General features: G+C 37.3%; 4 protein-coding genes across 6 annotated transcripts; 2 read left to right on the forward strand and 2 right to left on the reverse strand.

Annotated features, from left to right (window-relative positions):
- Positions 1-15632: 15632 nt before the first annotated feature.
- LOC142173551 (secreted RxLR effector protein 161-like) lies at positions 15633-16271 on the reverse strand. Its single transcript, XM_075239165.1, has one exon. The coding sequence runs from the start codon at positions 16269-16271 to the stop codon at positions 15633-15635; it is 639 nt and encodes a 212-aa protein (XP_075095266.1).
- A 6708-nt stretch (positions 16272-22979) lies between these two features.
- Positions 22980-27825, forward strand: LOC107832410 (B3 domain-containing protein Os01g0234100). Of its 2 annotated transcripts, none has more exons than XM_016660250.2 (8): positions 22980-23209; positions 23331-23405; positions 24974-25005; positions 25115-25289; positions 25427-25633; positions 26884-26974; positions 27082-27270; positions 27344-27825. In XM_016660250.2, exons 1-8 carry the CDS (start codon positions 23069-23071, stop codon positions 27439-27441), a joined length of 1008 nt encoding a protein of 335 aa, XP_016515736.1. In that variant the 5' UTR covers positions 22980-23068; the 3' UTR covers positions 27442-27825. The 2 variants fall into 2 exon arrangements, with proteins under 2 accessions (XP_016515736.1, XP_016515737.1); XM_016660251.2 differs by having other exon boundaries at positions 25118-25289.
- A 1924-nt stretch (positions 27826-29749) lies between these two features.
- LOC107832408 (B3 domain-containing protein At3g19184-like) lies at positions 29750-33580 on the forward strand. Its single transcript, XM_075238025.1, has 7 exons — positions 29750-30026; positions 30168-30266; positions 31084-31115; positions 31213-31372; positions 31492-31698; positions 31848-31940; positions 33414-33580. The coding sequence occupies exons 1-6, from the start codon at positions 29883-29885 to the stop codon at positions 31881-31883; spliced, it is 678 nt and encodes a 225-aa protein (XP_075094126.1). The 5' UTR covers positions 29750-29882; the 3' UTR covers positions 31884-31940; positions 33414-33580.
- Positions 33581-33864: 284 nt separating this feature from the next.
- LOC107832409 (uncharacterized) lies at positions 33865-50599 on the reverse strand. Of its 2 annotated transcripts, XM_075238023.1 has the most exons (18): positions 50323-50599; positions 49294-49467; positions 47070-47251; positions 41537-41642; positions 41331-41407; positions 40787-40874; positions 40144-40333; positions 39453-39579; positions 38993-39073; positions 38095-38196; positions 37902-37997; positions 37645-37719; positions 36868-36987; positions 35928-36056; positions 35669-35746; positions 34509-34595; positions 34253-34339; positions 33865-34144 (listed from the first exon to the last, which is right to left on the reverse strand). In XM_075238023.1, the coding sequence occupies exons 1-18, from the start codon at positions 50375-50377 to the stop codon at positions 34094-34096; spliced, it is 1905 nt and encodes a 634-aa protein (XP_075094124.1). In that variant the 5' UTR covers positions 50378-50599; the 3' UTR covers positions 33865-34093. The 2 variants fall into 2 exon arrangements, with proteins under 2 accessions (XP_075094124.1, XP_075094125.1); XM_075238024.1 differs by lacking the exon at positions 35928-36056 and having other exon boundaries at positions 50323-50597.
- Positions 50600-72089: the final 21490 nt, after the last annotated feature.

Consider the following 72089-nt stretch of genomic DNA (forward strand, 5'->3'; position numbering starts at 1 on the left):
CAGTAAATCAACAAGTTTTACTGAGGCAAAAGTAGCTACAGTAATCAGAAATTTGCCGATAGAAAAGTAGCCACAGTAAAGCAGAAGTTTACTAATGCAAAAGTTTATGCCATAGTAAATCAAGCTTACTAAGAGATAGCACATGCTATGATAAACTTGAAGTTTTCATTTGCCATTTTTAAATGAGCTATTTGAGGATTCAGATAAGCATATACTGAAGAACTAGAAGATTCTTCAAGAATTCTCTTGTGTTGCTTATTCTCAAAATAAATTGATTATACCTGCTAAAATTAGGACTAAGACCCTGAATTCTGGAATATATAAAATGTGAATATGGGCCCATTCACCTATCATGTGAACTACTTATAGATGCATATATGAGATGGTGTAACGACCCGACCAATCATTTTGAAAATTTAAGTCTCGTTCGGTGGCATAAGTCCCTGAGCAACTTCGTATTATGTGTATTGACTCGTGTGCGTGGTTGAATTCGGTTACCGGATGTTTCGGAGTGATTAGGGACACTTAGTCCCTAAAACAGAAGCTTAAGTCTTAGGATTTTGACCGTAGTTGGAACTATGTAAAGACGACTCCGGAATGGAGTTCTGTCGGTTCCGTTAGCTCCGTTGGGTGATTTTGGACTTAGGAGTGTGTCCGGACTGTGAATCTGATGTCTGTAGCTGATTTAGGCTTGAAATGGCAAAAGTCAAATTTTTAGAGATTTGGACCAGAAGTGGATTTTTGATATCAGGGTCGGAATGCGATTCCGAGAGTTGGAACAGCTCTGTTATGTTATTTGGGACTTGCCTGCAAAATTTGACGTCATTCCGGGTTGATTTGATAGGTTTCGGTACGGGTTTTAGAAGTTGGAAGATTTGAAAGTTATAAAGTCGATTCATGGTGTGATTCATAGTTTCGACGTTGTTTGATATGACTTGAGACCTCGAGCGAGTTCGTGTTAGGTTATGGAACTTGTTTGTGTGTTTAGACGAGGTTCCGGGGGCCTCAGGTGTGTTTCGGATGGGCCATGGTTTATTTCCTCATTTTTCGTTTGCGTAGTGTTCTGCTGGCCCGCCAAATATTTCTTCTTCACGTTCGCGTTCGCATTCGCGTTCAATCTCTCGCGTTTGTGAAGGTCTGCCTTTTTCCTTCTTCGCATTCGCATCCTTCCTTCCGCGTTCGCGTAGTAGGAACCAGGTCCCGAGCGCTGGTGATCATTTACTCTGCGCATTCGGGTGTCCTCTTCGCGTTCTCATAGGTTCCTATCCTTTGTGCTTCGCGTTCGCATCCCTTTTCTCACGTTCGCGAAGGGTCTTCTGCCAGCCTTCATTTCTCTTCTTCGCGAATGCGAGACTTTCTCTGCGTTCGCGATGCTTAAAGACGTTTCCAAAAACGGGGGTGTTGCCATTTTATCAAAAACTTGAGTTGGGAGCTCGGATTTGGACGAGATTTTGAGAAATTTCAGAGATATCGATTGGGTAATGATTCTACACTCCATTTTGGTTATATTCCACTAATCTATCATTAATTTCCTCTTTAATTTCGGATTTTTGGGGTTGAAATTGGGAAAAATTGGAAGAACTTCTTCAATAAAGATTTCGAGTTTTGAAAGGGGATTTGTGGTCGGATTTGAGTAATTCTTATATGGTTGGACCCGTGAGTGAATGGGTATTCGTATTTTGTAATTTTTACCCAATTCCGAGACGTGGGCCCGGGTCGACTTTTTAGGGCGAATTTTGGAATTTTTGTTAAAATATTGATTTCATTAATTAGATGAGTCTATTATGGTTGTATTCATGATATGCAATTGTGTTTGGCTAGATTTGGACCATTCGGAGTCGGATAATTGAGAAAAGGGCATTCTTACGGACTGAATGAGCTTGGTTCGAGGTAAGTACCTTGCCTAACTTCGTGTGGGAGAACTACCCCTTAGGATTTGAGTCTTCTATGTTGATTGTAGTCCATGTACGCGAGGTGACGAGTGCGTACTCGGACTTATTTGTGGAAAGTTGGCCTTTTATGGTGCCTAGGTCCTTATATTCACTGAGTATGAAGTTGTTCTTGATATAATTAAGTTCCTATTTACTAGTTTCACCTCTACATGCTTTAAGTTGAATTAATTGCTTCAGGATTCACTCTTATTTGACTTAACTGAAGATTTTACCTTTTCTATTGCCATACTATCTTTTCATATCTGCTTATCTTTATTTGGAATCATTATTATCTCATCCTATAATTGTTCAGTCTTAATTGAGGTTATGATTATCTTTACGCTACTTGTCCTTAATTGAATTGTTGAATATCCTTCGTAATTTTTCAACCTTAAATGAAGTTTAGATATCCTATATTTTAGTCGACTTATTTTATTTGGAATTATTTGACTCATGTTAGCTTCCATGTTGTTGAAATGTATATTGTGGGATTGTTGCTACACATTAGTTTTCCCTTGTTGAGATGTTCTCTTTACGCCAAGCATTCTTTACTGTGGTTATTCCTTGTGAATTGGTTCTACCATTTCTTGTGATTTAAAAGTTCTTGAGTTGATTTACTTGTCGTACTTTGTATTATTACCATTGTTGTTATTGTACTTGTTGTGGTGAAGCACGAGGTTTCTACCGTGCGATTGTTATTATTGTGATGCACGAGGTTTCTGTCGTGCGGTTGTTGTTATGGGATTGCACGAGATTTCTGTCATGCTATTGTTATTATTGATATTTGCACATGCGGTGTGATAAGGCGGGGTATATATATATGTAGGGGGTTGCGCATGTGGCGAGACAAGGTGGAAACATTGTTATGCACGTGTGGCGAGACAAGGCAGGCACTTACTTTATTACTGCACATGTGGCGAGACAAGGTGGGCTGTGTCAGGGATTGATTTGTGATGATTTATGATGGCTTGGGGGCATTCTTGTTGTTGATATTTCTGTAGTGGTACACTTACCTTGTGAGCTTTATCTTGTGAAAACTGTGAGAAAATATTCTACGGGTTGTCCGTTCTTTTTCCTTATGCTTATTTGCTGGTATGGACTATGTTAGGACACTTGCACAAACATACACGTAGTTAAGCACTCTTATCGGATAAGAGGTGTTCTTGATATTGTTGAGCATAGATGCTCACCCTTATTTACTTGCCTTCTATGTGAGAATGGCTCCATTGGCACGTGAGTCGTTAGTGCGGTTATGAAGTGTAATGAGGGCACATGATGCCAAGTGTTAGGGTTCAGGTATTGAGACCCGTGAGTTGTGATTTGTCCGAGGTTCGGTACCTCGTGGATCTTGATGACTAAGACCTAATGTAAAAGAGGTTGTAGTTGCTGAGTTATTACTTGTCCTTGTTGTATTTGTGATTCCGGATTTAGGTTGTGTTCCATTCACTTTCCTGTGTCATTTTTATGGTATTCCGCTGATACATGTTGTTTCCTTTCTTATTGCCATTACTGTATTGTGAGCCATATTGTATAGTCTTTATGTAGATATCATATTTCGGCTGTTCATATACTTATACTTGTTCAGTTTATTAGACCATTGGGTGTCTTGACTGTTCCTCGTCACTACTCCACCGAGGTTCGCCTTGATACTTACTGGGCACCATTGTGGTGTGCTCATTCTACACTTCTGCACATTTCTTTTTTGTGCAGATCTAGGTATTTGTTCGTTAGTAGCTGTGCGGGTCGTTGCTGTGGAGACTCAAGGTAAATCTGTTGCTGCGTTCGCAGGCTTCGGAGTCACCTTTAAGTTTTCATTTTGCACTGTTTATTCTTATTTCTGGACAGTTGTATTCAGAAGTTTTCTAGCAAACACTCTGTAGAGCTTATGACTTGTACTACCGGTTTTGAGAATTGTAAGAGATTCTATTTAAATAATGTTGTTGTTTCAATTATTGTTAGGCTTATCTAGTCTCTAAGACTAGGTGCTATCACAATACCCAAACGGAGGGGAAATTGGGTCATGGCAGATGGTTACATGTGTGTTTATTGTCAACCTGCAGTTTGACATTTGAAATTGATTTTCTCAATTAAGAGCATAATTTTCAGATTTTGAAATCAAGATAGTTCATCTTGATGATGATGGTTTATATCCAAGCTAGTTTAGCATTGAATACCTCCTGTTAATGGCTAAACTATTGCGTATGAGAACAAAGCCTCATGTGTTGGTCTAAGATTTTCTAAATTGCATACAGCAGCACTTGTATGCATCAGACCAACAATATATGATAAGTCCTCCCCTCACAATTGGTTTAGGATCAGAAATCAAATATTTTTACTATCTAATAACTTTTGATGTGTGGTATATGATTAATTTTTCTACCACAATGCACAAAGATAGGTTTCTCAAAGAAGATTGGGGATATGTGTTAGTTTTTCTAACATTTGGGGGATGGAATAAACAGCTGAAAAATATGCTATATGAATCAAATTATCATTAATAAGATCCTCACTTAGAACATAATTCAAGTCAAATGCCAGAAGCATTTGTTGATCCAAAATTAAATATCATATTTCAGCTGCAAATGCTCCTATTAAAATTAAAGTCCCTGAAGGATAAAGTTTACTGCACGCATGAAACGTAGTAAACCAATCGGTTCCAAAGGTAACAATCCTTGAAAAGGATAGGAGCAAATGATCAAAATGATCATAATGAGGAGGAAATGAGCTCTAGAAGAGCCCACGACATAACATTTCATGAAACTCCAGAAGAAGTTCAGGTATCTGAAAATAAAGAAAGTGATGAGATCTCAATAAGTTATGTCACTTGCGAACCGATACAAAATGATCGTCGATGATATATTTGATACAATATAAAAACAAATTGTGAGGATCAGACCTATAGTCCAGACACCTGAAGATGTCATGCTATTTAGATGCAAGTCATAACCTATATGACTCATTTGATCAAATTTATATAAATATCCCTGAAGGATTTAAAATGATTGAAGCATATAATTCAAAGTCTCGAGAAATGTACTCAATCAGATTACAAAAATCTTTGTATGATTTAAAACAACCAGGGCACATGTGATATAATCGCCTCACTGAATTAATGAATGAAGACTATATAAATGATGCCATTTGTCCGTGCATTTTTTCAAAGAAAACAACATCAGAGTTTGTTATACTTGCAGTTTATGTTAATGATATAAATCTCATCGGAACTCCAGAAGAGCTCCAAAAGGGAAAAACTTTGTCTTAGTCTGCAAATTAAATATTTAGCAAATGGGATCTTTACCCATCAATCTGTCTATACAGAAAAGGTCTTAAAACGCTTTTACATGGACAAAGCATACCCATTAAGTACACCAAATGGGTGTTCGATCACTTGAAGTGAATAAGGATCCGTTCTGACCTTCAGAAGAGGATGGGGAACTCCTTGGTCCCGAAATACCTTATCTTAGTGCGATTAGTGAACTTATGTATCTTGCTAATGCTACAAGACCTGACATAACAATTTCTGTTAATTTACTAGCAAGATATAACTCTTCTCCTACACAGAGACATTGGAACAAGATTAAGCATATATCACGATATTTAAAGGGAACACTTGATATGGGTTTATTTTATTCTAACAAAGGTAGTGCAGATCTTGTTGGTTATGCAGATGCAAGTTATTTATCTGATCCAAATAAAGCTCGATCTCAAACCGGGTACGTGTTTACATGTGGAGGTACTGTCATATCATGGCGCTCCACAAATCAATCTATTGTTGCTACTTTTCAAATCATGCCGAGATAATAGCTATTCATGAAGCAAGTAGGGAATGCGTATGGTTGAGATCAGTGATTCATTTTATTCAAGGAAAATGTGGTTTGGAATGTGATAAAAGATCCACAATTTTATACGAAGACAATGTTGCATGCATAGCCTAATTAAAAGGAGGATTTATAAAAGGAGATAGAACAAAGCACATTTCACCAAAATTATTATACACACATGATCTTCAGAAAAATGGTGACATTGATGTGCAACAAATCCGTTCAAGTGACAATCCGACAGATTTATTCACTAAATCTTTGCCAACTTCAACTTTTGAGAAGATGGTATACAAGATTGGAATGTGGAGACTCAAATATTTGAAACAAGGTTTTTATCAGGGGGAGTAAAATACGCGCTATACTCTTTTTCCCTTACTAAGGTTTTTCCCACAGGGTTTTCCTTATAAGGTTTTTAATGAAACAGCTAGTTATGCATATTACTAAATATGTGTGCTCTTTTTCCTTTATTAAGATTTTTTTCCCACAGAGTTTTTCTTAGTAAGATTTTAACGAGGCACATTTTCTTTTAATGAATATCCAAGGGGGAGTGTTATGAATATATTATATTATGGATGTTCATTTAATACTCTGTTATAAATAAGCTTCCTGAAGAAGCTTATCTATTATGAGACTCTGTCGTAAATATGTTTATCTATTTAGTACTCTATTGGAAATAAGTCTCCTGAAGAAACTTATCCTTTCGGTACCCCGTTATGGATAAAATTACACCCGGTAGAAGATTATCCATATCTGGTATAATGACCTTATCCTTTCAGTACCCCGTTATGGATAAACATCACCCCCGGTAGAAGATTATCTATATCTTGTACAATGAGCTTATCCTTTCAGTACCCCATTATGGATAAACATCACATCCGGTAGAAGATTATCTATATCTGGTACAATGATCTTATCCTTTCAGTACCCCGTTATGGATAACATCATACCCGGTAGAAGATTATCTATATCTGGTACGATGAGCTTATCCTTTCGGTATCCCATTATGGATAAACAGTACCCCAGTAGAAGATTATCTATATTTGGTACAATGAGCTTATCCTTTCGGTACTCCGTTATAGATAAACATTACCCCCGATAGAAAATTATCTATATCTGGTACAGTAGCAGCTTACTTTCTTCTATAAATAGAGGAGATTTGAGTTCATTATGTATACAAGTTTGAAGTTTGAATAATATATTAGTTTCTCTCTATACTTGTCTTTACTTTACAGTCTTTATTTTATAACAGGGCACTGTTTTTATAAAACTAATTATCACAGTTTCTCTGTTTGTCATGGTACGTAGCACCTTAAAGCTTGTTTGGATGGTTGTTACGTATTGTTTCATAATGTATCGTATTGTATTGTATTATACTGTACTGTATCGTTTGATAAATATAATGCTTGGATAGATTGTATTGTTTGCCGTTGTTTCATAATATTACGCACCAGCAATATGAAGAATAAACTTGCAATATTATAAAGAAAAATTATGATATGGGGTAAAATTATTATATAAAAAGGTAGGATAAATGATAAAATAAAATTATTTAATAATAATAAAGGGTGAGATGAGAGAAAAAGACAAGATAATGACGCGGCCACACCAAATCGATCGTTACATAAAGTGGCACATTTCGTCGTTACGTAACGACGGATTTAACGATACGATACAATAAAATTTAAGTAACAATCAAAATAAACACCGTATTTAAAGTAACAAATACAATAGTTAACAACAATCCAAACAAGCTGTTAGGGATCGTTTGGTAATTAGGATAAGGGATAATTAATCTTGGAATTAAATTTGAGATGAGTTTATGTCACGTTTGGTTGAGATAAAATCGTGGTATAACTAATCCCAGGATTAGTTATCCCGAGATTATAGTATTTCTTATTCGCATGAAAGGGTGGGATAACTAATCCCGAGATAATTAATCATGAGATAATTTATTTCCCAACCAAACGACCCCTTACTCTACAATAAGGCTACCACAAATTTCGAAAGTGTTATTACTGCATAGTGAATTCTCGTTACAATTAGAAAACTACCATACATCAACAAGTTACAATTAATATTTAAAAAAATTATTATTGTCACGACCCAAAATCCCTTCGTATAACGTCGTGACGGCACCTAGTCTCTACGACTAGGTAAGTCTAATAAATTTCGGAAAATAACAAAACAGAAGTAAAACTTGGCAACTAACAGCAGTGGATAACTAAATAACTAGTAACAATGCCGCTCGACATGTACAATAACCAATACTCTATAAATACACAGTCTTTCCAAAACCCAGAACATCATAAGTTATAAGCTACAGAAGGAAACTAGTATCTCTATACACCAGAGTCTAACAAGAGAAGTATGGAAGGTAAATGACATAAGAGAGAATAGAGGGGGACTCCGAGGTCTGCGGACGCGGCAGATATACCTTGAAGTCTCTGTACAACAACAAGCACTCACAGCTAGTAGCGGGGCTGATAAGAAGTACCTGGATTTGCACACAAAAACACATGTGCAGAAGAGTAGCATGAGTACACCACAACGGTACCCAGTAAGTGCCAAGCCTAACCTCGGTCGAGTAGTGACGAGGTCAGGTCAGGCCCACTGGTATATAATAAATAAAGCAGGAGATATGTAGTATAATAAGAGACTAAAATTTAACAAAAGGAAACACAGCAAGGCAACAGTGCAACACACATGGGTAAACAGTAGGGGATCTCCCGAGATACCGCCTCGTAGTCCCAAAATAAATATACAGGGAAAACTCCAGAGAAACCGCCTCGTAGTCTCAAAAGTAAATATGCAGAGAGAACTCCCGAGGAACCGCCTCGAAGTCTCAAAAGTAAATATACAGGGAGAACTCCCGAGGAACCGCCTCGTAGTTTCAAAAGTAAATATACAGGGAGAACTCCCGAGGAACCGCCTCATAGTCTCAAAAGTAAATATACAGGGAGAACTCCCGAGGAACCTCCTCGTAGTCTCAAAAATAAATGTGCAAGGATAACTCCCGAGGAATCGCATCGTAGTCTCAAAAGTAAATATACAGGGGAAACTCCCGAGGTACCGCCTCGTAGTCTCAAAAGTAAACACACAGCTCAAACCGAAAAATACAACAGTTAATAGCAAGATTTCTACAGTTATACTGATAAAGAATAAGGAAAAGCAGGAAATCAACTAGGCATGCTTCACAGAGTTCAAATATGCCATTAAAGCACGTAGACATGCGATATTAGACTAAACAGGATAATTACACATATTGGAATAACTCAATTAAGAATGAAAACAGACTAATACTCATTTAAACGGTATAACTCAAATTAAAGGAAAACAGGCTGCTACTCAGTAAAATAAATAAATCGAGTTTTTACAACAAATAGCCCGTGTACGTACTTGTCACCTCACGTACACGGCGCTCACATATCACAATAGTACCAAATCCTAAGGGGATTTCCCCCACACAAGGTTAGGCAAGCCACTTACCTCAAATAAGCTCAATCAATCGGTAACAATGCCTTTTCCACGAATATCCGACTCCGAATGGCCCAAATCTAGCCAAAATTAATTACATATCATAAATACAACTATAAAAAATTAATCTAATTAATGAAATCAAAGCTAAAGCAAGAAATTAAAAAATCTCTCCAAAAAGTCTCCCCGGGCCTACGTCTCGAAATCGAGTAAAAGTCACAAAATATGAACACCCATTCTCTCATGAGTTCACTCGTACCAAAATTATCCAAATCCTATGTCAAAATCTCAATCAAATCCCAAAATCTTAGTTGAAGAACTTCTTCCCATTATCCCCAAAATTTCAACCCAAATCCGAAATTAAATGATGAAATCAACCATAGATTAGTGGAATATAACCATAAATGAGTTAAGAATCGTTACCCAAAAGTTTTCTCTGAAAATCCCTCAAAAAGTCGCTCAATCCGAGCTCTCAAAGTCCCAAAATCGAAATGGGAAAACAACCATCGAAATCCTATTTTCTGCCCAGCAAACTCGCTTCTGCGAGCCTTCAACCGCACCTGCGGAAAACTCATCGCACGTGTGAAAATGGCTTAAATGGCTGGGACCGCATCTGCGAGCTTTGGGCCGCACCTGCAGGCCCGCTCCTGCGACTTGACTTTCGCACCTGTGCTCATAGACCTTCTTGACCAACATCGCATATGTGCCCTTCACTTCGCACGTGTGATCCCGCACCTTCGGTTTCTCCACCGCACGTGCGAAAATACCATAAACCAAAAGCTTCAGCCTTTTGCCTAAGTCCAAATTCTATCTGTTAAGCATCCGAAACACACATGAGGCCCCCGAGACCTCAACCAAATATACTAACAAGTACTAAAACACCATACGAACTTAGTTGAGCCCTCAAATCACATCAAACAATGCTAAAAACACAAATCACCCTCCACTTAAAATTTAATGAACTTGAAACTTTAAATTTCTACAACCGATGTCGAAACCTGCCAAACCACGTCCGATTGACCTCAAATTTTGCACACAAGTCATATTCAACATTACGGATCTACTCCAACTTTCGGAATCGGAATTTGACCCCAATATCAAAAAGTCCACTACCGGTCAAAATCTCCAAAATTCGACTTTTGCCAATTCAAGCCTAAATCAGCTACAGACCTCCAATTCACATTCCGGACATGCTCCTAAGTCCAAAATCACCCAACAGAGCTAACGAAACCGACGAAACTCCATTCCAGAGTCATCTTTACACAGTTCCGACTACGGTCAAAATCCTAAGGCTTAAGCTTCCGTTTTAGGGACCAAGTGTGCCAATTCACCCTGAACCACAACAACAACCTCCCGACAAGTCACATAAGCAGAAAAAGATACGGGGAAGCAGTTAATAGGGGATCAGGGCTAATACACTCAAAACGATCGGCCGGGTCGTTACATCCTCCCTCTCTTAAAATAATCGTTCGTCCTCGAACGAGCATAGATACATACCTGAAGTGGTGAAAAGATGAGGATAGCAGTTGCACATATCATGCTCGATCTCCCAAGTCGCCTTCTCGACCGGCTGACCTCTCCACTGTAGCTTCACAGAAGCAATGTTCTTTGACCTCAGCTTTCGAACCTGCCTGTCCAAACTAGCCACTGGCTCCTCAACATAAGATAGATCTTTGTCCAATTGGACTGAGGTGAAATCCAACACATAAGACGGATCACCGTGATACTTCCGGAGTATAAAAACATGGAATACTGGATGGACCCCTGCAAGACTGGGAGGCAAGGCAAGCTCATAAGCAACCTCTCCAACACGTCGCAACACCTCAAATGGGCCGATAAACCTTGGGCTCAACTTGCCCTTCTTTTCAAACCTCATAACGCCCTTCATAGGCGAAACCCGGAGCAAGACCCACTCTCCAACCATGAATGCAACATCGCGAACCTTCCGATCCGCATAACTCTTCTGTCTGGACTGGGCTGTGCAAAGTCGATCCTGAATCACCTTCACTTTATCCAGGGCATCCTGAACCAAGTTTGTACCCAATAATCTAGGCTCGCCCGGCTCGAACCAACCCACTGGAGACTGACATCGCCTACCATATAGAGCCTCATACGGTGCCATCTGAATGATCGATTGATAACTATTATTGTAGGCAAACTCCGCAAGTGGAAAGAACTGATCCCAAGCACCCCCAAAATCTATCACAAAAGCGCGGAGCATATCCTCCAGTATCTGAATAGTGTGCTCGGACTGTCCGTCCATCTGAGGGTAAAATGTTGTGCTCAACTCAACCCGAGTACCCAACTCCTGTTGTACAGCCCTCCAAACCCGTGATGTAAACTGCGTACCCCGGTCAGAGATGATAGATACCGGTACGCCATGAAGCCTGACAATCTCGCGGATATAAATTCGAGTCAGCTGTTCGGAAGAATAGGTAGTCATCACAGGAAGGAAATGAGTTGACTTGGTTAGCCTATCCACAATCACCCAAACTGCATCAAACCTCCACTGAGTCCGTGGGAGTCCAAAAATGAAATTCATAGTGATCTGCTCCCACTTCCACTCCAGAATCTCTAATTTCTGAAGTAACTCACATGGTCGTTGATGCTCATACTTCACTTGCTGGTAATTTAGACACCGAGCTACATGTTCCACTATGTCCTTCTTCATTCTTCTCCACCAGTAATGCCGCCTCGTAGTCTCAAAAGTAAACACACAGCTCAAACCGACAAAAACAATAGTTAATAGCAAGATTTCTACAGTTATACTGATAAAGAACAAGAAAAAGCAGAAAATCAATTAGGCATACTTCACAGAGTTCAAATAAGCAGTTAAACCACGTAGACATGCAATATTAGACTAAACAGGATAAATACACATATTGGAATAGCTCAATTAAGAATGAAAATAGACTAATACTCATTTAAACGGTATAACTCAAATTAAAGGAAAACAGGTTGCTACTCAGTAAAAAAATAAATCGGATATTTACAATAAATATCCCGTGTACGTACTCGTCACCTCACATACATGGCGCTCACATATCACAACAGTACCAAATCTTAAGGGAATTTCTCCCACACAAGATTAGACAAGCCACTTATCTCGAACCAAGCTCAATCAATCGGTAACAATGCCTTTTCCACGAATATCCGACTCTGAATGGTCCAAATCTAGCCAAAATCAATTACATACCATAAATACAAATATAAGAAATTAATCTAATTAATGAAATCAAAGCTAAAGCAAGAAATTAGAAAATCGCCCCAAAAGGTTTCCTCGGGCCCAGTCTCGGAATCGGGTAAAAGTCACAAAATATGAACACTCATTCCCTCATGAGTTCACTCGTACCAAAATTATCCAAATCCTATGTCAAAATCTCAATCAAAACCCAAAATCATAGTTGAAGAACTTCTTCCCATTTTCCCCAAAATTTTAGCCCAAATCCGAAATTAAATGATGAAATCAACCATCGATTAGTGGAATATAACCATAAATGAGTTAAGAATCGTTACCCAAAAGTTTTCTCTGAAAATCCCTCAAACAATCGCTCAATCCGAGCTCTCAAAGTCCCAAAATCAAAATGGGAAAACAACCCTCGAATTCTTATTTTCTGCCCAGCAAACTCGCTTCTGCGAGCCTTCAACCGCACCTGAAACTCATCGCAGGTGCGAAAATGGCTTAAATGGCTAGGACCGCATTTGCGAGCTTTGGGCCGCACCTGCGAGCTCGCGCATACGGCTTGACTTTCGCACCTGCGCTTACAGACCTTCTTGACCAACAACGCACATGCGCCCTTCACTCCGCACGTGCGATCCCGCACATGCGGTTTCTCCATCGCAGGTGCGAAAATACCAAAAAACAGAAGCTTCAGCCATTTGCCTAAGTCCAAATTCAATCTGTTAAGCATCCGAAACACACCCGAGTCCCCCGGGATCTCAACCAAATATACCAACAAGTCCTAAAACACCATACGAACTTAGTCGAGTCCTCAAATCACATCAAACAATGATTAAAACACGAATCACCCTCCACTTCAAACTTAATGAACTTGAAACTTTAAATTTCTACAACTGATGTCGAACCCTACCAAACCACATCCGATTGACCTCAAATTTTGCACACAAGTCATATTCAACATTACGGACCTACTCCAACTTCCGGAATCAAAATCCGACCCCGATATCAAAAGGTCCACTACCGGTCAAAATCTCCAAAATTCGACTTTGGCCAATTCAAACCTAAATCAGCTACAGACGTCCAATTCATATTCCGGACACGCTCCTAAGACCAAAATCACCCAACAGAGCTATCGGAACCGACAAAACTCCATTCCGGAGTCGTCTTCACACAGTTCCGACTACGGTCAAAATCCTAAGACTTAAGCTTCCGTGAGACTAAGTGTCCCAATTCACTCCGAAACCACAACAACAACCTCCCGGCAAGTCACATAAGCAGAAAAAGATACGGGAGAAGCAGTTAATAGGGGATAGGGGCTACTACACTCAAAACGACCAGCCGAGTCGTTACAATTATTTCCTTGTATTCATTATTTGATCTTTCAATTATGCTTTATTTTCTTGTATGGTGACATTAAAAATTCAATCTCCTTTCGAGGTTTTCAATTATTTCAATTTCCTTCCGTTTTAATATAACTTGCCTAATATTTTAAGACTTTGAATTTAAGACTCAACATTTATATTAGTAAATAAAGTTTTTACAACAAGATCAAATGCAATGTATTATAATTATATGGCTAATATCTTGTTAACTTGAAATATCTTTTATCATTATAAATAAATATTACTATCAGATGTTTCCTGTGAAGCTAGAGGTCTTATGTCATATGTCATATAAGAATGCTATAGCTATAAGAGATGTCGCTGCTTGGTTTCTGTTGTTGATATCACTCTCCTGGAATCCATACAAATAATGAAATTGTAACATAATCTTCTCATATGATATTTTCTCCTCGCGGGAAATGATTTCGTGATCTAGCTTTTCAAAGAAATCGTGCATTTGATCTACAGTGCTGCAGTTCTCCATCTGTTGAGCTAAGTAAAGATAAATCTGTTTTATACCTGTGTGCAACCGTAGTCAGTTTAACAAAGGGAGATCATGCATTTGATCCACTTAATTTTTCCTTTTTCTTGTCAAGATAGTTTTAATAAGTATTAAATTGGAGAAACTTGCAGAGAAATAATTTATGGATAATTTGATAACTATTAAATTTGAGAAATAGAGAACTAATTTCCAAACATAAATCAGAGGAATAAAGCAACAAGAACAAGAACAACATGTATGAAAAATGAGTAGATAATATTGACTAAGAACAAGAAGGAAAGAAGAACAACTTATCAAAAATATTGTGTCGTGGCAAGCCACTGCCTTGAAAGCGATTTCGGCCCGACTGGGTGCAAATCGTTAAGACCGGTCGCTCCCCAAGGTTCCACAATACCTCCAAACACGTGCGCTCGTGGCTGGAAGATTAGAATTTGCACAAAATAATATCTCGCGCACATGGGGGGGGGGGGGCAAATCAACTCGTTTTGCCTTCAGGACCAATTTCTCATGTGCGCGAGACCACTCCCTTTTACTAGCTCTTTACAAGCCCAACAAAGAGCAATTCAATATAAAGAGAAGAAAATGACTTTCCACAACCAATGAGGGACACTTTGTCTTTCACAAAAGACAAAGTAGTAAAGAAGAAAAAAGGGACCACGAAAAAATCTTTGACTTTGCATTATCAAGTTTAAATAATACCAACAATCTCCCACTAATGCAAAGACAAAAAATAGAATAAAAATAATTTTGGGCAAAAGAAGGAACATGTACTTAAGTATCAATATCTTTCGATTTGAATTGACACGTAGTGAAATGAGGCAACAACTAACATTCACAAAGTGAAGTACTCTTGAACTGAATGGACATTAGTTAAGACCCCACAACATATACTATATCCTTAATTTTATGCAAACTCCGCGATACTAACAAAGTGTTTTTATGGTTATGCACATACCTTGGGTCTCATGAGAGCTCTGGAAATACATCTGAAGTCCTTCATAAAAGGCGACCGCACTTTTACACTTACGTGGGTGATTCCATCAAGTCTTTCTACACATAGAAAACCTTAAGGTTATGGAATCATTATGAGAAAAATGAGATCAACCTTATAAAGCACTACCACATGCCTTAGGGATAGGAAATGTAGTGCATATTGAGGTCTTATATGGCTTCGTTTGACCACAAACGGGTATCCGCCATACTTCCTCAATTCATGGGCTTTAGCCCCATCCCCCTTGACGTTTCAAGGATGACTCTCCTTGCCAAACCCTTGGTTAAAGGATCCACCAAATTTATTTCGGATCTTACATTTTCCAAGAAAATAACACCATGTTTCAACAATTATTTTACCGCACCATGCCTAATGCGAATATATCTTCTTTTTCCATTGTATACACAATTTTTGGCAATTTTAATTGCCGCCTGTGAGTCACAATGTAAAAAAACTGGTGAAGCTTGTCTTCCCCACAAAGGCACGTCTGCCAATAAGTTTCTCAACCACTCGGCTTCTTGCCCTGCCAACTCAAGAGCAATGAATTCAGATTCCATAGTAGATCGTGCTATACAAGTCTGTTTTGAAGACTTCCATGAAATAGCACCTGCACCCAAAGTAAATACATAGCCACTAGTGGAGCTGACTTTATTATTGTCAGTAACCCAGTTTGCATCACAAAATCCTTCTAAAACAGCTGGAAATTTATTAAAATGCAAACATAAATCCATAGTACCTCTCAAATACCTTAGCAAACGATGAAGAGCATTCCAGTGTTCACTACTAGGGTTATGAGTATATCTACTCAATCTACTAACAGTATAAGCAATATCAGGTCGTGTAAAATTCATGAGAAATATTACATTACCAATTATCTTAGCATACTCAGTTTGAGAAATACTAGATTCCTTATTCTTTTTCAAGTGTATGTTAGGATCATAAGGAGTTCTCACAGGTGCTACGTCAAAACAATTAAACATTTTCAACATTTTCTCAATATAATGAGACTGATATAATGAAAAAACATTAGAAATTCTTTTGATTTCCAAGATCTTTCATTTCAAATTTAGAAGACAAAAAATTCTTATTCTCATTAACAACATTTACATTAGGGACAAAGATTAACATGTCATCCACATACAGACATATAATAACACAATTTAATCATATCATCTTGGAATAAACACAAGTATCAGATGCATTAACAACAAAACCATTACCCACTAATGTGTTATTAAACTTTTCATACCATTGCTTAGGTGCCTGCTTTAGACCATATAGAGACTTTCTCAATTTGCATACTTTATTCTCCTATCCTTGGATCACAAATCCCTCAGGTTGAGACATATAGATCTCTTCCTCTAAATCACCATTTAGGAAAGTTGTTTTAACATCCATTTGATGTATCACTAAATTATGAATAGCGGCTAAAGCAACAAGAGTTCTAATAGTCGCTATCTTAGTCACAAGAGAATAAGTGTCAAAGTAATCAATGTCTTTCTTTTGGTTAAAATCCCTAATAACAAGTCTAGCCTTATATTTCTCAATTGTACCATCAGGTCTCAATTTCTTCTTAAATATCCACTTGCTATTTATGGGTTTACAACCTTTAGGCAAATCAGACAAGTCCCAAGTGTGATTAGAAACTATAGAGTCTAATTCACTTTTAATAGTCTCTTTCCAAAAACTAGCATTTCTTGGCCCCATTGCTTCATTATAAGTCTTAGGGTCTTCTTCTATTAAATAGATAGACACTAATTCATCATTCAAAACATCAAGATTAATATTTTCAGTCAAGAAAGTAGTGATAAAGTCTGGACCAAAGCTAGCTTTAATTTTACGCCTCATATTCCTTCTAAGTTCATTTTCATGCTCATTAGCAGTAACACTAGAAGAAGGTACAATATAAAAATTAACAGGCATAGATGTAGAAGCATTATTAAGCACATCACTAGGCACATTATTTTTCAATGAAAAAACATGCTCAAAAAAAATTTGCATCTCTAGATTCACAAATAGAACTATCATTCAAAGACATAAATCTATATGCAACACTATTTTAAGCATAACCAATGTAAATAGAATCAAAAGTTTTGGGTCCAAGGGTTACTTGTTTAAAATCAGGTAGACCAACCTTAGCCAAATACCCCACACTTTTAGAATTTTCAAGTTAGGGGCAAACCCTTTCCATAACTCATACGGGGTTCTATAATTTCTTGTGAGGGACTTTATTAAGAACATTCATGCAGATAAAACAGTTTTCCCCCACATATTATCAGATAAACCCGAACTCAAAAGCATAGAATTCATCATTTCCTTAAGGGTTCTATTTTTCCATTCGAGCTACACCATTTTGTTGGGGAGTATAGGGAGCACTAACCTCATGTATAATACCATTTTTCTCACAAAATGATTCTAGAGTATTAGTACTATATTCACCACCCATGTTAGACCTAAGTCTCTTGATTTTTCTGTCTAATTGATTATCTACTTCTGCCTTGTATTTCAAAAACATGCTTTCAGCCTCATCTTTTGACTTAAGAAGATATACCTTAGTGTATCTAGAAAAGTCATCTACAAAGGTGATGTAGTATTTCTTTCCACCCTTATTAACAGTATTCTTAAAATCTACAGTCTGAATGCACTAGTTCAAGCAATTCTATCTTTATACTAGTTACATTCTTAAAAGGCTTTTTGGTATGTTTTGCTTCTACATAAACAGGGCACTTAAAAAAATTATCAACATTAACTGTAGGAATTAATTCTATTTTTAAGCCTTTTAATAGAAGCAATATTAACATGACCTAGTCTACTATGCTACAAATCAATAGACTCAGCAATATAAGCAGAATTGAAAGTACTAGCATTATTAGTAATCTCTTGAGCAATGTTCAGTACAAATAAACTCCCACTAAGGTAACCCTTCCCAACAAAGTCTCCTCTACGAGAAATAACAACTTTATCAAATTCAAAAACAAGTTTAAGACCTACTTTGTTGAGAAGTACACCAGAAACTAAGTTTCTACGAAGGGAGGGTACATACAGAACATTGTTCAAAGCTAAGGTTTTTCCAGAAGTTAACTTGAGGAGAATTTTTTCTTTACCCATAACTCCAGTTGCAGTGGAGTTATCCATGTAGACACACTCGCCATCAACAGATTCCTAAAAGTCGTGAAACAACTCCTTGTTGGCGCAAAGGTGCCTTGAAGCGCCAGTGTCCAGTATCCCAATCAATCTTGTTAGCCACCATATTCGCCTCAATAGATGCTAGTTTTTATAAAGAGGCCATTAAAAGTAAATTAGACTCTATAGTTTCTAATCACACTTGGAACTTGTATGATTTGCCTAAAGATTGTAAACCCATAAGTAGCAAGTGGATATTTAAGAAGAAATTGAGACCTGATGGTACAATTGAGAAATATAAGGCTAGACTTGTTATTAGGGATTTTAACCAAAAGAAAGACATTGATTACTTTGACACTTATTCTCCTGTGACTAAGATAGCGACTATTAGAACTCTTGTTGCTTTAGCCGGTATTCATAATTTAGTGATACATCAAATAGATGTTAAAACGGCTTTCCTAAATGGTGATTTAGAGGAAGAGATCTATATGTCTCAACCTGAGGGATTTGTGATCCAAGGATAGGAGAATAAAGTATGCAAATTGAGAAAGTCTCTATATGGTCTAAAGCAGATACCTAAACAATGGTATGAAAAGTTTAATAACACATTAGTGGGTAATGGTTTTGTTGTTAATGCATTTGATACTTGTGTTTATTCCAAGATGATAGGATCAGATTGTGTTATTATATGTCTATATGTGGATGACATATTAATCTTTAGCCCTATTGTGAATGTTGTTAATGAGACTAAGAATTTTTTATCTTTTAAATTTAAAATGAATGATCTTGGAGAAGCATATGTGATTTTAGGGATTAAAATCAAAAGAACTTCTAATGGTTTTTCATTATCTCAATCTCATTATATTGAGAAAATGTTAAAAAGGTTTAATTATTTTGACGTAGCACATGTGAGAACTCTTTATGATCCTAGCATACACTTGAAAAAGAATTAAGGAATCTAGTATTTCTAGTATGCTAAGATAATTGGTTCAAAGGTAATCACAGGCAGACTACGTACAAAAAAATTGGTTTTAGACTTGGATTCCTCAAAACCGCAACCCTGCCCGCACTATTCTCGCAGTTTTCTAATTTCTCTCGTCTTCTATGAATGTAGTACAATAATCATTGACTCAATTCTTCACCCCTTTTGATTTTTGACACACATTCAATGGCTTTTCGGAGCAAGAAGCTCATCAGCGAAACCTACTCCGCAAAAACCCCACCCTGACACCCACCAACCCACCCCCACACACTCAAAGATCAAAAGTATTAGGTCTAAATCTTGAAACAATAGTACAAACTAACACCAAAATAGTCCAAAAGCAAGAATGGAAAATACAAGCGGAAAGAGAAGTAAACCTGCCATTGTGAATGTAGGTGGAGGACGACGACTAAATGGTGGATGAATGTGTGCTGGCGGAGATGTTTTTGGTGTATCTTGAAACTGTGTGAGGTGAGGGTGATGGAATTGTGTGCCGGTGTTCGTGAATATGAGAGCTATTCTGTTGAGTTTAAACCCCGCCAACTTTTATACTTATCTTTTTTTGCTTTTTCTGAATAAATGTCTTTTTTTGTAGTTATTATATCATCTTTAATTCCTATTGCAATTTCTTTTCCGGACGAAAACTCTTTCCTGTAAAATAATCTAAGTCGATAAATCCAAATAAGCTTGTATTAGGCAGATCAAACTGGAATGAATTAATAAAATAGGCAGGTTATATTAAAATGGAATGAATTAATAAAATAGGAGGGTCATTAACCCAAAAAGATATATGAATTGAGATTGTAAATAACGAATCATGATAAAATAATTTCTAACCAAATATTAATTTCTTTGTTTGATTACGAAGTAAAACCTTTTTCTCTGTTAAGACTATATATTTATTATATCAACCAAAAAAGATTTTGAAATGGTGTTTTATTGGTCAAATTGGGGTATATATTTAACTTAAATTAGCGCAATTTGTAGATGTACTCACTTGAGTTGTGCTCAAATTGACTCGTCAGGAAAATATGATCAATCTAACAACTTGGGCAGTTGGATGAAACATATTTTTATGGGCTAATTTTGCAAGTCATTTTGGTCAAACTTTTAAAAAGTACTAATTTTGAAACGTGTGGGTACAACAACATATCTGGTGTCTCTTGCGATTCAAAGAAGTAATTTTCTTTCTTTCTTTATATGGTTTATTCTTTCACATTTTCTAGTCCAACAATACTGAAATCTTTATTCTTCTTTTGTCATCATAAAATTTTATATAATTAAATGGCCAAAGTCATAAGCGTTCCCTTAGAATCGTTAGCATTTACCACTTTGACACTGATAATAGTGCATTCATTTCCTCGAAATCCTGAATCCGCCTCGTGTTAACAAGCAAGTTCAAAGACTACAGGAAACTGCCAAAAATACTAGCAGTCATGGACCAAAAGTTCCTTGTCATGGATGTGCCGCTCAGCTCATTGATTAGCATTTTCTTATCGTGTTATTCCTTATATGGCCTATCTTGAGCATTTCTCTAGCAGTTCCATTCAGATTCAGCTTGGATAAATCTTACTACAATCAAATACTTAAGAATAATGCAAAAATAGATCTTGACTTGCCACATAAATTCTTTGTAATCTTTGTATCCTTTCTAAGATTTTATTCTGCCTCTGGCTACAGTTCTTTAATGGCTCCCACAGCAGCGTGTATCGAGAATGAGAAGCCTCAGATTGCAAGGCGTGCCACTGAACTATCAGTATATTTCTTCTTTTTCATTGGAAGCCTTAGGTGTCGTTTGGTAGGGTGTATAACAATAGTGCTGAATAGGTGTATTAGTAGTGCAGTGATTAGTAATGCAAGTATTAGTTATGCAAAGATTATTTCTTATTCACTGTTTGGTGCGGTGTATTACAAATTAAAATGCATTGCATAATTTTGTAAGAAAAGTAGTTGTTTACAAATATGGCCTCCACATTCTTTAGCTTTAAGAGACTTTAAGGATAATTTTGTCTTTAACCATGATAATGCATGCATTAATAATGTTGGTATTGCAAATACCATAGCCCGCTGTGTATTAGTTATACATAGGATAATACCAAATAGGTTGTATAACTAATACTTGCATTAGTAATACATAGGTTGAAAAAGTGTACCAAACAAGAGATTACTAATACCAAAAGTTAATGCATGGATTATTTTCTCTAATGCATCCTACTTTGGTAGGATGTATAAGAATAGTGTTGAATAAGGTGTAATAGTTTTTTAAGAAAATTAGTAATTTATAAAAAATGCCCTTCACATTCTTTAGCTTTAAGAGACTTTAAGGATAATTTTATTTTTAACCATGCTAATGCATGCATTAATAACCTTGGTATTACTAATTAATATCATGGTTTGCTATGTATACATATGATAATACCAAATAAATTGTATAATTAATACTTGCATTAGTAATACATAAATTAAAAAAATATACTAAACAAGAGATTATTAATACTAAAAATTAATGCATATTTTATTTTCTCTATGCATCCCACCAATTGACCCCTGAAGCTGGAGTTAAGGGATAAATGGGAAATTTTTTGGAGGTGAAGTAGTGATAAATATCTCAACTGGACAAGTGGGAAATTAACTTTTCGGCTCGAGAGGCACCTTGTTTGACGAAAGCTGTGGACTCAAAGCTGTACATTTTGTGTTACTTTTTTTTTTAATTTTATATATGACCTTTTGAATTACTTAATCCTTCGTATTAACTAAGTCACCATATTGTTAATTTTGTGTTTGGCTATGTTTGACTGAAAATGTTAGATGCTTCGCCGTTTTTTTAATTGGAACAATTGCATAGTAAGTAGGTCAAGGTAATATCGTAAAAGAGTTAAAGGCAAATAATTAAACATAGACGTTTGGAGATGAAATTGGTTGATTTCGTTATTTTGTGTTATGTTTAATTGGGACTTTCGAGTTTTATACAACTTACTCGTTTGTCTATAAATTAAATTTCAAACACTTGGAATAATATTTAGAGATTATTTCAAATGTTTGTTAGCGGATCATTAGTCATTACATAGAATTTGAAATTTGTAAAAATGGTTGAGCTTTCAATTTTCACTCACAAAATCTAAACTGTGTTTTCATGTTCAAATTTATGTATGGACTAACAGGTAAGCACGTGAAACTCAAAATTCCATTAAAATTTACGGATAAATTAGAAATGATTTGTTAATGATAATAATTGCATTAATGTCCTAAATAACGGATGATAATTTTAAGCCATATTCGAAATAACGAATGATAATTTTAAATCATAGTCTAAATTTTGCTGGGCAACAATTCTTACAATAAAAGAGAATTTTGGAGCAATAATATAGTTATTTTCGTGTGACATATAAGTCACGGGTTGTGAACCATAAAATTATCCATTGATATGCTATTCTTCCCCCAACTTTACAGGATGTTTCGTGTATGAGATTGTCTTTTTTAACTATTTTCTTATAATACAAGTAGCAGTTCCTTTGACTGGCCCGCATTTCGCTGTCCTTGTCCTGGTTGGCTATATTTTCTACTTTCTTCTTTTGTCTTCTCTTTTTCACACAAAAAATTAAAAGAAAAATTTTATATTAATATACATCTTTTACGTATTTCAGGTTCTAGCCTCTGTGCAAAGAACCTAAATCGACATCAATGGAAGATAGGAATTTGATTTCTGTAAAACCTGTGACCAAAAGATGGAAAGAAGGTCAACAAAAAGTAGGACATCATAAACTAAAACCTACTTCATATTCTTCTGCTTCCACATCAACTCAAACTCATCCTTCACCCAAGGTTTCATTTCTACTTTATGCCTTTATTTGGGTACTTTTTTTTTTTTTTTTTTTAAATTTGGAAGACTTTTGTCTAGTGATTTTTTTTTTTGTAAATAATATTGTGTTTGTTTTGGTTGCAGATTAAGAGGGTGCAGTTGGATAGGAAAAATATGGTTCCTAAAAAGCCTAGAAGTGTTAAATCTAAGGCGAAGCGAGTGAGAATATTCACTAATTCTTTTGTGTTCTGCTGTTTTGTTTGAGGATCTAGTGAACCTGATGGTTGATTTCCTTTATAGATATTTTTATGTATGATATTCTGATTAGATTTGCCCCTAATTGCTCATTAGTGTCTGGTTGAAATCCATTAATTGCCTGTGGATGTAGCTGATAGATATCATTTCTTGCTAGTAATTGTAGGATATTTTCAGTTTTATTTATATATTTATTTATTTATTTTTATTTTGGTTAATGAATGAGATATATCCCGAGCAACCAACTTAACATAGTTCTGGTTCCGGAAAGGGGTCTGGATGGGGAGGGGATGATGTGTCCTTAGGCGATTGCACGCTCTAGACGTGTAGCACTGGCACGGTTGTCCTTCGTCTGCAGCTGCTTCTACGAGTTGTTTCCCTCCTTAAGTTTACTTGTACCGAAGGAGAAGAATGAAAAGGGGCCGCTATTGAGCCTTAGTTTGAATCTGAGTGTGAAACGGTTTTTGAATCTGTAGTCTGGAAGATGCTCATGACCTTGTTCATAGAGTTAAATTGATCTACTCGACATTGAGCCGTAGTTTTCCTCATTCATCCTTGCTCCTTTCATTTCTTGACGTTCTTTATAGTTGGAATACATGTTAGGTGAAGATACACACAAGAGTTAAAAAATCTAGCTTCTTACGAGAACTTAGAACCTCTATGATACTTAATGAATTAGTTGATGTAGTCTACGTGCGCTTCCTCTACCTGATAATGCATTAAGCTCTTACAAGCACATCCAATTACCTATTTTCTATTTAGTTATATGGACCTCTATTAAGATGCAAGGTTTGAGGCTATTGGCTTGTATATAGAGTGTTTTAGTGTACACCGGATAACATATAACGTTTGATGAAATGATGTGAACAATCTAGTGTAAAATTTGTAGACTTAGAGAAAAGGCAATGCCATCCTTATTGGAAATTTGTAGACTTAAAGCTTGGAAATGCAACTGCATGGAGAAGCTAGTGGTAATTCACTGTTTGTCGCCAAAGGAATTTCTACAAAGAGATTGTGTAGGCCTGTAAGAGAAGATCTTAAAAGCACTTGATTTGCTCCCATTGTTTTTGTTTTGTTCTTTTTGTTGTCGTATTTTATTTTTTGGATTATGGTGTCCAAGACAATATGCTCCTGTTGTTCACTTGGTTTGGTTGTATAGGACGTGTTTCACCATGTCTAAGCACAAATAATGTTACTTGATTTAATTGATGTGTAATTGTCAGTGAAGTGGCTCTGTTGTATTACTGGAATGCCTTGCAGAAAATAAGTACAGTTTTACTTCTCTATAGGTCTCTTTCACTTCTTCAGTTGGAGACATAGCATCTCCTTTGAAGCCTGCATTTGTTTCTTACTTGCTGATAATATGTAGTACTCTATGTTGATTCTTTTTTCAAATTTTTTTGAACTACTAGCTAGCCAGTTATAATTTATATTTATGGCACACTTGAAATTTCTGTACACTCTTGTATGATGCTCTTCTGTTATTGATTAACTATGAAACTATAACAGAGAAACTTTTTAATGCTTTACAGGTGAAATCTAATCATCCCAGAAAGGCTGAGAGGTTGGCATTTTATTTGATTGGATATTATTCTTTCCTTCCCCCAAATCTCCACTTCTTTCTCTTTCTTGATAGTAACTCAAACAAATTTCTGAATGTTTTGAATTTATAGCAGTAAACTTAAGGGGACAAATAAGAGGACAAGGATAAATGACCTATATGATGATGTTGAAGCTAAATTTTCTGTTATGGAGCGAGCAGAAAGGATTTTGTCAAGCCTAGCAGATGAATTTCCCAGCTTTGCTAAGTGTATGCTCCCTTCAAATGTTGCTCATGGATTTTGGCTGGTAAGCCTGAAACCACATAACCTTTTTGGAGCTAAAAAGTAGACTAAATATCTTTGTCTTGGAGCTTCATAGAGATGGAATTTAAACAAACTATTTTCTTCTAACTTCGATTTTTTTCTTCCTTTTTGCTACGGTAGCATCTTCCAAAGTCATTCTGCAATATGCATTTACCAAGTCATGATACCACCGTCATTTTGGTTGATGAATGGGGTAATGAGTACAAGACAAGTTATCTTCTAGAAAGGAATGGTCTAAGTGCTGGTTGGAGAGGATTTTCCATGTCTCACAGATTACTTAAAGGAGATCTTCTGATTTTTCGCTTGATTGAACCTTGCAAATTAAAGGTATCAAAATCTTTATGCATACTTAGTTAAGCCTAAATATTTCGTGTTATTGGACGAACGAAGATTTTTTTTCCACCCTAACAAAGAATATGTTTGTAATTACACATTTAATGTTCGTATAGAGTATTATATTGAGTTTGGTAAAGAGGCATCTAAATTAATTGTTTAAATATTTGGAGAAGTGTAGTAGGTAGTTGATAGGATGTCATATTAAGTTTGAATAACAAAATATACTACTATATAATTGTTTGACATATTGGGAGGGAGGGGTATTTTCAACCAAAGGAATTGGACGGACCTTGACTTTCGCTGAGGCTAGGATGGTTTGTACACGGCTATCGGACTGTGAGAATTCAATCTGACTTTTAAAATGCTGACAGTTGGAAATTGCCAATGTTGTCTTACCATGAAATTAGATAAAGACTACAGAGGAATAAAGGCAGCATGGGTAGCTGGTAGCAATTCAATGAGTATACTTGGTTACACGTAGAAACTGCCAATCTGGAGTTCCTCCATTTTACTAAAGGGTTTAAATTGGTTTGGGTCTATGAACCAATTAGTGCAAATGCATTTCATTCTTTTTTTGTTCTTTTGGATTGTGATTCATACTTCCCAAGGAAACATTTATTTTGAAAAGGATAAATTAGTTGAGCCTGGTAAATTTCTCACAGTGGCATCAACTTGCTGTTCTTGATATCATTTAGATTATCATTCTAGTGAATGGTCTCTACCAGTCTTGTTTGTCTGATATATAGAGCTAGATTTAACATGATGGTCCAATTCGCCAATGTGGCCTACTTGTTATTGCCTTTTTTCAAGAAAGAAATATATCTAGTGAAATCCATTTTGTGACTATTTCTTTTGGGCCAATAGGGGTTGATATTGCAGCTAAGGCTAACAGGTTAAGGGGGCAAACTCTGTCTGAATTCTGCTTCTTGTAAAATTAAGGTTGTAGCATATGTTAATCTTACTAATATAACTGGCTACTGGTTGAATATCTCGCAAATTAAATTGGAAGTCAATTGCCTCGGCAGTTATTGAAAGAACTTGATTGCGGACAATGAAAATTGTAGGAGGTAAACTGAGAGAGGAAAGTAATAGGAACTATAATTTGCTTGGAATCTGGGAGAGTATGATCAAGTGGGGCTTTTTTGAACTCGTACAATTCCTGCACTTATACGCTCGACCATGATAACCTTAACACTTGGTTTTATTATGTATTTTCTGATTATTAACAATGATGTTTCTAGGTCTATATAATCCGAGTAAACGGTCGAGACGTAGTAGATGCAGCTCTTTGCCTCATGAATTTTGACGCTTTGAAGAAATCAACAGATCTTGGTAATCTTGTCCTTTCTACTTGTGCACTTGTGTTGCTTTAAAGTAACGGATTTCCACACTTGGTTGTTGATCTCCCTTCTTTTCCTCTTTTTTCTTTGAATGAGAAGATCTTGCACAGAAAGATAATAGGAAGCGGAAAAAAGCAAAGCGTTTGGTAGAGCCTTTTTACGTCGATTTTTCTAAACCAAAAGAGTATATTCAGAATGATAGCCATAGTGCCGTTGATTTGAATGTTTCACCTTCAGTGCACCGATCTGAAACTAACAGTGAAGTTCTGGATTCCGAGGTTCCAGAAGGTATGAGATACTCTTAATTCTGTTGCATATAAATGTGTTGGGAAACCTTTATGATATACAGGGTTCATTGCAGGTTCGGATGTTATCAACCGCTTGCAATCTAATGAAATATGTTGCTCTGAAACATCGTTTTTACATGATAATCCTCAAAAGAGCATAAGTTGTAGGTAGATTGCAGAGGACTTTTGACGATTTATTTGAACTAGCAAATTCTATCATGAGAAGCTCCAGAGAAATGCTACATACACAACATAGAGTAATATCCAGAAGAAAGATTTTGAACTGAAGCATCTGATGAGTATATATGGCAGATGGCATGAATGATGCAGAAGTTGACTCTTCCAAGTGAATATTTCTTTTGGATGTATAATGTTTTTGTGTTTCTAACACTTCACTGAGTTCGTTCATTAAAGAAAATACCTTGTCTAATAGGATTGGAAGATGTAATTTTGAGATGATAGCATGATTATACTTTTCATATTTGTACATAGACGCACACTGATGTATTTGGATATCTGCAAAACACTGACCAATGAATTTCTTATTCATTTGAAATTTACAGCTTCTCAAAATCCGTGTCTACTTCAAGTATCTTTTGAAATTTACAAATTCTCCAAAATCAGTATTTAACTTAAAGTATCTCTTTTTTTAGATAATATGCTACTAATGGCAATTTTTTTTAATGTTGAGCGGCTTGGTCAAATGAGATTAAAATTACTACCGGGTGAGATGATCTTTTTTATGAAATTCTGTATCTTATTACATTACCACCTCTACTTACAAAACGTTTCAACCAAAAAAGAAGAAAATAGGAAAATCTAGAGTAAATATTTTTAAGTTAGGAGATCTTTAGCATACCGTTGATGTACTTCCTCCCCCCCCCCCCCCCCCCACACACACACACACACACCCAAAAACTTGCCAACTCAAGGTATAAAAATGGAAGAAAAAAGTCGGTATTTGTTCTACGATACTATATCTTGGTTCCAAGGGAAGAGAGTGGAAACCAATCGAAAAAATTAAAGAGAAAAAAGGGAATATATAGAAGTTTTTTTAAAAGTCGAGGGAGCAAAGTACTTGTTAAAAATTATAAGTTCTGAAGAAAATATTAAAACATAATCAACTTTAGGACAGAAAATGAAATGGCTTTGCTAGTAGATCCTGACTTGGAAGATTAGTTACGGTGCAAATCTAAGTGATAAAATGCTAACACTTATATTTAGGGTTCGTTTGGTGGAATGTATTAGAGAAAATAATACATGTATTAATTTTTTTTATTATTAATCCCTTATTTGATAGTGTTTTTCAACTTATATATAATTAATACATGGTATTAATTATACATATACCTAATACACGGTATTATTTATACGCACTATTCAATATTATTCTTACACATAGCAAATCATGGCATTAGTAATACTATAATATTTAATATATGAATAAGTATGTATAAAGATATAATTGCACTTTCAAAATCTTTAATACACCAAACCAAATAGTCAATAAAAAATAATCCTAGCATAATTAATACACTCTATTCAGTACTATTCTTATTCAGCCTACCATGTCTATTTGATCTAAACTTAATTTTCATCCTTCGGTGTACTACCACACTAGAGAGTTAAACCGCACTGCAACGAAAAAGCATGCAAGGGTTTTGAACCTGCTATCTCCCATTGGGGGGATTTTCCGCTCAACTAACTCCGGCTACCCTTACGGGTTATTTAAACTTATTTTTTATTTCTGTTTTATCATTTAATTATGATAAACTACTGTTGATTGTTACAAATACAGAGTGAATATTATCGTCTAATTGGTACAAAGTTTTCACATACGGTCATAGGCTAAATCAAGCAGGTTATTTATCTCTTTTTTCATGTTAGTAATGCATGTTTAGTGTTGAATTTAGTCTAAGTAGAATGTGATTATGCTAGTATTTTCTACATTTCTTACATTAACATTGATCAAAACTTTTAGGCTCGTTGACAAGTTATGCTGGATTAGTTATGCTCGAATTAGTTATCCTGACATTATTTTTTATTGATTGTTTGGTATGTTGTATTAATAATGAGAATGTCAATTTTACTGCTTTATCATGAGATTATTAGTCCACCCTCTGACAAAGTGGCAGATATAAGTTATCCCGGTATTATTTTTAATCCTTAGATAATTTATCCTAGAATTAGTAACCAAACAAGGGATAAGACACTACTAAAAATTTTATCCCAAAATTATTTTTGCTCATCTATCATACCAAATCACCCCCTTAAAACTTTATCAATTGTGAAATTAAAATATAATATTTTATGTTTAAAACTAAAAATTGTAGAGTTTAATAAGTACGCATTTCATACTGTGTGTTGTGTGGGGGTAGGGAGTGGGTGGGCAAAGAGAGTAGGGTGAGTGGCGTTTGAAATTCAAAAAAATCCAAAAGTGGAGCCAAAACAGAACAAAACATTCTCCATATATCGAGGACCTAAACAGTCTTCTGTAGCTTGTTTGTACGATCATCTTCTTCTTCGTCCCTCTCCGAACTTTCTCTCTCTTCTGTTTATCTCTCCTTTTGGGTTTTATTCATCGTCGCCTTGTTGCTGTTTCCTTAAGAAAAAATGGTGGAATCAAAGAAGAAGATGTTAGCGTACGAAGAAAGTCGTTTGAAAAGATTAGAAGAGAACAAGAAGAGAATGGAAGAGCTCAATCTCAGCAAGCTCGTTCAAGCTGTTCGTACTGCTACCAGTCCTAAGCCTTCTCCTGTACGACTCTCTTTCTCTCTGTCTATTTTGTTTTAACAAATGTGTCTCCAATAGAGTAAAGTGAATATTGATAATTTATATAACCTAGATTAGAATTGAGGAATAGTTGATTGATTGATTGATTTCCCGGTGATCTGTTAGATGAAGAAGGTGAAGCCGAGGGTTCGGCAGGAGGTAGATCGCTCAGCTGTGAGAAGATCCAATCGTGTTGCGGATAAGCCTCCTCCAAACTACAAAGAAGTAAGATATTTCCTCTCTGTATCTTACCAGGAGTACTTTATATTTCCTTTGGACTTTCGTTTGTTTGATTTTGTTTTCCCCGCCTAGTATTTTCACTTACCAACTCCTCTGTTTGGAGTTTTTGAACTTGAATGTTATGGGATTTTTGTCTCTTTTTTTTCTTCTTCTTTTTTTATGGTGGAAATGATCTTAGCATACCGAGACAATTGTGCTGAATTGCCAGCCATAGCCATATTGCAAACGTTCTCAAGATACTAGTATTAAGTTTAGGATTCAAGTTATAAGCTGACAGTATAATGATTTTTTACACCAGTAGTGTAGATCTTAGATACTACTAATCAATAAGAAATAGGTTTACCTACCTTCACCTTTTAGATGACCTAATTGAGAAAATATTCTTTTCTTCTAAGACGTTTGCATGTCGTTTCAACATCTGATGCATATTGGACGTGTATGAATTTTTGATTGATCCTGTTTTCTTCTCCAAGTAATATTCCAGCTATATAGTGAAGTATTCAATAATACTGTGCCACTTTCTATTCAGTATGTTTTATTTTTACTTTCCTTCTAATTGATAGTATATCATACAGTGGCGGAGCTACATAGCTTCAAAGTGGGTGTCAATTAATACCCCTTTGCCTGAAAAATACACCGTTTAGATTGGTAAAAATTACAATATATTATGGATTGAATCCCCTTGACTTCCTTGTGTATTTACTTTGTTAAATTTTGACACCCCTTGTGAAAATTCTTGCTCCGCTACTGATCATATCATATGATCAAGGTCATTGATGTATGTATTTCTTGATTCTGACAGGTCCCTATTGAACCTTTGGGAAAGCCAAGGAGGTTTGACTCATAAACAAATATTTCCTTTTTTGCTTGACCACTTCAGTGCTGCATTTTCAGAAAATCTATGCCTTACACTTGACTTTCTGGTTTGCAGCTACAAGAGAAGAGATTTGTTAAACCGGGTGTATGCTGATGACGAAGATAGGCAGTATGCTATAGAAAGAGCAGAGCAGTTACAATCAGAGATAGATGCTGATTTCCCAAGTTTTGTGAAACCTATGCTCCAATCACATGTTACTGGTGGCTTTTGGCTGGTAAGTGAAAAGTTATAAAGTTCCTCACTGAGTTGTTTCCTAAAGCTTAAATAACTCTTAAAAATTTTATGTTACAGTTTTGGTCATAGTTTATTGATTTTTAGTGTGGTTCTTTTTAGGGTCTGCCTGTTCATTTTTGCAACACACATCTACCTAAACGTGATGAATTTGTCACCTTGATCGATGAAAATGAAGATGAGTTTGAGACAAAATACCTCGCATTAAAGAGGGGGCTGAGTGGTGGATGGAGGGGTTTCGCCATTGATCATGAATTAGTTGATGGTGATGCACTGGTTTTTCAGTTGATTGAGTCAACAAAATTTAAGGTAAATTAAACTGAACTGAGAATACTATATCATTCCATCCTCATTCTCTATAATTAGATGAATTTATGAATACATTGAAATATATTTCTGTGAGTTGGACCCTCCCCCGGATTTTTACTCCTACATGGTTTCTCTACTTGGAATTTCAGGTTTACATCATAAGGGTTAATCAAGCAGAAGATTAGGAGACAGAAGAGACGCAAAATATTTATTGAGATGGGTGGAACGTGAAATGAAATCAAGTAAGCAGCTCCATTTCCACAGCTTTTTGCTGCAAGAACTGTGAATTTACAGTTTTGACAGTAGTTGAGCATGGTTTACATGCACATATCGAGGAATCTTTTAGGCTCCACAATTTTTGTTGGCCATCAGAATGTCCAAAGACTTAAAAAGATCAATACAACGTAAATGGATATTTAAAAACCGACTAAATCGATCGAACTGAACCGTACCGAACTGATTTTTAGGTTTCTTTTAATAAAACCGTAGGTTTTTACATAAATATATAACTGTACCGATAATTAGGATATGTTTTTTATTTTACGAAAATAAATCGAAAAAATACCGAATCGTACCATTCATGAAAACAGTTATCGGTATATATTTATATATTAAGTTTAAAAATAATAAAGCATTAAATTTTTTCTTGGTCATGAAAACAGTTACAAGCCACAAGTAAATAAACTCAAAATTCTAGTTCCCAAACCTATTATGCTACTCCGATTGAAATTAAATTATTTCCATCATATTCACTAGCAAGATACAAGATATTGTAGCGATTATGAGTAGCAAAATACAATGTATTGAATATATTTCCTTTCGTATGTTTTAGATTCATCTTTTTGAATATTTAATCTTCTATAGACATTATTCTTGAGTTCCAACTTTGTTAATATCTTTCCACTCGTGCGATTTATATTTTCTTTGTATTTGCTTAGTTTCTTTTATGCTGATGTGAATAGCTGATGGATCTATACTCCGGCAATCTTTCATATTTTCTTAATTCATCACCCTTTAAACTGTAAAAGAGAGTTTTGCTAAATCTTATAAAAGTATGTATGTTGTTGTATTTTACTTTTACTGGTGACTTTTACATGACATTTTAAAAAAAAATATCGAAAACTAACCGAACCGTCCCAATACCGAAGAGAAACTGACATTATTGAGACGGTTTCGAAAAGTTTAATTTTGGCTATACATAATAGAATAACCGAAAAATTGATATGATATAAATTTTATAAAATAGCCAGCCGAACCAAACCATTGACACCCCTAGTAACAGGTAACACAACAAGTCAGCTTTAACAAATTGGTGTTAATTGATCTAAAACTACGGGTGCTAAACCATATAAGAAAAGTACCATTTGTTAAAGCAGAGCCAAACAAGCTCAAGTCGTTCAGGATAACTCCTGTTTTTCTTCTTTAAGAATTAAGATAAGTCCTTGCAGCTCATTTTAAAGCGCTGAAGAGAGTGAGACTATAAAGATGATTTTTGAGGACATTTGATTTCTAGCTGCGAGTCATTAGATTTAGACGAAGAGTTAAAATCAAAGATGATAAAGGCGACTGTTGTTCACACCTAAAATAGCTAAAATCTAGTTCAGGATGACGGAACAAAAAAAGAGAAGAAAGAAAACGACTAAGAACTTGAATGCACTAATTTTTTTATTGTTACAATATTTGGTACTAATGTTCTGTTTTCGTGTGACTGGCAGGGAACAAAATGCATTTCACCTGACCGTAGCTTTTGGGACCGTCTTTCTGTCTTTGTAGATGTCTATTTACGAACCTGGAACTAGCATCATTGTAATTATTATTGCTGCCTAAAAACTCCTTAACATTATAACATATTTCTAATTACGGCAGACTTTCAGCGCCAAAACTCAACCTTGCGATTGGTATGGTCAGCAGTTTTGTTCAATCTTCTAGTTTACAGGATATATTATCAATAGTTATGTTACTCAATGTAATCCCACAAGTGTAGTCTGATGTTTATCTCTGGTCTGTCAGAAATTCCCATGACAGAGTAGTATGTTAACTGATGAAATTATCTTAAGAGTTAACCAAGTCCAGCATAGGAAAGATTGATAAGCATGAATAAAGTGGGTGTAATGGGACATTTAAATTTAAACATAAAAGGAAGATTGAAAATTTAAAGCTGGCAAGTTGTTGAATTTTCATCCATTTTCAAATTTAACAGGTAGAAACAATATGCTGTAACCTTAAAAGTGGCAAACAAGTTCGGTTGCTGTTTTTACAAAACGAATATCACAGTTCTTGTTTGTCATTGTACAGAACACCTTACACAACAAACAAAGCTACCTTATAATTTCAGATGTACTATATAGCATCTTGAATTATCTTTGGACTCTGATATAGTTGTCTCCTTGTGTACCTAAAGTTTTGCAAGTTGCTGAGCGTATGTCGGGGCAATGCAAACAACAACCTACATGTTTTTTCACATCAGAAAAACTGATCATAAGAACAACTGAAATGCTCAAAACAAATTGAAAACAAGACACAATCAAAATAACTAAACACCCTTCACTCATACCTTGCCCGCACTTTTACCAGAGTGAAGGTACTCGACAGCATCAGCAACTGAATGTAGGCCAACAAACTGTTTGGGATCTATGGCAATCTTCAAAACACAAATAAACAGCAAATTGTTACTCTTATTGACCAAACCACTGTTAGAAGTGTATTACATAAAATCATAGAGAATAAATCAGTTTTTATACAAATCCAACTCAACTTTTCAAACAATGGCAGTATATAGGTAAGAAATTTGTTCCGGCAGATATACCAACCTTAAGCTTTCCAGAAGAGAAGAGATTAACCAGTCTATCCAAATGCTCTTGCCATAGGTGAGCATATTGTACCAGGAAAAATCCAGCCTGAGAACAAACTCAAACCACCAAATAAGCCAAAATAATACAATACCACGCACTTGAAAAACCTATCATCCAGACAGAGCTAAGCATGGCTTTGTCAAATAGTAATAGGCAAATTAAACAAGATGATTGCAAGCAAGAAACCACAAAACAAGAGTTTCCGACAATATATATCCAAATCTCTTAGGACATTAAGGAAATTATTTACTGACACTTTTGGTGACATTAATCAAGTAGGCAGTCAAAGAGTCACATACTGATCAGCACACCTCTGTTCTCATTGAACAATATAGAAAGTTCTCTATGGAGATACATTATAACACCAAATATGTTGGGACATGAAAGCTACTTCCACCATTATCATAAAAAATGCAAATAAAATAACATTAGTTTTTCGCTCGTCATTGGGCGTTGAACTCCTCAGGACCTTTTTTTGGATACGTAGCCCCCTCAAAAGTTACTACAAACTTCTCATTTCATATCAATTAAAAAATGCAAAACCCAGCAATCTTCTGTTTCGACCATCGACCTATTCGAATCTGCAACAAGAAATCCCTAAGGAACCTAAAAAGAAGAATGTCCCTGAAGAGAGGACTAGGATTCGAACAAAGAGGTCAAATTGTTATCATTCTATCAATGAACTAATTTCAATCAGTCACCACACATCCACAGCTGTATACAAGAGCCTCCCTTTGAGTTCATTAGTTACGGTAATTTCAAAACTAACTGAAGTTCCCGCCTTTCCCCACACACGACTCACATGCCATTTTCTCTTAGGTTCCTCCACGGGCCTTCCTCTTCCATCTAAATCTCCACAACTACTTTTCAAGCCTCCTTCTCCAATGAGGCTGTTGCCCTTTCCCACCATATCAGATGAGATCAAATATACATATTTATGCGATGTTTATTATGTATTTCCCAATCAGGTATGAAAAATAATGGTGCAAGCTCTAAACTCATATGTTAGTTGTTCTACAAGTTGAATGAAAATTGGCAATTGCAATCAATCACATTCACGATATGGTACTACGTAATAAGGATATTGGATCACTTAAACAAGAGATAGCAGGACATACCACTGTTTGACTTTTCGCTAGAAGTTTTTCACATATTCCAGGATAATTTCGAGGTTTCCACCCATGTTCTCCTTGGTACTGAAATCAAAACTTGTTGAGTTGGCTTTCAAAGTCAAACTAACAGGATAGATGTGATGAGACATGGATAGAGGTTGTATTACTAAGATGATCATCAACAGCAGCCAGTAAGAAATAGATAAATACGAGATAAAAACCACCAAAAGAAGAAGAAGACAATGCATCCCATGAGAAGTTAAACCTGTGAAATCATTCCAATGACAACAAGTCGTCCATAGACAGCCAATGCATTCAAGCAGATGTCAAACATCTCACCACCAACGGACTCATAGACAATATCAACACCTTTAGGGAACTCCTTCTTTAAGACCTGGTGCAGCCATATATATACAGAACTAGTTAGAAAAGTAGCTCCAGCTGAAACTAATATATCATGGTCACCCAGAAAATCAGACTAGAGCAAACATCTAAGAACTTGTTACAAAAAGGAAGCATAAGCAACATAAAAACAGAGTAGCCACTCTGGAATTAGACAACCAAGCTAATACTCATGAGGTACTCATGTTTTGCTGCTAATATATCTCCATGGAAATGGTCAACCTAATATGGAGGCCCAACATTAGGACACACAATAACATGAATGGGCCTGACTCTGACACTATGTGAAGAGATGGACCTTGAGCTTAACTCAACCCCAAAAGCTAGCTCATGAGATGAGGATGGCCCAGACCATATAAGGAGACAAACAACCCATCCATCTACCAATATGGGACACTTAACACTTTGCACCAGTGGGATGACAACATTAATTGATCAATCAATCAACCACGCCTCAATCTCATAATAATTGGGGTTGGTTACACGAATTGTTATATATATTTCGCTCTATTCAGGTCCATTTCACTCAGCTACAACATAATTTATCTTTTAAGGCAAATTAGTGGTTCTATAAACCTAAAGGTTCTCGAAAGACCTCCATTTTGGAACTCTTTCCCCGTAAATATTTTGATATTTATAAGAACTACCCTCGAGAGCATGCTTTTCCACAAAGCATTCTGAGGTATCTATGCATAATGCATTGCAATAACATTTGAATGACAACTAATAATATGATGCTTATCCAAGACAGCAGCATACAAGTTATATGAACATAGTTAGCCAGTGAGTTTAAGAAACTTAACAGCTTTTATGTTTTCTACTTTGTAGTCAATGACCCGATCAACTCCCAAATCCTTAAGAAGCTTGGCCTTTTCAGTGCCTCCACAAGTTGCAACCACCGTGTTTCCAGATAATTTTGCAAGCTTCCATAGCAAATAGTTCAGTATGTGTTAGTTAGCTAATCAACATGATAACGAGAAGAATAGTTTATTACAATATAAAATGAAAGAGAAGATATGACATGAATTCGCCTATACAGAAGGAGAAGATATGACATGAATTCGCCTATACAGAAAGAGAAGATATGACATGAATGCACCTATAGAGACACACTTCCAGATGGAAAAACACTTCAAATGAGGAAAGGAAGACTGTAAAAAGAAAAGCTGCACAACGACTAGTAAAAATAATCTAGTATGTAAGAAGCATTTTGAAAATTACGAATTCTTGTAATTTTTTTTTTTTTTTTTTGATAAGGTGGAAGTTTCATAAATAAGGTACCAAGATGGCACAAAAAATTACTCGAATTCTTGTAAGTTCCTTGTACATAATTTACTGTAAACTTCCACTGCAGTTTCCCCTTTCAAAAGGAAAAGGCAGAAACCCAAAAAAGTTGCACAATAACTTCTGATATTCACTGCAAATTATTAGATGGGATCAAAGAAATCTTATGACAGGTCTATAACCACTTATCTGTTTGCCTTATTACTTGGTAGACACTTTTATTATCTTGAATATGTAGTAGATGAGCAGTCTTAACCTAACTACTCTTGCAGGTTTCTTTTTCTTTTAAGCTATACCTGCACTGCAAATTGCCCCGTCCCTCCTGCAGCAGCAGTCACCAAAACAACTTTTCCTGATTCCATTTGAGCAGCCTACAGATTCAACAGTAAATAAAATATTCAAAAGGCAATATGAACTAAAAGTCTAAAACATGTACAAATCAACCCCAACTGTCATAAAATAGTATACATGTTGTATGTTCCTTCCCCTGCAGCAACAGAAACCGGGTAAAAAGATTCTTCAAGGAATAATATAAAAGAATGCTTATACTAACCTTTTCCAAAGCAATTGATGCAGTGAGTCCAGAGGTAAGCATTGCAAGAACTTCTGGATCTGGTTTTGCTACAGGAAGGATGTGTTTGGCAGGGACCTGAATATAGAAGCCAAATTGCATAAAACTCACCAAGGACAATGAAAGATTAGACAACTCAAACCTGACAAGAATAAATGTGTAAAGCAGTAGTTACCATGACAAATTCAGCATAACCGCCAAAAGTCATGATGGCAGCAGGCATTCCAATCTTCAAATTTCTAACAGCATCACCAATTGCAGCAATTAGTCCCACAGCCTGCAGTACACGAGGCTTATATTTGAGGCAAGCAAATTCAGGAATTAAAAAGATACAATGAGGAAAGCAAGGTAATACTCCAGTTTAAGTAACAAAATTATGATCAAAACAGAAAACTGACTTTCAAAACATATTCCATAATACATTCAGAAACCAATTCATTCCTCCAGCATCACGACTAGTACAAGCGAATAAAACTGTAATTAACCATCACGTGGTCAAAATGAAACCTAAGAGGGTGGCAATAACATAACATGACCAAAGATTATATTAACAGGAGCTTCTCACATCTAGAGGCCTTGGTATCGTATTGTTTACCAAACTTGCAACTGAAGGTGGACCAAATTATAAACAATTCTGTTCTATAAGCCCCAACTAAATTAAAGCCCTAACATGTCTAGATCTAAAATAAGCACTGAGAAGAGCTAACTGATTAGTGCACAACCCTACCCATGTCTCATCAGTAGTTGTAGTTGTGGTTAGGGCTTTCGCTCTCATCTCTCTGGAGTCCGATCAGTGATTTTTAAGTATGACATTTTTGAAATCATCATTTTTTGCAGAAAATATTAAAAAGATGGAAGATTACAGAAGCTGTATGGTTTTCCTATGCTAGTTTCTCCTAAATCTCTCTCCCTCTCTCCGACTCTCTCTATATGTACGTACACATATATGACACACACACACATAGATATGTACACATATATATACACATACACATAATATATATTCTTTTTTCTCTTATAGAAAAGTAATTTCAAAGAACCAACCCAAATAATATAGAAAGTTCTTTTTGTACCTCAAAACCAGAATCCAGCGGAAGGCGGGAGGCGATGTCATTGCCATCTCCACTGAAATAACGCCCTGAGCTGAAGTTGACCTATTGCAAAATGCTTCCATCAGTGAAGAACTTAACCATGTCTATGTATGTTTGGTGGGGGAATTAGTAGGGGCATGCAAAATGCATCTGTCAGTGAAGAATGGGGCGGACATGTACATCATACGCATTGCCCCAGAAGACCCTAATATGATCAGCTAATTACAAATGATATGCCAAACAACGGGGAATAAAAAAGGTACAAAATTCTCTCTTGATTTATAGAGATGTCGTTGTATTTTATAGTGACGAAAACATACAAATACCAGCATGCACAGACTGCATGAGGGCAGAGAAAGCACAGATCTACTCAGTTATTCAGTCTGATGTCAATAAAGCTGAGATTCTTTATTGCAGAAATGGAGAAAAAAGAAAAACTCACATCACTAGCATTCACACCAGCATAGATGACTTTTAATAGAACATGATCTGGTTTGAGTGGCAACCTCAATGCAGTTCGCACAATTCTTGTAGCACTACGAAAGTTGTGACTCAACATGTGAACAACTCTGGAACAAAAATCAGAACCAAAAAGTGTCAAAAGTCATAAGAAATAATGGGGGAGAATCTCCACATAATTTTCTTTTAGAAAAGGTATCCGGGCAGAATTAAGATGGTAACAAAAAAAAGTAACTAAAGCAAATAAAGAAAGGGTAAACAAGCAGCATTGGCAGTCACCAACGGCATATTTCAAAGAGAGGTTGAGGTTGAACAAAGGTAGGGTAAGGTCTGCGTACACACTACCCTCTCCAGACCCCACTTGTGGGATTTCACTGCGTACGTTATTGTTATTGCTGTTGTTGAGGTTGAACAATGAAAATGGGGCCTCTTTTTGACCGGTTTGACTTAGGGTTGACTTTTTGAATAAATTTTACTTTGACCAAGACTTAAATTATGGATTCTCTTTATCTTTCTCTTTTTGTTTTTCTTCTCGCTTCCTCTGTTGCAGGAGACATTGTCAAATGGAACCGTGATAACATGTGCATTTGAAATTCACGTCCACAACAAGAGAATTAATCAATCCGACATGTGCTCTTTCCTAAGTAAAAGAAGTAAATCACACAATTACATACACTTTTTCAAAGCTTTGAGGAATCTGAAGATCCATTGGAACCGTAACCAAAGATTTTCTAAGTGCTTTTGAAGAGGGGAGGAGGTATTTTGCTTCTTCTGCAGGAGTCGGCCAATACTCCATGCCTCTTCTGTTAGTGATCCACAGACATGACCCTGCTTTACTCTCATCTCTGATTAGTTCAAAAGCACCTGAAAAAAGTAGGTACTTCAGACTCAACGAAAACTACATTTTGAGGCTCTATGTTTTTGAATGAAAATCTGTCCCTTGTGGATATATTGCTGTCTTGGATTGTGTACTTTTCCCAAGCTATTGAAAGTAAATAAAATTTGCTGATGAAAATGCTAAATAGCAGACTTCAACAATGTCTATTGACGAATTGGATTGGCTGAGAACGTATCAGGTAGGATAATTAGCTATCTTGAACACGTGATTAGCATATCACAGGAAGATAAAGGAGAACCAGAAGGATATCATCAATCCTATGTTGCTATAAGCACCAGATAGAAGATACGATAGCATAAACTTATTCTATGCCATCTCATTAAAATGCAGCTTACTAGTCCAAATCATAAACATGGCCAAATAAACGCAGCAGTTGGTATTGTGCTAAAACATAATTCTGAGGCAAATAATTGAAGTACCTTTCACCACAAGTTCCATAGGCAGATATCCTCCAAGTTGATCAATATGTGGAGAACTAACCTTTGTTGCCAAGTCAGTTTGGACAAACTGCGTATGACAAGTAAAATAGTAAAGTCTTGTCTAAGTTTAACAAATAACTGATCATATTATGTGCTCTTCTTAGCATCAACAATATCATTTTTAAGAAAGGTAAATATTTTCTTAGTATCAACAATATCATGTTTACAACTGGAGCTATTCCTAATGTCACTCAAATATGAAGCTTAAATTATGAGCCACTATATGTATATATATATATATATTTGGTCTGATTCAAAACTGCTGGGTTTCAGTTGAACCTAGTATATTAGGCTCCATCCGCCTCTGAGCAAAACAGTGGCTTGAGAGATGCTGATACTAAAGCTTTTAGGCCATCCAAATGGCAGTGATAAAACAGGGGTAACAGATAGCAGAAATGGGCCATATTTGAGACTGATTAAAATCTCTGAGGGGGGAGAAAGAGTCACTTTCTTCCTGTCAACCTTATATGAAAGATCAGATTACCTCAGGGCAGAGCACATTGATGCGGATTCCTTGGCGCTTAAAAGGAGCAAGTGATCTTGTAAACATGACAACACCACCTACAACAAAATATGCTCTCATTATACCCAAAGGTTTGCAAAAAGATATAGATATGTACTTCATGTACTGGACCATCAGAAAATAAGAGAAGAAAATAGAAATGGATGGATTAGCACAAAACATCTAACCTTTGGAGGCAGAATAAATAGGGCCTATATACATTGGATAGAGTCCCGAAGCAGAGCCTAAATTTACGATTACACCTGGCTTTTGGGCAGCTTGCATGGTTTGAATCTGCATAATATGTATTTGTGATTATCTGACCATGAATGAATGAGCAACAAAGTTACAATAATATAGAGAACAGTATAAAGCAAACTTGGAATGCAAATAAAAGGTGATCTAAATAGCTAATGCATTTCATCATAAACTAAGGGGTAGCCCGGAAAGCATCCCCGTTCATGCAGGGTCTGGGGAAGGGCCGCACCCCAAGGAGACTAAAATCTACAAATAGAAGTAAGAAGATAATATGTAACTTTACACCAACAAAGTAAGCTGTATATATGACACATCCGAATTTAAGAGGCTGATTATGAAGTAATATCACTAGAGACTGTAAATGGAGTTTTTGCCGATGAGGATGCGGAGTTAAGAGCTTTCAGGCGCAAGCAAAATAAAAACATTCTATCACAACGGTGAGAATGCACGGGAGAAAAATCTTATTAATTATCTAAAGTGTTGTACAATGTCATATTTATATACAGTGATTACATAATAATAGGTATCTACTTCCCGATGTGGGACACTATACATGACTAACTACTTAACACTCCCTCTCAAGTCGGTGCATATAAATCATATGTACCGAGATGTAACTAATACGAGAACCAGTAAGAGACTTAGTGAAAATATCTGCTAGTTGATCAATCGACTTCACAAACTTTGTAACAATATCTCCTGAGAGTATCTTTTCTCTGACAAAGTGTCTTTGTCAGTCGATCTCAATGTGTTTAGTCCTCTCATGAAACACCGGATTTGACGCAGTATGAAAAGCAACTTGATTATCACACACCAGTTCCATCTTGCTGATTTCTCCGAACTTCAACTCCTTGAGCAACCGCTTGATCCAAACTAGCTCACACGTTGCCATAGCCATGGCCCGATATTCGGCTTCGGCGCTAGATCGAACAACTACATTCTGTTTCTTGCTCTTCCAAGAGACCAATTTACCTCCTACTAGAACACAATATCCAGACGTAGAACGTCTATCAGAAGGTAATCCTGCCCAATCAGCATCTGTGTACCCAACAATCTGCTCATGGCCTCGATCCTCGAATAGTAATCCTTTGCCTAGAGCTGACTTTATATACCGAACAATGCGAACAACTGCATCCCAGTGACTATCACAGGGAGAATCCATAAACTGACTTACAACACTCACCGGAAAAGAAATATCAGGTCTAGTCATTGTGAGGTAATTCAATTTGCCAACCAACATTCTATATCTCGTAAGATCTCTAAGAGGCTCCCTGTCTAGGCAAAAGCTTAATATTCGGATCCATAGGGGTGTTAACAGGTCTGCAGCCCATCATTCCAGTCTCCTCAAAAATGTCTAAGGCATAATTCCGCTGTGAAATAACAATACCTGAGCTAGACTGAGCGACCTTAATACCTAGAAAATACTTCAATCCACCCAGATCCTTAGTCTGGAAGTGCTAAAAAAGATGCTGCTTCAGATTAGTAATATCATCCTGATCATTACCAGTAATAACAATATCATCAACATAAACCACTAGATAAATACACAGATTAGGAGCAGAATGCCGATAAAACACAGAGTGATCAGCCTCACTACGAGTCATGCCGAACTCCTGAATAATTGTGCTGAACTTACCAAACCAAGCTCGAGGGGACTGTTTCAAACCATATAGTGACCTGCGCAATCTGCACACACAACCATTAAACTCCCCCTGAGCAACAAAACCAGGTGGTTGCTCCATATAAACTTCTTCCTCAAGATCACCGTGGAGAAAAGCATTCTTAATGTCTAACTGATAAAGAGGCCAATGACGTACAGCAGCCATGGACAAAAAGAGACGAACAGATGCTACTTTAGCCACGGGAGAGAAAGTATCACTATAATCAAGCCCAAAAATCTGAGTATATCCTTTTGCAACAAGACGAGCCTTAAGCCGATCAACCTGGTCATCCGGACCGACTTTGACTGCATAAACCCAACGACAACCAACAGAAGACTTACCTGAAGGAAGAGGAACAAGCTCCCACTCGCATGTACAGCAGGCATCTCGTCAATCATAGCTTGTCGCCATCCTGGATGAGATAGTGCCTCACCTGTAGACTTAGGGATAGAAACTGTGGACAAAGATGATATAAAAGCATAATGAGGTGATGACAGACGATGATAACTTAAACCGACATAATGCGGATTAGGATTAAGTGTGGATCGTACACCTTTGCGGAGTGCAATCGGTTGACTAAGAAGAGACAAGTCCGCAGTAGGTGCAGAATCTAATACATGACGTGAATCACCTGGACTTGATGCTGGACGTGGGCGACGATGATAAGTCAAGAGTGGTGGAGCTGCAGAAGGTTGAACTAGACTAAGTGGTGGAACTAGAGCTATAAGTAGTGGAGCTGCAACTGGAGCTGTAGGTGGTGGAGCTGGAGTTGTAGAGGAAGATGAATGGGAGATAGTGACTGAATCTCCAAAAGATGAAACTGGTAGCACCTTAGAAATATCTAAATGATTACCTGGACCTGTGAATTATGATAGGGTTTCAAAGAAGGTAACATCAGCGGACATAAGGTACCGCTGGAGGTAAGGAGAATAGCATCGATACCCCTTTTGCGTTCTCGAGTAACCCAGAAATACGCACTTAATAGCACGAGGAGCTAACTTATCTTTTTCTGGAATAAGGTTATGAACAAAACACGTGCTTCCAAAGACACGGGTAGAAGAGAGAACAAAGGTAAGTGGGAAAACAGGACAGAGAATGGAACTTGATTCTGGATAGATGAAGATGACTTACGATTAATAAGATAGCAAGATGTAAGAACTGCATCCCCCAAAAACGCGACGGGACATGAGATTGTATGAGTAGGGTACGAGCAGTTTCAATAAGATGTCTATTCTTTCTTTCAGCTATCTCATGTTGTTGAGATGTGTACGGACAAGATGTTTGATGAATAATCACATGAGAGTTCATAAACTGCTGAAATAGGGAAGACAAATACTCTAGGGCATTATCACTACGAAATGTGCGGATAGAAACCCCTAATTGATTTTGAATTTCAGTGTTGAGGGTCTGGAAAATAGAAAATAACTCAGATCGATTTTTCATCAAAAATATCAAAGTGCACCTGGAATAATCATCAATGAAACTGACAAAGTAGCGGAATCCCAAGGTAGAACTGACCCGACTAAGACCCCAAACATCTGAATGGACTAAAGTAAAAGGTGACTTTACTCGATTATCAAGACACCGAGGGAAATGGGAGCGGGTATGCTTACCGAGCTGACATGACTCACACTCTAGAGTGGACAAGTGAGATAAACCAGGTACCATTTTCTGAAGTTTTGACAAACTGGGATGTCCCAACCGTTTATGTAATAAATCTGGTGAATCGGTAACAGGACAAGTTGTTGAAGGAAGACAAGATGTGAGTCCATGTGATTTTGCAAGGATAAGGTAATAAAGTCCATCTGATTCACGCCAGGTACCAATGATTCATCCTGTACTGCGCTCCTGTATAAAAACAAGGTCATCAAGAAATAAAACAGAGCATTTATGTGATTTGGCTAAGCGACTAACGGCTATGAGATTAATAGGACTATCGGGAACATAAAGAACTGAATCTAAAGATAAGGAAGGAAGTGGACGTGCTTGACCTATTCCAGTTGCCGTGGTTTGAGACCCGTTGGCCATTGTAACTGTTGGGAGAGATTGAGAACATGAAATAGTAGTGAAAAGAGATTTGTTACCAGAAATATGATCAGATGCACCTGAATCAATGACCCAAGACTCAGAGGTTGAAGATTGGGAGACACAAGTCACGCTAGTATCTGTTTGAACAACGGAGGCTATCCCTGAAAATGTCTGTTTACATGCTTTGTATTGAAGGAACTCAATATAATCCGGTAAGAAACCATCTGGATTGGATTCAATGATTGCATCCAACGGATTGTGAGTCAAAGGCTTCTAATACGAATGACATTATAATGTTCACGCCAGAAAAATCAAAAAGTGGTCGGAATTTGGTTTAAATTGGATGGGTAGGCTCGGAATTGCAAGGTGATGACACTGTCCAAAAGAAACTTTTTCAAATTCTGGCCGGAACAATCCTCACGCGCCGGCGCGTGGGGGCGCGTGAGTAGGCTTTTTCAGGAGAATCTTTTTGGGGTTCGGCCGCCTCTCTCTTGGGAAACTTTTGGTGGTGCTGGATTTCCCACAACACTGATAATTAGTGACTTTGACGCAAATAGTCACTTAGGTCACCAGAAAATCGCATGGTGATTGAGTTCTTTCTTCCCGGATGTCGCTGGAATGACGCACAACGATCTCTTCTCACCGATGCTCTGATACCATGTGAGAATGCACGAGAGAAAAATCTTATTAATTATCTAAAGTGTTGTACAACCCCTATTTATATACAGTGATTACATAATAATAGGTATCTACTTCCCGATGCGGGACACTATACATGACTAACTACTTAACAACAACTAAAGAGCATATCGCATGGCCAAAAGTCTGGGCATCAGGTACAATTATGCTAATATGTATATGACAAGGATATTGTACATTGAAGGAATCACACTCGTACTGTGTCTTCAGCATTTGAATTAGGCATGTCAAATGGAGGATCAAGATATATAGTGTAAGAGAGAATTGTAAGATCTAGTTCTATATTCCTCCACTAAGGTAACCGTACGACATCTATGCAATAGTCAAATCAAACAACCAATCTCACTAATGCTTAATCCCAAATTAATAGGAACCGACTATATGAATCATCTACATCAATTATGCTCTTCTATGGTTCAATCCCGCTGCTAAATAATGTGTGTTTTATGGCAAATCAGGGATTACCTAAAGTTAGAGCTTCTCTAAATCTCAAACTTATCCCTACACAGACATACAAGTCACTAGCCAGAATAAAAGTATTCCTGACAAACATTGGCCTTGTGTGAATGTAACAGCAACAACTAAACCTTAACTAGCTGGTATCACCTGTATAGATCCTTTACTTCCAGCATGTTCTGTTCTTAGTTAAGTTCGCATTGATTCTGAAAGGTCATGTCTTTTGGGATAAATATTAGGCCTACCTTATCCTCTTTTTTCACCTTTAATCGTCATATTGTCACATCTAAAACAGTGCATATGGAGGTTAATGCAACAGTATTTAACAAATGTTAACTATCCAGACTAGCTAAATTATTCCATAGCTTGAATACCGATAGCAAATCTATGCAAACACCTAACAGAGAGAAAATTTTAGTCTAGCACAAGTAAGAATATCAGCCTTATAAAGTTTTGAGAGTACAACCGTCTATGTAGCTCCACAAGTTTAGATATGCAGAAGAATATTGATAAATGAAGAAATTTTTCTTGGTTCTAATGAAGCTTCTTAACAGCTGTGGCTTGGTGAACATTGATATCCATCAACTTGAGCAACCATAAAACAGTGAGTTGAATTTACCGCAAGACGAGTGCTATCTATAACTCCGACGAGGTTCACATTAACTGTGTGTCTCCAGCTTTTAGACCCATCAGTTCGATCATTACGGAATGGAATAATATCGCCAATGCCTGCACTGTTAATACAGATATCTAGCCCTCCATATGTTACAAAATGCTTCTCGAAAGCAGCTTTTAGTTCTCCTGCGCACATGTTGAAGACACTATTACTTATTGTAGAGATAGTTTTTATTTTGCGGAAGACTCACGTGATTAAAAATATGCATCAAATGAATTCCACATATAATGTTTGTGTGTGTGTTTACTTTGCAAAAGACTTAAAACAAACAACGACGACACCTTAATCCCAAACAAGTTGGCGGCGGCTATATGAATCCTCACTGACCATGTCGCTCCATTTTGCAGAAAACATACATGATAAAGATTATGCATCAATAGACTTCCACAAGAAAACACAAACAAGCACATAGAAGCAAGAAAATCAGTTCACGAATCAAATAAATGGGAGGATTCTAATTCTAAAGGCTTTCTTTTGAGTCTTGAGACTCTTGATTAAATTTGTGATCCTGAAACTTAGCATTCCTTTCTTTTAAGGCACATAATGATGGTAAGCCGTCACTTGAACGCATCAAAATATAAAGGGAACTGAAACAACCATAGCCGCCTCTTTTCTAGAACCTGTTCTAAATCTTGGTATTATCAACGGTACTGCACCCCTTCAAAAAATAAGGATAACATCTTCTTGGTTTTATGGGTAAAAGAAGGACAGCATCTTACGCCAGCTCAAATGTTTCAAGAAAAGCAATCCTCAGCCCTGACCATCAGAGGTTAGCTTATATTACAGATGGGATGTTTCAAAATCAGGGAGGTTCATGGACGCTATTATGGTGTAAAACTTCTAGATGTGATCTGACCCTGAAATTCCTTTCTCTCAGAACCCAAACATCAGTGTAATATATTGTATTCACTAACTTGTACGACAATTTCTTGTACTGAAACCCATGAAATTAGGCAGCTCTAAGATGTGCCGTCATGGTTTTATAGGTCTTCATTACACAAGCAAGGCGTAAAGACTTGTCTTTTCAAACTCCTTGTCCAATTAGAAATAGTACTCACTCAAGCAGATGCCTCCAGAAGCTATGGCCAGGTGTGACATATATGCATAGGCATTTCCAAGCTTCTCAAAGAATGTATCAACGATATGGATAGACAGAGCTGAACTAAAACCTATGGGAAAACTTGGATTCCACGATCCAGTTGCACATTTTTTAAAAGGTTACTGTAGCAGGTATCAATCTATTGCATCTCTAGCTCAAATTTACGCGCATAACTCAACAAACATTTGTTGTTGCTTTGTTACTGGTACTCAAAATTGACAAGAATGCACCACAGTTGCAAGATCCAATTGATACTAATTGATGAAATATAGAGATATGCACTAACTATTGATAATACCATCCGACTCGATAAAGTTTACAAGCATTGAGACTCTACGGTTTCTCTCTTCCCACTCTCCTATCTCGGTATGATCCTTCCCTTTCCCCTCTGACAAAATGCAAATTAACTCGTTTTCCACATACTGACATGTAAGTGCATTCTAATGGTCTTAACAAGTAAGTAGAGGAACCTACGAATAAAAACACTCCGCAAGATAGTTCCAAAGACAAGGGGCCCTACGAAATGCAGAAAGAAAAACTGCAACCTATTTAAACAACCTAGAGGCTTGACCCTCTTGAGATTTGAGAATGCCTTCCGACACATCCCCTCCCCCAAAACTGGGATGTTAAATTCTTAAAACAATACAGCGATCACATTTTATTTACACGAGCATTTATATATGAATATGTTAGATAATGAAAAGAAGCTTCAATAACTTGGCCAAATGACCCAAGCTACACAGAAGTTTTGTTTTCAAACATGCATAGACACAAACTGCAGCACGAGAAGTCAGGGGACTTCATAGCCATATGTCCATAACATGTACAACTTTAGTATACCACAGTCCACAGCTAAATACACATGTTGCTGTACCATCAGGAAGGTGGAAGGTAGAAGGTAGAATGCTTGCAGAGTCCAGTCGTAACCATGCCGGTGCATGTACAACATTTCAAAGTGAAAAAACAAGGGGAAACTCAAACTAAAGGAATATTCTGAATGATTTTGTCACTTCTCATTCCGACCTTTAAGATTCATTTTGACTCAAAAGACATAAACATGCCACATGCCTGCATTAGTGACATCACATCTGATGAACATAACAAGTGGAAATTCCAGTCCAGAATGGAATTTGGCGCACTCTTTCTCAGCAAGGGCTGCAACTTCTTTGCCTTTCTCTTCTGAGAAATCAACAATTGTAACAAAAACTCCCTTCTGGGCAAGAGCCAAGCTAAGTGCTCTACCTGCACGTATTAGCATACAGAAAACATATTAGCATTTAAATTCTTGCTTCACAGCTGATATAAACTTAAAATGGCACTTTCTCCACCCATCATAGAAAGGAACATTTAGCTGCCTAATGATGTTACACTTAAAGGAGCTCTATAAGCAAGCATAAAACAAAAAAAAATGTGCTTATGAGATTCAGAAAACCCAAAATTGACATTCCTATTAAACTAGAGCTTGTGAAACTGAATAAAACCATAACGGGAGCTAATAATCTAGAGCATCCATTTTGATAATTTAATTTCAATTGCTTGATTAATCATCTAAGTACTAGATGAGCAATTAACCACCATGTTCACTAGTTCATTCATACATATTCACAAATCACACACACACACACACATATATATATAAATTTCAGGATTGATACAAAGTTGATTAAATATATATATATATATATAAAAAAGTTGATTAAACCAATGATCGTACAATAGTAGACCAAGTGCAAATGCTCCTAGACGGTGTTACACACCTATCCAACCCATTGAAACGAGCTCGATTTACATTTACCACAGTTTAACATTGAGTTCCAAGTAATACGAATCATTATTTGAAATAGAATCCAAGTAATACACACCGATAGCGTGACACTTCTACCCTATATAGGTATCTCAAATCATTAAATTAACACGCCAATGAAGTGGTTCCTTCTGTATTTAGTGCATCTGTGAATGATATTTTACCTAGCCAGTTGCCACTTATCGTGTATACTTAGTTCCAAGCTAAAAAGAGTAGCAATACTGTAATACAAAGTAAATTAGCAGATATACAAAAGAGTTATGACGAATTGAAGTTAAAAAATACATAAATACCAATTCCGGAGGCACCGCCGGTGACCAAAGCTGATAGGCCTGGCTTGAGCTCCATACTTCTCGACGTCTATTGCTTGATCAACTGGTCAGTGTGAACAGAGAAGAGAAGACGGAAATGTGAGACGACAAGTTTAGTCCGTTCAATTTCAGATTTACGTCAAATCACATTTAAGACAAGTAGTAGCTCATCTTTTTCGATGGAACGCTGGTGCTATTTTTTATTCGATATTCTATAAAAAATATATATAATTTTGACTTTTACTTGGCCGGCTGTTGTGATGAAGATGAACACTTTGTCTTTTGCCGGCCTTCTTAACAGTACAACAATTTAAAACTTTTATCCAAATCACTATAAAAATAAATTTAATACGATAAATATTTAGAAATTGTTATAAGAAATATCAAATTATGTTATATATCTACATATTCACATATTTTCTATATTTAATGACATATCCAATGACATATTTTCTTCACTTTTTATGCCTATATAAAGGCCTTGTAATAGATAGAAAAATAAACACAATAGAAAAAGAAATAAGAATCTTTTACTCTCTTTCTCTCTATATCTCTTAGCTTGTTTTTCTTTGTTCTATATTGTTACTTTGAGTAACATTTATAATACGTTATTAGCACAAATTAGCTTCTACTCAAGTCTGATCCGGCACACACTAGCTACCACCACTCTACTTTCTGGTATGTTTCTTTTAAAGTTGTCATATTATTGTTATTACGTCTAGAGAATTTTCTTTTTTCCCAAGATTGATTGCTAATCTGCACATATACCAGTTAATTTAGATTGTAAGATCATTATAAAATTGTTATTAAGATATTATAAGAAAATATAGAATACGTATATTAAATCATTTCATAACAAGACTTTGCCATAATTACAGTTGAGCGTTTACCTCCATTTTTGTTTATTTTTCTCTTAATTCAATTAAGAATTTGCCACAGAAATTTTTGGTTAATTTTATTGATTAAAAACTTTGGTGAATTCTGTTTATATAAATATGAATTCCATATTACATGACTTATTATTTTTTTTTCTTGTTTCATAATTATCCAAATTGCTTTTAATTTATATATTTTTTTATGATAGTTTTCATTATGTCGGATTTATCAAAACTTGAATTTGTGGCACTTGACATTTCCGAAAAAAATTATTTATCATGGGTCCTTGATGCTGAAATTCACCTTGCTGCAAAAGCTCTTAAAATACTATTATACAAAGAAATGAAATATCAGGCCAGGATAAAGCAATGGCTATGATTTTCCTTCGTCATCATCTCGATGAAGGGTTAAATTACCGAATGCTTAACCCTAAAGGATCCATTTGAATTATGGAGCAGTTTGAAGGAACGATATGACCATCTTAAGGCAACGATATTGCCAAGAGCTCGATATGAATGGATTCACTTACGGTTACAAGATTTTAAAACTGTAAGTGAATATAATTCTGATGTATTCAGGATAACTTCCCAACTTAAATTATGTGGGAAAATTGTGAATGATGAGGATTTACTGGAAAAGACTCTTTCTACTTTTCATGCATCAAATATGGTATTGCAGCAACAATACCGTGAAAAGAGTATAAAGAAATATTTTGAATTAATCTCATACCTCCTGGTGGCTGAGCAACATAATACCCTTTTAATAAAAAATCATGAAGCTCGTCCCACTAGATCTGCACCATTTTTCGAAGTGAATATGGTAGCAGCTACTCAAAAGTCTGAAAGAAGACAAAATTATTATCGTGGTCGTGGTCGTGGCCATAATCGTGGATGTGGACAAGGGCATGGAAGGGGACGAAATAATTAGCGTCATCATGGCGGAAATAAACAAGAGAACAATAAGGATCCTCAAAATAATTCTTTGAAAGGTAGAGTTAATATTTACCACAGGTATGGTATGAAAGGTCATTGAACACGTGTTTGTCGTACACCTGACTATTTTGTCAAACTTTATCAAGCATCCAATAAAAGAAAAGATAACAATGTGGAGGCACACTTGACTTTTCAAAATGATGATGATAAAGCAGTCTCCTCAAACAAATATGATGATGCTGAGGCAAATCTTGCATATAAAGATGATGATTTTGGAGGCCTTGCAAATATTACTCATTTAGAAGCTAGAGACTTCTTTGAGGATATTGACTGAGGAGTTGATTATCTTACTGGGAATAAAGCTTTAAGAAAAGTTGTTATTTTCATATTATGTCTTTATGTAGTTTGTTCTTCTTAAGTGTACTTTCCTAAGGCATTATATATGCTAGTTTCTATATTTCTCGTGTAATTTCTAATATTTTTTTTATTTATAATCTTTCGTATTTCTTATGATGTACTTTTTGTTTATTTATAAAGAATATGAAAAATCCCTAGTATTCAATTAGATCCAAGATCAATAAAGATGATATATGTCTTTTGGATAGTGCTACAACACATACTATTTTAAGAGATACAATATATTTCTCTTATTTGGTGATGAAAGAAGCTAATGTTAATATAATATTTGGCAGTACAAGATTAATTGAAGGCTCAGGGAGAGCAAATTTATTACTATCCGGAGGAACAAATTTGGTTATTAATGAAGCATTATATTGTAGTAAGTCTCAAAGAAACTTACTAAGTTTCAAAGATATTCGCCAAAATGGATATTGCATTGAGACTACAAATAATAAAAATATTGAATATCTTTATATTACTATAATAAAGTCGGGTAAGAAATATGTGCTTGAAATATTACCTGCTCTTTCCTCCGGCTTATATTACACAAGTATTAGCAGGATTGAAACGCATGCCATAGTAAATGAAAAGTTTACTAATCAAGATAATTTTATTATTTGGCATGATCGGTTGGGTCATTCTGGTTCTACTATGATGCATAAAATAATTGAGAATCCACATGGACATTCAATGAAAAACCAAAATATTCTTCAATTTAAGGAATTATCTTGTGTTGCATGTTCTCAAGGCAAATTAATTATTAGACCATCAACTATTAAAGTTAGGATGGAACCCCCTACATTTTTGAAACGTATACAGGGTAATATATGTGGGCCCATTCACCCTCCATGTAGACTATTTAGATATTATATGATTTTGGTAGATGCATCTACAAGATGGTCACATGTGTGCTTATTATCAACTCGCAATATGGCATTTGCGAGATTGTTGGCTCAAATACTAAAGCTAAGAGCACAATTTTCAGATTATACAATTAAGACAATTCGTCTTAATAATGCCGGTGAGTTTACATCTCAGGCATTTACTGATTATTGTATATCAACTGGGATAACAATTGAGCATCTGATTGCTCATGTTCATACACAAAATGGTCTAGCAGAATCATTGATCAAATGCCTCCAATTAGTTGCTAGACCAATGCTTATGAGAACAAAACTCCCCATTTCAGTATGGGGGCATGTTATTTTGCATACAGCAGTATTTGTGCGGATAAGGCCCACAAGTTATCATAAAGTCTCCCCATTGCAATTGGCTTTTGGTTAGGAGCCAAATATTTTCCATCTTAGAATCTTTGGATGTGCGGTATATGTTCCAATTGCTCTACCACAACGCACAAAGATGGGTCCCTAAAGAAGGTTGTGGATATATGTTGGGTATGAATCTCCTTATATTATAAAATATCTGGAGCATATGACTGGAGATTTATTTACTACAAGATTTTCTGATTGTCATTTTGATGAATCAGTATACCCAACATTAGGGGAAGAAAATAAGTAGATGAGAAAAGAGATAGATTGAAATGTATTATCACTATCTCATTTAGATCCTCGAACAAATCAATGTGAACAAGAGGTTCAAAAGATAATTCATTTGCAAAATATTGCAAATCAACTGCCAGATGCATTTACTGACCTACCAAGGGTGATTAAGTCACATATTTCAGCTGCTAATGCTCTAATTCGAGTTGATATCCCGGTAGGACAATCAATTAAAGCAAATAAGTTTAAACCACACTTGAAACGTGGTAGACCAATCGATTCTAAGGATAAATATCCTCGAAAAAGAAAATGAGCAAATGATCAAAGTGATCATAATACGGAGGTAGTGGATCAAGAAGAGCACGGAGACATAACAAATGATAAAACCTCAAGGGAGGTTCAGGTACCAGAAAATGATGAGAATGGAAAGATCTCAATAAATTATGTCTTAACGGGAAAATGATGGAACCGAAATAATATTGTTAACGATAACATTTTTGCTTATAATGTCGTTGTTAAAATAATGCACCAAGATGAGGATCTTGAACCAAAATCTATTGATGAATGTAGACAGAGAAATGATTGGCCAAAATGGAAAGATGTTATCCAGGCATAATTAACTTCACTTGCGAAACGTGAAGTTTTTGAGTTTGTAGTCCAAACATCAAATGGTGTTAAGCCTGTTGGCTATAAATAGTTTTTTGTACGTAAAAGGAATGGTAAAAATGAGGTACAAAGATATAAGGAACACCTGGTTGCACAAGGATTTTCACAAAGGCCCGATATCGATTATGAAGAGATGTACTCTCCTGTTATGGATGCTATAATATTTCATTATCTCATTAGTTTTGTTGTCCATGAAAAGCTTGACATGTATTTAATAGATGTGGTAACAGCCTACCTTTACGACTCACTTGATAATGAGATATACATGAAAATTTTCGAGGGATTTAAAATGCCTGACGCACATAATTTGAAGTCCCGGGAAGTGTTTTCAATTAAATTGCAAAGATCTTTGTATGGTCTAAAGCAATCAGGAAGAATGTGGTATAACCGCCTTAATAAATATTTATTAAAGGAAGGTTATATAAATGATACCATTTGTCCATATGTTTTTATAAAGAAAACAACATCGGAATTTGTTGTACTTGTTGTATATGTTGATGACATAAACCTTATTGGTACTCCTACAGAACTCCAAAAGGCAATTGATTATTAAAAGAAGTAATTCGAGATAAAAGATCTCGGAAAGATAAATTTATGTCTTGGTTTGCAAATTGAACATTTGGCAAACGGGACTTTTGTTCATCAATTTGCCTACATAGAAAAGGTATTGAAATGGTTTTACATGGATGGAGCACATCCATTAAGTACTCCGATGATTGTTCGATCACTTGATGTGAATAAGAACTCGTTCCAACCTCAAAAAAAAGAACGAAGAGATTCTTGGTCCCGAAGTACCATATCTTAGTGCAATTGGTGCACTAATGTATCTTGCTAATACTACAAGGCCTTACATAACTTTTTCAGTTAATGTCTTAACAAGATATTGACAAGAGTGGGTTGCTCTAGTGGTAAGCACCCTCCATTTCCAACCAAGAGGTTGCGAGTTTGAGTCACCCCAAGAGCAAGGTGGGGAGTTCTTGGAGGGAGGAAGCCGAGGGTCTATCGGAAATAGCCTCTCTACCCCAAGGTAGGGGTAAGGTCTGCATATACACTACCCTCCTCCGATCCCACTAGTGGGATTATACTGGTTTGTTATTGTTGTTGTTGTCGTCTTAGCAAGATATAGCTCTGTTCCTACAAGGATACAATGGAATGGAATCAAACACATATTGCGGTATCTAAAAAGGACTACCAATATGGGAATATTTTATGGCAATGATTGCAGTTCCGATCTTGTTGGTTATGCCGATGTTGGGTATTTATCTAACCCACATAAGGCTCGATCTCAAACAGGCTATGTGTTTACATATGGAGGCACTGCCATATCTTGGCGATCGACTAAGCAATCAATCATGTCTACTTTATCTAATCATGCTGAGATAATTGCTATTCATGAAGGAAGTCGAGAATGTGTATGGTTGAGGTCTATAATACATCTTATTCGAGACAAATATAGTTTGAAGTGTGACAAACTACCCACAATTTTGTATGAAGACAATGCAGCATGCATAGCCCAGTTAAAGGGAGGATTCATAAAAGGGGATAGGACAAAGCACATTTCATCAAAGTTATTTTTCACACATGATCTTCAAAAGAATGGTGATATCAATGTGCAACAGATCCGTTCAAGTGATAATATGGCTGATTTGTTCACCAAATCTCCACCGACGTCAATCTTTAAGAAACTAGTGTACAAGATTGGGATGCGTAGACTCATGGATGTGAATTGATGCTCTCATCAGGGGTAGTTAATACGCGTTATACTCTTTTTCCTTTACAAGGTTTTGTCCCACTGGATTTTCCTTGCAAGGTTTTTAACGAGGCAACCAAAAGGCGTATTTCTAAACATATATACTCTTTTTCTTTCACTAGGATTTTTTTTTTCTAATAAGGTTTTAACGAGGCACATTATCTATGGATATCCGGGGGGAGGGGGAGAGTGTTATAAGAAATATCAAATTATGGTAGATGTCTACTCTTCCTCCATGATCTTCAATTCAAATGCTTAATGACATATTCAATGACATATTTTCTATGTTTAATGACATATTCAATGACATATTTTCTTCACTTTTCATGCCTACATAAAGGCCTTGTAATAGATAGAAAAATACACACAATTGAAGAAGAAATAAGAATCTCTTCCTCTCTATATCTCTTAGCTTGTTTTTCTTTGTTCTATATTGTTACTTTGAGTAATAATAGAAATGTACTTTTATGCTAACTTTTTTTTGCACGTGTACGCCCTGTCATAGTATGTCATTTTATAAAATAATATCAATATTATTAAAATAAAGCTTTTACTAGTAAATAATTAAACATAAAAGAATAAAGTACATATTTGTGTGAATGGTTAATGTAGACATTATATGATAACTTGTTTATGGAGGTCAAGATGATTGAATATATCAGCTGAACCTATTAAGATGGACAATCAAAGTTTAGCTATATGTGATTTTTTTACTGATCTTATATTAGTGAGGTACAAACATGTATCGAGGCGTATTTTACTGAATACTTTATTATAGATGATATTCCTTATGTGCATTCCTTTTATTCGTTTAAATTGTTCATATAATATTGCGTCAATTTAAGAAAAACAGTATAAAAGTATTATTTGAGTTGTTTATGTGAGTTCAATTTAAGGACCAAGGTGAAGCATTATACAAAATAATAATAGTATGTAATAAGTTGAATTGATTCAGTGTGATAATTTTTTTAATTCAGTTTGTTAAAGAGATTAACTTTCTAGTATCAAGCAGACATGAGGATTCTTTTCCTTTACGGAAAAGGTTCAAATATGCTCCTGAACTATTTAAAAATAGAGCAAGTATGCCATCCGTTTGCATTTGGGTACAAAATTGCCCTTGTCGTTAATAAAATGGTTCACTTTTGCCCCTCCCCAATAACAGACTCAACATCAAGGATAATTTTGTACCCAAATACAAACGGAGGGCATAATTGCTCTATTTTTAATAGTTCGGGGGCATATTTGACCCTTTCCCGTATAAAATAATATTTTTTTGCTGAGTTGAAAATCCATGTTTGAAAAAAAGTCTTCTCTATAAAAAAAAAGAGGGAAATAAATGACTTGCCATATCTTTTACATAGTAATTACTACGATGACGAGACATCTCACTGGAAAATTCCTTCGACCAGCTGATAACAACCTCCTACTTTATTTTTTTGACTTATTATTTTCTTACTAGATCAAATTTGTGTGATTTGATTTTTATATTCTTTGAACTCCTAAGTCCTAGCTTGTAAGATAACCAAATAATACCTCATTAGAGGGACTCGAATCCGGATGTAACGACCCGACCAGTCATTTTAAAAATTTAAGTCTCGTTCGGCGGCATAAGGCCCTAAGTAGCTTCGTATTATGTGTATTGACTTGCGTGCGTGGTTGAATTCAGTCACCGGATGATTTGGAGTCAAATCGGAAGAAGGATGCAAGTTTTGGAAGCTTAAGCGGTAATAGTTGATCGGAATTTGACTTTTGTGTAAACGGCTCCGGAATGGGTTTTGGATGATCGCAACAGTTTCGTATGGTGATTTTGGACTTAGGTGTGCGTCCGGATTTGGAGACCCGTAGGGTAATTTGGAGTATTTCAGCGAAAGTTGGAAAAGTTGAAGTTTTGAAGGTTGAGAGGTTTGACCAAGAGTTGACTTTGGCGATATCGGGGTCGGAATACAATTCTGAGAGTTGGAACAACTCCGTTATGTTATTTGGGACATGCCTGCAAAAGTTGACGTCATTCCGGGTTGGTTTGATAGGTTTCGCGCGCGAGTTTTAGAAGTTGAAAGATTTGAAAGTTCATAAGTTCGATTTATGGTGCGATTTATAGTTTTGGCATTGTTTGATATGATTTGAGACCTCGAGCGAGTCCGTGTTAGGTTATGGAACTTGTTGGTATGCTTGGACGGGGTCCCAGGGGCCCCGGGTGTGTTTTAGACGAGTTTCGGATATTTTTTATAATTCTGAACAGGTCTGGTTCTAGTGTTTTCGCATCTGCGACACTTTGGAGCGCATGTGCGGCTCCGCTTCTGTGTGAGCCTAGTCGCTTCTGTGATCGTTGAGGTCTGGGAGCTAGCCCGCTTCTGCGTATGCTAGTACGCGAGTGCGAAGGCCGCTTCTGCGGTTGAGTGATCGCATCTGCGAATGAGTCCGCTTCTGTGCTCATGTCATCGCTTTTGCGGCACCGCTGGTGCGACTATGTTGTCCGCAAATGCGGACCTGGTCCTGGTAAGTTAAGTTCGCAGATGCGAACGTCTGCCCGCAAATGCGATAGCGCATATGTGCTTAATGGTCCGCAGATGCGGAAGTCCTGGGCAGAGAGTTTATATTCGAGGGTTTTGCCATTTTCTCCATATTTTGAGTTTTAGACCTCGGTTTTGGGAGCTTCTTTGAAGGTTTTTCAAGCAAATCGATTGGGTAAGTGTTCTTCACCTAGAATTTATTATATTCCATGATTTTATCTTTATTTTTATCATATAATTTGTATTTTGAGTTGAGGAAAATGGAGGTTTTTGAAGAAAAAAATCAAAATGAAAAATCATGATTTGAGGGACGAAATGGTATCGGAATTTGATAATTTTAGTATGGTTGAACTCGTATCGCAATGGGTATTCGGGTTTTGTGAAATTTGTCGGGTTCCGAGGAGTGGGCTCGGGGGTCGACTTTTGGATCGATTTTTAGATTTTGATAAAGATTGAGGCTTTATGATCCGGAATAGTTTCTTATGAGTTTTATTTGTGATTTGAAGTTATTTTGGTTAGATTTGAGCCGTACGGAGGTCATTTCACCCGAGAAGTTCATTTTAGAGTATCAGTCTGTCTTCTTTGAGGTAAGTATCTTGCCTAACTTTGTGTGGGGGAACTACCTCTTAGGATTTGAGTCTTCTATGCTAATTGTAGTCCGTGTACGCGAGGTGATGAGTACATGCTGGCACGACCCGAATTTCCCACCGACGGGACCGTGATGGCGCCTAACATTTCACTTGCTAGGCAAGCCAACATTAGAGAATCATTAAACCAATTCCTTGTTCCCATTTAGTAATTAACAATAATTAACTAAGATGAAATATAATAAGTGCAGAATATCATAAAATGTATTAATTACTACCATCCCGATCTGGAGTCACAATTTACGAGCATTCTAGAATTTATTACAAGTAATAGTCTGAAAGAAATACAACTGTCTGAATGAAAGAAACAGTAAAACATAAAAGATAGACGTGGACTTCAAGGTCTGTAAACGCCGACAGATCTACCTTGAGTCTCCGGACAGCGGACCAATAGTAAAATCTCGATCAACCCGAGCCGGTATCAAAATTTGCACAGAAAGTGCAGAGTGCAGTATCAGTACAACCGACCTCATGCACTGGTAAGTGTCGAGCCTAACCTCGACGAAGTAGTGACGAGGCTAAGGCAAGGCAAGGCACCTACAAATCAACATGTACAATTTAACATTTATATACAAATAACAGAAATGAAGAACTAAACAGGAAATGTCGGGAAGGGAACATACTGAGGGGATACAAGATAAAGAACTACAACAGAATGATCACCGGAGCAGTCAATATACTATGAATCAAAAGGAATAGTGAATAAAATAAAGAAAAAATGCACGGCATCACCCTTCGTGCTTTTACACTTACAATATGGCACGACATCACCCTTCGTGCATTAACACTCATAATATGGCACAACATCACCCTTCGTGTATTAACACTCACAATATGGCACGGCATTACCCTTCGTGCATTAACACTCTCATTTACTATAATGTAATGCATAAATAACAATAGGGAGATAGAATAACAAGTACAAAACCTTACTTCAATATTTGGTTCCACAATATAAATCTCAACTTTTAAATGAATACTCGATTACCAACAGAAAATCCGTAACCATGATAATGACGATCAATTTAACAACATCAGTATAAACATGTAGCAATTAGGCATAGGAAAGAGACAATATAAGAAAATGGAAGAAACATGGAATACAGGTAAATTGGTGGAGTATAAGTACTCGTCACCTCACATATACTCCGCTCACATGAATTTCACTTAACAAATAATCTAAGGTTCCTAATTCCCTTGAGTCAGGGTTAGGCACAACACTTACCTCGCTCCTAAGGCCACTTAATTCTCAATCACAGCTTTTCCTTTAGAATTCACCTCCAAAACACTCGTATCTATTCATAAATGACTCAATAATATCAAATATTGCTAAAGAAATCAATTATATTGTATAAATTAAATTTTCCAAATTTTCTTCCAAAAAAATCAAAAAATCGACCTCGGACCCGCTTGGTCAAAACCCGAGGTTCGGACCAAAATCCATTTACCCATTCACCCCCGAGCCCGAATATGTAATTATCTTTGGAATCTGACCTCAAATTGAGGTCTAAATTCCCAAATTTCTGAAATCCCTAGCTTTCTACCCTAACCCCTAATTCTATGATGAAAACTCTAGATTTTAGGTTGATAATTCAAGAAATGTAATGGGTCATTGAAAGAAAATGGTTTAGAATCACTTACCAACACTTTGGGGAAGAAAATGACTTTTGAAAATCGCCTCTACCCGTTTGGTTTTTGAAAAATGTTGAAGAAATGGCTTAAACCCATGTTTGATTCTGTTTTATACACTGGGCGACAGTGTGCATCGCGTTCGCGAAGGATACTAGCTGCCAAGCCTTCACGTTTGCGAGCCCCTGCTCGCGTTAGCGATGGTTACTCCCCCCTGGCCTTCGCATTCGCGAGACATTGCTCGCGTTCGCGATGAAGGAATGACCAATCCTCCTCTAGGTCCCCAAGTGCTTCGCGTTCGCGATGAGCCGGTCGCGTTCGCAAAGGGTATATCCCCCATTACTTCGCGTTCGTGACCAGGCCTTCGCGTTCGCGAAGAAGAAGTCTCAGGCTCCCCAGTTTACTCTTCGCGTTCACGAGAGGACCTTCGCGAATGCGAAGAAGGATATGCCAGACACCAGAATCTGCAAAAAACCAAAATTTTCCCAAGTCCAAAACATCCCGTGGCTTATCCGAAACTCACCCGAGCCCTCAGGGCTCCAAACCAAACATGCATACAAGTCTAAAAATATCATACAGACCTGCTCGCTCGATCAAATAGCCAAAATAACACTTAGAACTCCAAATTTAGCACCAAATCAAATGAAATTCTCAAGAACACTTTAAAATTCCTATCTTCTCAACTGGACGTCCGAATCACGTCAAATCAACTCCGTTTCTCACCAAATTTCACAGACAAGTCTTAAATATCATAATGAACCTGTACCGGGCTACAAAACCAAAATACTAACCCGGTACTAACAATGCCAAACATCAATCAATTCATAAAAACAAATAATTTTCAGACTTTTAATTTTCATCAAAAATTCATAACTCAAGCTAGGGACCTCCGAATTCGATTCCGGGCATATGCCCAGGTCCCATAATTCGATACGGACCCACCGGGATCGTCAAAACACAGATCCGGACCCGTTTACCAAAAATATTGACCAAAGTCAAATAAAATTAACTTTTTAAGGCATAAATTCTTGTTTTCATCAATTTTCAACATAAAGCTTTTCCGGAAACATGCCCGGATTGCGCACGTAAATCGAGAAGGGTAAAAATGAGATTTGTAAGGCTTAAGAGCGCAGATTCAACTTCTAAAACGTAAGATGACCTTTTGGGTCATCACATTCTCCACCTCTAAAATAAACGTTCGTCCTCGAACGGACATAGAAAAGTACCTGAACTGGTGAAAAAGTGAGGATATCTACACCGCATATCGGACTCGGACTCCCAAGTAGCTGCCTCAATAGGCTGACCTCTCCACTGCACTCAAATTGAAGGGTAACGTTTTGATCTCAACTGGCGAACTTGCCGGGCTAAAATAGCCACCGGCTCCTCCTCGTAAGTCAAATCCTTGTCCAACTGGACAGAGCTGAAATCTAGCACATAGGACGGATCGCCGTGATACTTTCGAAGCATGAACACGTGGAATACCGGATGAACAGCTGCTAAACGAGGTGGCAACGCAAGCTTGTAAGTCACCTCTCCCACTCTCTCCAGAATCTCAAAAGGTCCGATATACCTAGGGCTCAACTAGCCCTTCTTTCCGAACCTCATTACACCCTTCATGGGTGATACCCGAAGTAACACTCTCTTTCCGACCATGAATAAAATATCTCGAACTCTACGGTCGGCATAACTCTTCTGCCTGGACTGAGCTGTGCGAAGTCAATCCTGAATAATCTTGACTTTATCCAAGGCATCCTGTACTAAGTCTGTGCCCAACAACCGAGCCTCTCCCGACTCGAACCATCCAACTGGCTACCGGCACCGCCTACCATATAATGCCTTATAGGGAGCCATTTGAATGCTCGACTGGTAGCTGTTGTTGTTGGCAAACTCTGCAAGGGGCAAGAATTGATCCTACGATTTTCTGAAGTCTATAACACATGCGCGAAGCATATCCTCCAAGATCTGGATAGTGCACTCGGACTGCCCGTCCGTCTGAGGATGAAATGTTGTGCTTAACTCAACCCGCATACCCAAATCACGTTGTACTGCCCTCCAGAAGTGCGAGGTAAACTGTGTACCTCGGTCGGATATAATAGACATGGACACACCGTGAAGATGGACGATCTCCCAGATGTAAATCTCTGCTAACCGCTCCGAGGAATAGGTAACTGCCACAGGAATGAAATGCGCTGACTTAGTCAGCATGTCCACAATGACCCAAACTGCATCGAACTTCCTCTGAGTCCATTGGAGTCCAACAATAAAATTCATAGTGATACGCTCCCACTTCCACTCAGGAATCTCTAACCTCTGAAGTAAACTACCAGGTCTCTGATGCTCACACTTTACCTGCTGGCAATTTAGGCACCGAGCTACATAGGCAACTATGTCTTTCTTCATTTGCCTCCACCAATAATGTTGCCTCAAGTATTGATACATCTTGGCAGCGCCCGGATGAATAGAATACCGGGAACTGTGGGACTCCTCAAGAATCAACTCACAAAGTCCATCCCCATTAGGCACACAAATACGACCCTGTATCCTTAAAACTCTGTCATCTCCAACAGTAACCTGCTTGGTACCACCATGCCATACTGTATCTCCAAGGACAAGTAAATGAGGATCGTCATCATGTCGATCTCTGATGTGCTCAATCAAAGAAGACCGGGCAACTGTACAAGCTAGAACACGGCTGGGCTCAGAAACATCTAACCTCACGAACTGGTTGGCCAGGACCTGAACATATAATACTAGCGGTCTTTCACCAACTGGAATTTATGCAAGGCTACCCATACTGATTGACTTCCTACTCAAAGCGTCAGCTACCACGTTGGCCTTCCCGGGATGATACAATATGGTGATATCATAGTCTTTCAATAGCTCTAGCCACCTCCTCTGCCTCAAATTGAGTTCCTCCTGCTTGAACAAATACTGCAAGCTTCGATGATCAGTGAATACCTCACATGACACGCCGTAAAGATAGTGCCTCCAAATCTTCAGCGCGTGAACAATGGCTGCCAACTCTAGATCATGAACAGGATAATTCTTCTCGTGAACCTTCAGCTGCCACGAAGCATATGCAATAACCTTGCCACCCTGCATCAATAACGCACCCAGACCAATACGAGATGCGTCACAATATACTGTATAAGATCCTGAACCTATGGGTAACACCAATACCGGTGACGTAGTCAAAGCTGTCTTGAGCTTTTGAAAGCTCGCTTCACACTCGTCTGACTACCTGAACGGGGCATCCTTGTGGGTCAATCTGGTCAACGGGGTTGCTATGGATGAACAACCCCTTCATAAATCAACGGTAATAGCCCGCCAAACCCAAGAAACTACGGATCTCTATAGCTGATATGGGTCTAGGCCAGTTCTGAACTGCCTCAATCTTCTTAGGATCCACCTGAATACCCTCTGTTGATACAACGTGACCCAATAAAGCAACTGAACTCAACCAAAACTCGCATTTTGAGAACTTAGCATATAACTGGCTATCTTTCAGAGTCTGAAGAACGATTCGAAGGTGCTGCCCATGCTGCTCTCAACTATGGAAGTAGATAAAGATATCATCAATAAACACAACTAAAAAGGAATCCAAGTAGGGTTTGAACACCCGATTTATCAAATCCATGAATGTTGCTGGGGCATTTGTCAGCCCAAATGACATCACTAGAAACTCATAATGCCCGTACCGAGTCCGAAAAGCTGTCTTAGGAACATTGGATGCCCTAATCCTCAACTGATGGTAGCCAGATCTCAAATCAATCTTTGAAAACACCTTGGAACCCTGGAGCTGATCAAATAAATCATCAATCCTCGGCATTGGATACTTGTTCTTGATGGTGACTTTGTTCAACTACCGATAATCTATACACATCCTCATCGATCCATTTTTTTCTTCACAAACAACACGGGTGCACCCCAGGGAGAGACACTAGGTCTAATGAAGCCCTTATCAAGCAAATCTTGTAACTGTTCCTTCAATTCTTTCAACTCTGGTAGGGCCATGCGGTATGGCACAATGGAAATGGGCTGAGTGCTCGGAGCCAAATCAATGCAGAAATCAATATCCCTGTCGGGTGGCATCCCCGGCAGGTCTGCAGGAAACACCTCTGAAAACTTGTGAACAATCGGCATTGAATCCATAGAAGGAACCTGTGCACTAGAATCGCGGACATAAGCCAAATAAGCTAGACACCCCTTCTCGACCATATGCCGAGCCTTCATATAAGAGATAACCCTGTTGGTAGAATGGCCAAGAGTCCCTTTCCACTATAATCGAGGCAACCACTATAAGGCTAAGGTCACCATCTTGGCGTGACAATCTAATATAGCATGATAAGGTGTCAGCCAATCCATACCCAATATGACATCAAAATCAACCATATCGAGAAGTAGAAGGTATACACAAGTCTCAAGACTCCCAATGGTGACCACACACGAACGATAAACATGATCTATAACAATAGCATCTCCCACTGGTGTGGACATATATACAGGAGCACTCAAAAAATCACGGGGCACAACTAAATATGAAGCAAAATAGGATAACACATAAGAGTAAGTAGATCCCGGATCAAATAGAAGTGAAGCATCTCTACTGCAAACTGAAACAGTACATGTAATAACAGTGTCAGATGACTCAGCCTCAGGCATGGCTGGGAAAGCATAACACCGGGTCTGGGCCCCACCACCCTGAACTACGTCCCTTGGACGGCCTCTAACTAGCTGGTCTCCACCTCTAACGGCCTGACCTCCACCTCTAATAGTCTATCCTCTACCTCTGGCTGCCTGACCCCTGCCTCTGGCTGGCTGAGCAGGTGGTGCATCAACTGGTGCCGGAACCATGGCACGAGAACTCTGATGCTATGAGCTGGCCGTTGCTCGAGGGCAAAATCTAGCAATGTGCCTCAGATCACCACAAGTATAACATAATCTCGGCTGTTGTGACTGTTGACCCTGAAACTAACCATGTCGACCTAAATAACCACCCTGATAACTCTAGAGTGGAGGTGCACTAATAGGAGCTGGTGGTGCACCGTAGGCTAGCTGGTCGGAATAATGCATCTGAGGGCCACGACCATCTGAAGCACCGTGGGATGCCTGGAGAGTTGAATGAAACGGCCTGGGAGGATGGCCTCTACCAAAAGTACTCCTGCCTCTAGATGAGGCACCGCTGAACTCACCGGAATGACGAGGCCTCTTATCAGACCCCTGACCTCCCTGAGTAAGAACCATTTCGACTCGTCTGGCGACATTTGCAGCCGCCTGAAAAGAAATCTCAATCCCAGTCTCCTTAGCCATCTTCAATCTGATAGGCTGAGCAAGTCCATCAATAAACCTCCTCACCCTCTCTCTCGCTCTCTCGGTGGGAAGCAGAAGAATAGCATGACGGGCCAAATCCACAAAACGGGCTCATACTGAGTAACAGTCATACCGCCATGCTGGAGACGCTCAAACTGACGGCGACACTTCTCTCTCAATATGATAGGCATAAACTTCTCTATGAAGAGCTGAGAGAATTGGTCCCAAGTAAGAGCAGGCGACCCAGCTAGTCTGGTCAACAAGTAATCTCTCCACCACTTCTTGGCAGAACCAGTCATCTGAAATGCAGCAAAATCGAGCTCATTGGTCTCCACTATACCCATGTTTCGTAGAACCTCGTGACCGCTGTCAAGATACTCCTTGGGTCCTCTAAAGGAGCACCACTCAAGTGAACAAGAAAGAGCTTGGTAAACCTGTCTAATCTCTATAAAGCCTCAGAAGACATAGCTATCCCATCTCCGACCTGTGCCGCAATAACTGGCTGAACTAATCTGACTGACTGAGCTGTTGGAGCCTGACACTGGGGAGCTATCTGCTCCGGAATGGGAGTGGTGGGAGTCTGGGCTCCTCCTCCAGCCTGAGAGACTGCTGGTGCCATGGGAAATGCGCCAGTATGGGCCACACTCTCCATAAGGCCCACCAAACGGACCAAAGTGTCCTGAAGTACTGGGGTGGCAATGAACCCCTCCGGAACCTGAGCTGGTCTGGCAGGAACAGTCTAGGCTGGAACCTTCTCGTCAAGCTCTATCTGAGGCTCAACTGCTGGGGCTACTGCTCGGGCTCTAAGCTGAGCCATGCCCCTGCCTCGGCCTCCGGCACGGCCTCGGCCTCGACCTCTGCCCCGCGTAGGAGCTGCCACTGGAGGCTCTGGCTGCTGCTCAGCTGAGCAAGCGGTACGTGTTCTCGCCATCTGCTAGGGAATAAGAGTAAAAGAGTTCAATCAGTATTGAGAAAGCGAAATCGCATGACAGAGAAGAATAGAAGTGAAACTTGTTCTTTAACATCATAGCCTCTGGAAGATAAGCACAGACGTCTCCGTACCGATCCTCCAGACTCTACTAAGCTTGCTCGTGAATTGTGAGACCTAGGCAACCTAGTGCTCTGATACCAACTTGTCACGACCCAAAAGTTTCCACCGACGGGACCGTGATGGCGCCTAATATTTCACTTGCTAGGCAAGCCAACGTTAGAGAATCATTAAATCGATTCCTTATTCCCATTTAGTAATTAATAATAATTAACTAAGATGAAATATAATAAGTGTAGAATATCATAAAACTATATTAATTACTACCATCCGGATCTGGAGTCATAATTCACGAGCATTCTAGAATTTATTACAAGTAATAGTCTGAAAGAAATACAACTGTCTGAATGAAAGAAACAGTAGAACAGAAAAGATAGACGGGAACTTCAAGGTATGTGAACGCCGACAAATCTAGCTTGAGTCTCCGGACAGCAGACCAATAGCAAAATCTCGATCAACCCGAGCCGGTATCAAAATCTGTACAGAAAGTGTAGAGTGCAGTATCAATACAACCGACCCCATGTACTGGTAAGTGTCGAGCCTAACCTCGACGAAGTAGTGACGAGGCTAAGGCAAGGCACCTACAAATCAACCTGTACAATTTAACAGTGTATATACAAATAACAAAAATGAAGAACTAAACAGGAAATGTCGGGAGAGGAACATACTGAGGGGAATACAAGATAAAGAATTACAACAGAATGATCACCGGAGTAGTCAATATACCATGAATCAACAGGAATAGTGAATACAGTAAGGAAAAATGCACGGCATCACCCTTCGTGCTTTTACTCTCAATCTCACCATAAAATTAATAGAAACGACACGGCATCACCCTTCGTGCATTAACTCTCATATCATGGCACGGCATCACCCTTCGTGCTTTTACACTCACAATATGGCACGACATCACCCTTCGTGCATTAACACTCACAATATGGAACGACATCACCCTTCGTGCATTAACACTCTCACTTACCATAATGCAATGCATAAATAACAACAGGGAGATAGAATAACAAGTACAAACCTTACTTCAACATTTGGTTCCACAATATAAATCTCAACTTTTAAATGAATACTCGATTACCAACAGAAAATCCGTAACCATGATAATGACGATCAATTTAACAACATTAGTATAAACATGTAGCAATTAGGCATAGAAAAGAGACAATATAAGAAAACGGAAGAAACATAGAATACTGGTAAATTGGCGGCGCATAAGTACTCGTCACCTCACATATACGCCGTTCACATGAATTTCACTTAGCAAATAATCTAAGGTTCCTAATTCCCTCAAGTCAGGGTTAGACACAATACTTACCTCACTCCGAAGGCCACTTAATTCTCAATTACAGCCTTTTCTTTGGAATTCACCTCCAAACCACTCGTATCTATTCAAAAATGACTCAATAATATCAAATATTGATAAAGAAATCAATTATATTGCATAAATTAAATTTCCCAAATTTTCCTCCAAAAAAGTCAAAAAATCGACCTCGGGCCTGCTTGGTCAAAACCCAAGGTTTGGACAAAAATTCATTTACCCATTCACCCCCGAGCCCGAATATGTAATTATATTTGGAATCTGACCTCAAATTGAGGTCTAACTTCCCAAATTTCCGAAATCTCTAGCTTTCTACCCTAACCCCTAATTCTACCATGAAAACTCTAGATTTTAGGTTGATAATTCAAGAAATGTAATGAGTAATTGAAAGAAAATGGTTTATAAACACTTACCAACACTTTGGGGAAGAAAATGACTTTTGAAAATCGCCTCTACCCGTTTGGTTCTTGAAAAATGTTGAAGAAATGGCTTAAACCCGTGTTTGATTCTGTTTTATGCATTGGGACAGTGTGCATCGCGTTCGCGAGGCCACTGTCGCGTTCGCGAAGGATACTGGTTGCCAAGCCTTCGCGTTTGCGATCGTTACTCCCCCCTGTCCTTCGTGTTCGCAAGACATTGCTCGCGTTCTCGATGAAGGAACGACCAACCCTCCCCCAGGTCCCCAAGTGCTTTGCGTTCGCGATGAGCTGGTCGCGTTCACAAATGGTAAATCGCTCATCACTTCGCGTTCGTGACCAGGCCTTCGCGTTCGCGAAGAAGAAGTCTCAGGCTCCAGTTTACTCTTCGCATTCGCGAGAGGACCTTCGCGAACGCGAAGAAGGATATGCCGGACACCAGAATCTGCAGAAAACCAGATTTTTCCCAAGTCCAAAACATCCCGTGGCCTATCCAAAACTCACCGAGCCCTCGGGGCTCCAAACCAAAAATGTACACACAAGTCTAAAAACATCATACGGACCTGCTCACGCGATCAAATCGCCAAAATAACACCAAGAACTCCGAATTTAGCACCAAATCAAATGAAATTCTCAAGAACACTGTAAAATTCCTATCTTCTCAACTGGACATCTGAATCACGTCAAATCAACCCCGTTTCTCACCAAATTTCACAGACAAGTCTTAAATATCATAATGAACCTGTACCGGGCTCCGAAACCAAAATACGGACCCAGTACTAACAATGCCAAACATCAATCAATTCTTAAAAATAAATAATTTTCAGACTTTTAATTTTTATCAAAAATTCATAAACTCAAGCTAGGGACCTCCGAATTTGATTCCGGGCATACGCCCAGGTCCCATAATTCGATACGGACCCACCGTGACCGTCAAAATACAGATCTGGGTCCGTTTACCAAGAATGTTGATCGAAGTCAAATAAAATCAACTTTTTAAGGCATAAATTCTTGTTTTCATCAATTTTCAACATAAAGCTTTTCCGGAAATATGCCCGGATTGCGCACGTAAATCGAGGAGGATAAAAATGAGATTTTTAAGGCTTAAGAGTGCATATCCGAGTTCTAAAACGTAAGATGACCTTTTGGGTCATCACACGTGCTCAGACTTATTTGTGAAAAATTGATCTTTTAGGGTTCTTAGGTCCCTGTATTCACTAAATATGTAGTTGTTCTCATTATGATTACGTTTCTTAATTAATAATTTTACTTATACCTGCTTTAATTAGAATTAATTGCTTCATGATCCACTCTTATTGTTCATTTGATTCATATGTGCCTTAACTAAAATTGTTATCTATTCTATTGCCATGTTGTCTTTTACCTAAGTGCCTATATTTATTTGAAGTTATAATTATCTCTTATGTAATTGTTCATCCTTAATTGAAGCTATGATTATCTTTATACTGATTATCCTTAATTGAAGTTGTTATGTCTCTTTCGTGATTGCCCAACCTTAAAAGAAGTTTAGATATTTGTCATAAGCCAAAATTCCCACATTCGGACCGTGATGATGCTTAATATTTCACTTGCTAGGCAAGCCAACGTTAGAATAATATTAGCCATTTTAAACAATTTTAAATTTATTAATAACAAGAAATAAACGCGGAAGTAAAGTCTTAAATGTAGTGAATAATCCATAAAAATAACGATATCTAAATACCATCCCAGAATTGGTGTCACAAGTGCACGAGCTTCTAGAATAATACAAATAAAGGTCTGAATAAAATAAAACTATCTAAAAACAAACACACAGCTAAAATAAAGTAGACGGGGACTTCAGAACTACGGACGTCGTGCAGTTATACCTCAAGTCTCCTCTGGTAGCTGAAATCCGAGCAAGTCTATGGTATGCCGCTGGGACCAACTTCAAAATCTGCACAAGAAGTGCAGAGTGTAGTATCAATACAACTGACCCCATGTACTAGTAAGTGCTGAGCCTAACCTCGACGAAGTAGTGACGAGGCTAAGGTAGGTCACTTACATTAACATGTACACGATATTAGTAACAACAACAATAATAGAAATAAATCAGGTAACTCATTTTTAATAGTTGAAGCCAACTCAGCAGTCATAATCAATTATTATTTCAACCAATTTTCGTTACAGCGTGCAACCTGTTCCCACAATATATTCATTTCCAACCCTCCAATATATTTATTTAATCAAGTATATATATAGACTTTTATATATTCATATCCAATCCTCCAATATATTTATTTTAATCAAGTATATATGTTGACTTTTAAATAAGTCTGTTGCGGCATGCAATCCGATCCCCCAATATAGACTTTTAAATAAGTCTGTTGCGGCGTGCAATCCGATCCCCCAATATAGACTTTTAAATAAGTCTGTTGCGGCGTGCAATCCGATCTCCCAATATACACTTTTAAATAAGTCTATTACAACGTGCAATCCGATCCCCAATATATATGTATTTACTTTCATTTGCGTTGCGGTATGCAACCCGTTCCCCCAATATAACTTTAAATAACTCATAAATATAATAAAAATTACTCCAATAAATACCACGTCCAATGAGAACTATTAAGCATCAAGGCACACAATAATTATAATTTATTTATGAACAAATAATGGCAATTAGTAATTAATTGTGAGAATCGTGGAGAAAATAAGCAGTTTAATATTTAGTATGCTAAATGTCAAATAACAATTA

The sequence above is a fragment of the Nicotiana tabacum genome, chromosome 19 (assembly GCF_000715075.1).
Source record: "Nicotiana tabacum cultivar K326 chromosome 19, ASM71507v2, whole genome shotgun sequence".
In the NCBI taxonomy this organism is placed as follows: Eukaryota; Viridiplantae; Streptophyta; class Magnoliopsida; order Solanales; family Solanaceae; genus Nicotiana; species Nicotiana tabacum.

Bases quoted from the DNA above. Each gene is read 5' to 3' on its own strand.
- LOC107832409 (XM_075238023.1), bottom strand. From the start codon at position 50,377: ATGGAGCTCAAGCCAGGCCTATCAGCTTTGGTCACCGGCGGTGCCTCC. The intron at 40,334-40,786 runs GTACTTCAATTA...TACTTTTTTCAG, and splicing joins TATGGAACTTGTGGTGAAAG to GTGCTTTTGAACTAATCAGA. The intron at 34,145-34,252 runs GTATGAGTGAAG...AAAAACATGTAG, and splicing joins CTGGTAAAAGTGCGGGCAAG to GTTGTTGTTTGCATTGCCCC.
- LOC142173551 (XM_075239165.1), bottom strand. From the start codon at position 16,271: ATGTTGAAAATGTTTAATTGTTTTGACGTAGCACCTGTGAGAACTCCT.
- LOC107832410 (XM_016660250.2), top strand. From the start codon at position 23,069: ATGGAAGATAGGAATTTGATTTCTGTAAAACCTGTGACCAAAAGATGG. The intron at 23,406-24,973 runs GTGAGAATATTC...AATGCTTTACAG, and splicing joins TTAAATCTAAGGCGAAGCGA to GTGAAATCTAATCATCCCAG. The intron at 25,006-25,114 runs GTTGGCATTTTA...TTGAATTTATAG, and splicing joins CATCCCAGAAAGGCTGAGAG to CAGTAAACTTAAGGGGACAA.
- LOC107832408 (XM_075238025.1), top strand. From the start codon at position 29,883: ATGGTGGAATCAAAGAAGAAGATGTTAGCGTACGAAGAAAGTCGTTTG. The intron at 30,027-30,167 runs GTACGACTCTCT...GTGATCTGTTAG, and splicing joins CCAGTCCTAAGCCTTCTCCT to ATGAAGAAGGTGAAGCCGAG. The intron at 31,373-31,491 runs GTAAGTGAAAAG...GGTTCTTTTTAG, and splicing joins TTACTGGTGGCTTTTGGCTG to GGTCTGCCTGTTCATTTTTG.